At 53.2% G+C, this 71,544-nt stretch overlaps 1 protein-coding gene across 1 annotated transcript; it reads right to left on the bottom strand.

Annotated features, from left to right (window-relative positions):
- Nucleotides 1-17,117: 17,117 nt before the first annotated feature.
- On the bottom strand, nt 17,118-56,965 carry olfm1b (olfactomedin 1b). Its single transcript, XM_038781631.1, has 6 exons — nt 56,383-56,965; nt 50,674-50,823; nt 37,872-38,027; nt 29,399-29,618; nt 28,207-28,313; nt 17,118-17,799 (listed from the first exon to the last, which is right to left on the bottom strand). The coding sequence occupies exons 1-6, from the start codon at nt 56,527-56,529 to the stop codon at nt 17,125-17,127; spliced, it is 1,455 nt and encodes a 484-aa protein (XP_038637559.1). The 5' UTR covers nt 56,530-56,965; the 3' UTR covers nt 17,118-17,124.
- Nucleotides 56,966-71,544: the final 14,579 nt, after the last annotated feature.

A 71,544-nucleotide genomic window follows, 5' to 3' on the forward strand; every position in this document is an offset into this window, starting at 1 on the left:
GAGAGGGTGAACCATTCACAGGAGGGCAGAGGGTCAGAGGTTAATGAAACATTTGTAAATATTTACTACGAATGGGATCAGGATTCATGAAAAGACAATGGGAACATGATGCAGTGATCTCGGGAAGTGGGCTCCCCCCCCCCCCCCCCCCCCCCCCCGGACAGTCTGACCATCTCTCCCCCAGACAGTCTGACCATCTCTCCCCCAGACAGCCTGGCCATCTCTCCCCAGGACCATCTCTCCCCCAGACAGTCTGACCATCTCTCCCCCAGACAGTCTGACAATCTCTCCCCCAGACAGTCTGACCATCTCTCCCCCAGACAGCCAGACCATCTCTCCCCCAGACAGTCTCTCCTCCAGACAGCCAGGCCATCTCTCCCCCAGACAGTCTCTCCCCCAGACAGTCTCTCCCCCAGACAGTCTCTCCCCCAGATAGTCTGACCAGCGTCTCCCCCAGACAGCCTGACCATCTCTCCCCCAGTCTCTCCCCCCGACAGCCAGACCATCTCTCCCCCAGACAGCCAGACCATCTCTCCCCCAGACAGTCTCTCCCCCAGACAGTCTCTCCCCCAGACAGCCTGGCCATCTCTCCCCCAGACAGTCTGGCCATCTCTCCCCAGGACCATCTCTCCCCCAGACGGTCTGACCATCTCTCCATCTGACAGCCTGTCCATCTCTCCCCCAGACAGTCTCTCCCCCAGACAGCCTGACCATCTCTCCCCCAGACAGTCTCTCCCCCAGACAGTCCCTCCCCCAGACTGCCAGACCATCTCTCCCCCAGACAGTCCCTCCCCCAGACAGTCTGGCCATCTCTCCCCAGGACCATCTCTCCCCCAGACGGTCTGACCATCTCTCCCCCAGACAGTCTGACCATCTCTCCCCCAGACGGTCTGACCATCTCTCCCCCAGACAGCCTGGCCATCTCTCCCCCAGACAGTCCCTCCCCCAGACAGCCTGTCTCTCCCTCAGAGAGCCTCATCCGTAGAGAGTATTTCCCATTGAGATGTTTGGTTTGACTCCTCCAGTTAAACAGTGAAACATTCTTGGGGACAACAATCGAACAACGTGGATTCACAATGGATACTTTCAGCCATCTGAGGAAAATCACGTACAGACATTTCAAAACACAAGACAGACCTGGGGCCAAATTTACCATCAACAAATTTTCTTCATTTCACCCCAAGGTCCCCACCCCAAATACCCCAAATAACCCTCAGTACTGACCCTCTGACAGTGTGGCACTCCCTCAGTACTGACCCACTGACAGTGCGGCACTCCCTCAGTACTGACCCTCTGACAGTGCGGCACTCCCTCAGTACTGACCCTCTGACAGTGCAGCACTCCCTCAGTACTGACCCTCTGACAGTGCGGCACTCCCTCAGTACTGACCCTCTGACAGTGCGGCACTCCCTCAGTACTGACCCTCTGACAGTGCGGCACTCCCTCAGTACTGACCCTCTGACAGTGCGGCACTCCCTCAGTACTGACCCTCTGACAGTGCGGCATTCCCTCAGTACTGACCCTCTGACAGTGCGGCACTCCCTCAGTACTGACCCTCTGACAGTGCGGCACTCCCTCAGTACTGACCCTCTGACAGTGTGGAGCTCCCTCAGTACTGACCCTCTGACAGTGCGGCTCCCTCAGTACTGACCCTCTGACAGTGTGGCACTCCCTCAGTACTGACCCTCTGACAGTGCGGCACTCCCTCAGTACTGACCCTCTGACAGTGCGGCACTCCCTCAGTACTGACCCTCTGACAGCGCAGCACTCCCTCAGTACTGACCCTCTGACAGTGCAGCATTCCCTCAGTACTGACCCTCTGACAGTGCGGCACTCCCTCAGTACTGACCCTCTGACAGTGCAGCGCTCCCTCAGTACTGACCCTCTGACAGTGCAGCACTCCCTCAGTACTGACCCTCTGACAGTGCAGCTCTCCCTCAGTACTGACCCTCTGACAGTGCAGCACTCCCTCAGTACTGACCCTCTGACAGTGCGGCACTCCCTCAGTACTGACCCTCTGACAGTGCGGCACTCCCTCAGTACTGACCCTCTGACAGTGCAGCACTCCCTCAGTAAATGTTGTCACAGTCCCCGCAGATTATAGGGTGCTCTCTCCTCTGGGAGCTGACTGGTGGTGATTTAACCTGAGGGTCACCACACCTCAGATGAACTGGAGTCCAAGCTTCAGATATTGTGACACATCAGGGAGGGAGGGAGTTACCTGGACGCTGTGTTTCAGGAGGCAGTCACACTCCTTAGATTAACGACTTTGAATTAATTGAGTGTCAGGGGCAGGAGGGGCAGAGGTAGCACTGCAAGAACCTCAGCCCCTACCCTTGACCAACAGATTTGAGCTTCCTACTCCCTGTGTGGATGAGACTGGAGACTGTAGGGAGGGTGAGAAAACAGACCATAGCACCGTGGTACAGGGAGCCATTAAGTGGAGGGAGAAAAGAGAAATGTAGTCGGGGATGGTATAATAACAATAATAATCTTTATTAATGTCACAAGTAGGCTTACATTAACACTGCAATGAAGTTACTGTGAAAATCCCCTGGTCGCCACATTCCGGCACCTGTTCGGGTACACAGAGGGAGAATTCAGAATGTACAATTCACCCAACAAGCACGTCTGTCGGGACTTGCGGGAGGAAACCGGAGCACCCGGAGGAAACACACGCAGACACAGGGAGAGAACATGCAGACTCCACACAGACAGTGACCCAAGCCGGGAGTCGAACCTGGATCCCTGGCTCTGTGAAGCAACGGTGCTAACCACTGTGCTACCGTGGGGAATAGACACTGTTCCCTGCGGTTAGGATCGAAAATCCCGGCGGCTGTGTTGCCTGCCCGGTTCAGGGCTTCTGCTCTGGACTGGAGAGAAACCCGCAATGGGAGGAGGAGGATCCCGTTGTCATGGTCCATGTAGGAACCAACGACATAGGTAGAATGAGGAAAGAGGTTCTGCACAGAGAGTTTGAGGAGCTGCACACTAAATTAAACATCAGACCTCCAAGGTCAAAATCTTTGGGTTATTACCTGAGCCACTTGCAAATTTGCATCGGGTAAATAAAATTAGAGAGATGAATACATGGCTCAAAGACTGGTGTGAGAGAAGTGGGTTTAGGTGCGTGGGATACTGGTATCAATGCTGGGGAAAGTGGGGTCTGTACCATTGTGGCAGTTTACGCCTGAACCTTGCTGGGCCCAGTGTTCTTCCAAACCGTATAACTAGGGAAGTAGTGTTAGACCTGACCTCCCTCTGACAAAGCCACGCTGACTATTCCTGATAAAACCTTGCCTCTCCAAGTGGAGATAGATTCTCTCCATCAGAATCTTCTCCAATAGTTTCCCTGCCACTGACGTGAGACTCACTGGACTGCAGTTCCCTGGCTTGTCTCTACAACCTTTCGTAAATAGTGGGACCACATTAGCTGTTCTCCAGGCCTCTGGCATCTCCCCCATGGCCAGCGAGGAATTAAAAATGTGGTTCAGAGCCCCTGCAATCTCCTCCCTCGCCTCCCACAGCAGCCTGGGACACAATACACACGGACCTGGAGATTGTCCACGTTTAAGCCCACCAACACCTCCAATACCTTGTCACTGCCTGTGACAATTTGCTCAAGAACCTCACAGTCTCTCCCCCCGAGTTCTACAGCTACCTCCTCATTCTCCTGGGTAAAGACAGATGTGAAGTATTCATTCAACATCCTGCCAATGTCCTCTGGCTCCACGCACAGGATCCCCCCTGGTCCCTAATGGGTCCTACTCTTTGCCTGGTTATTCTCTTCCCATTGATATACTTATGGAATATCTTGGGATTTTCCCTACTTTTACCAGCCAGAGATTTCTCATAGTCCCTCTTTGCCCTCCTAATTGCTTTAAAAAATAAAAAAATTTAGAGTACCCAATTCATTTTTTCCAATTAAAGGGCAATTTAGCGTGGCCAATCCACCTACCCTGCACATCTTTGGGTTGTGGGGGAGAAACCCACGCAAACACGGGGAGAATGTGCAAACTCCACACGAACAGTGACCCAGGGCCGGGATCGAACCTGGGACCTCGGCGCCGTGAGGCAGCAGGGCTAACCACTGTGCCAAACTTTCTGTACTCCACTAACGACCCTGCTGATGTGTTTCCTTTGTACTTACTAAAAGCCTCAGTCTTCCTTCTCATTGTATCCTGAATATCTCTGGCCATCCATGGTTCTCTGGGCTTGTTACTCCTTCCTATTACCCTCAAGGGAACACATTGGGCCTGTACCCTCCCCATTACCTTTTTGAATCCCCCCCTCCCCCTGTTCTTCTGTAGATTTCCCCAGAAGTAACTCTTCCCCGTCTACCTTGGCCAGATCCTGCTTTACTTTGTTAAAATCTCCTCTCCCCCAATCCATAACCATTCTTCGCAATTTGTCTATTCCTTTGTCCATAAAAATTTAAATTGAACCATGTTGTGGTCGCTATCACCAAAATGCTCCCCCACCAACACATCAATCACCTGTCCGGCTTCATTCCCCAGAATTACGTCCAGTACTGCTCCATCCCTTGTGGGAACCTCTAAAAGTTCTCCTGTATACAAGATCTCTCGTCCAAATCATTAATATATAATGTGAACAGTAGGTCCTATCACAGATCCCTGCGGTAAGGTAAAGGTGGCCATAGTCCCAGATGACCATTGGCTACTTTCCCCTTTGAGGGGGAGAGCTGACTGGTGGTGGTTTAACCTGAGGGTCACCACAGCTCAGGCGAGGGGCAAGGTTGAGAAAGCGGAGCCTTGATGAATAACCTCAGCCGGTACGGGGATTGAACCCACGCTCCTGGCCTCGCTCTGCATCACCAACCAGCTGTCCAGCCAGATCCCAGCGGTACCGCATTAGTCACTGCCTGACAATCAGAAAAAGTCCCATTTATTCCAACTTTTTGCTTTCTGTCTGCTAACCAGCTTTCTATCCATCTCAAAACACTACATATTAATCTGTATGTGAGACCTTGTCAAAAGCCTTCTCCAAGTCTAAATCAACCACGTCCGCTGGTTCTCTCTGGTCTACTCGAGGGTACTTACATCTTCAAAGAATTCGGGTAGACAAGTCAAGCGTGATTTTCTTTTCTTAAATCCATCTGACTACACCCCTGCTTTCCAAATGCTGTGCTATAAAATCCTTGCTAATGGACTCCAGCAACTTCCTTATTACCGGCGTTAGGCTCACTGGTCTATAGATCCCGATTTTCTCTCTACCTCCCTTTTTGAATAGCGGGGTTGCATTCGCTACCCTCCAATCTGTAGGAACCATTCCAGAGTCCAAAGAATTTTGGAGAATGACCATCAATGGATCTACTATTTCTGCGGCCACTTCCTTAAATACTCTGGGATGCAGATTATCCGGCCCTGGATATTTATCCGCCTTCAATCCCATTAATTTCCCCAAAACCGTTTCTTTACTAATACTAATTTCCTTCAGCTTCTCACTGAAACTTGTGTTTCTCAGAACGTCCGGTACATTATTCATGTCTTCCTTTGGAAAGACAGAAGCAAAATACAGATTTAGTTCCTCAGCCATTTCTTTGTTCCCAGTTATGAATTCCCCCGTTTCTGACAGGAAGGGGCCTACGTTAGTTTTTATTAATCTTTTTCTCTTTACATACCTTTAGAAACTTTTAGTCAGTTTTTATGTTCCCCACTTGTTTATTTTCAAATTGTATTTTCTCCTTGTTAATCAATCCCTTGGTCCTCCTTTGCTGAATTCTAAACTATTCCCAATCCTCAGGTCGATTGCTATTTCTTGCCAATTTATATCCCTCTTCTTAGAATCTATTACTCTGTCTAATTTCCCTTGTAGGCCATAGACAAAGATGCGGAGACAAGGCAAGTGGCTGGAGTAAAGATATAGATCAACTGATGAATGATAATGACCTGCAAGAGCTAGTGAGAGAATCCCACACACGTTATTCTATCCATTTAGATTGGCTCAATGTTAAATTTCTCTTTGATAATATTGCTTTGAAATATCTCGTGACATTTTATGGAGTTAAAGATGCTATATAAATGCAAGTTATTTTTACACTGTACCATGCAGGAGGTTTACCCCCACCCCCCACCAGCTGTTACCCCCACCCCCCACCAGCTGTTACCACCACCCCCCACCAGCTGTTACCCCCACCCTCCACCAGCTGTTACCCCCACCCCCCCACCAGCTGTTACCCCCACCACCCCACCAGCTGTTACCCCACCAGCTGTTACCCCCACACCCCCACCAGCTGTTACCCCCACCCCCCACCAGCTGTTACCCCCACCCCCCACCAGCTGTTACCCCCACCCCCCCACCAGCTGTTACCCCCACCACCCCACCAGCTGTTACCCCCACCAGCTGTTACCCCCACCCTCCACCAGCTGTTACCCCCACCAGCTGTTACCCCCAACCTCCACCAGCTGTTACCCCCAACCTCCACCAGCTGTTACCCCCACCCCCCACCAGCTGTTACCCCCACCCCCCACCAGCTGTTACCCCCACCAGCTGTTACCCCCACCCCCCACCAGCTGTTACCCCCACCCCCCCACCAGCTGTTACCCCCACCCCCCACCAGCTGTTACCCCCACCCCCCACCAGCTGTTACCCCCACCCCCCCACCAGCTGTTACCCCACCCCCCACCAGCTGTTACCCCCACCAGCTGTTACCCCCACCAGCTGTTACCTCCGCCCCCCACCAGCTGTTACCCCCACCCCCCACCAGCTGTTACCCCCACCAGCGCAGATACACCCATCTCGGTGGGACATGTTAGTGGTCAAGGCTTCTGGGGCACAATCTGGTGAGCACCATACAGCTGCTGATGCACATCAGGTGGGGCAGGAACCCCCCCCCAGGCGAGACAGCAGTGGGAGGGCTGGGTCCCAGCCTGATGCTGAGCCTGTGGATCAGGATTACCCGGAGCTGATGGAGACGATAGGGAGTGGCCGGGACATTCAGAGAGAGATGTCAGCGACACTCCACCAGATCCATAGCTGATTGGAGGAGTCCCAGAGGCTCCAGGCACAGGTGATGGCGCTGGCAATGAGTGGCACTGAGGCCAACACTGCCAGGGTGGCGACCGCAGTGGAGAGCCAGGTGCACGGCATTGGCACCGTGAGTGAAGGTGTCCAAGGGGTCGCGTGGTCGGTGACGGCCACAGCTGAGGGTTTCGGCAGAATGTCCGACTTGCTGGGAGATGTGACCTTTATGAGGTTCTGCAGGACATGTCCTGCACTCAGATGTGTTGCACGTTTTACTTGAGTGTATTACGCGTTTTATTGGAGTGTATTAACACGCCTCCGTTTAAAGGCCGTGTGCTTAACACTACTACAGCTCTGTGTATGTAATTATGCTCGGGAGTCGCCAGGTGCCGTATTTAGACACCTCACAAGTATATCAAGGTCAGGTTCAAAGTAATAAATCTGTACACCGATTAGTAAGTTCAAACGATTGATATTTATTATAACCAATATAATAAATACACATGCATACGCTAAAGAGACTAAGTTACTTCTAAACTAAACAACTAAAATACTTATCTAAACAGGAACAGGCAAGGTCAGGGAGCGAGGCATTCGTCCCGTTCTTGGTCTGCAACTCTCAAAGTGTTAAAGGTCGTCAGGGTCTAGCAAGTCTGGCTCACGTAGCGATCGTTGTGGTGAAACTTACAGTTCGATGGCTGGTGGCTCAACGGCTGGGGATGGAACTGGAGTCAGGATGCGATGTATCAGCAAAACGATGAAGACAACAGCAAGCCGGAGCAACAACAGCAGAGCCGGAGCCAAACAACAGACCGGACCATGTGCGGGGTCTACTTTTATAGGTCCCCCCAAAGTCCGTGCCTCTTCGGGGCGGTTCTCTACCTGCTGTATATCGATTGGGCCTTCTCCCAATCGATATTTTCCAAACCCCCCAATCTGAGGGTCGCTTCTCGATGGGTGGGGCGGTCTCTATGGTGCTTTGTGATGGATACTTATGGTGCCGTTTCGTCTGGGCGTCCACTCAAAGTATCCATTCAAACTCAAATGTTTCTATTGTGTGGGCCTAGATCTGATCACCTCATTACTATGCAAATCGTTGTTGCCATTTACACCTTTAGCTGAGATCCTGCACCTGGCCATAAACTGGTTTCTGTACGTGCAGAATGCTAATTAGCCTTCTGCAAACTGCTTGTCCTTGCTAAGACTGTTTTCTCCCTGCAGCCTTAGCAGTTCTCCATTTTTGTAGCCCAGTGTCCATCTTAGGTGGCTACAGATGGGATTGGCCGAGGCGCTGCGGAGCTTCTCCAAGTCAGAGGTGGACATTGCTGAGGAGCATCGACACGATGGTGTGGACCATGGGGAGCCACCAGGGCGGCAGAGCCAGATGATGCAGGGGCAGCCGGGGTCGCACCAGCTGCCCCTTTTCCCAAGGTGAACCCCAGGGCCCTATGGGCACCGGCCAGGAGGAGGGGGCGCTGGGTTCCAACCCGGACCCATCCCATGGGGCAGCGACGTGGCCAGCCGCTCCCCTGAGTTCCACCCCTCTGATGAGGCCGCGTCTCGGGGTCAGCACCCGGGACAGGGCGGCACGGCCGGGCATGTGTCGTCGACAAGTGAGGCGGGGTCCTCCAGCCCCAGAGGATGCCCGCCAGGGTCATCGAAGGTCACGGGGTGAGGTAAGCAGCCGGCTGCCTCCACCTCAGATGTGCAGCCTGGGAAGACACCTAGACGGAGTGGTAGGGCTGGAGGGCCAAGCACATCGAGGATCACTGAGGGCACCGGGGGAGGGGGGAAGGGGTGGGAGGTCTGGTAGGGGGTAAAGGGGGGGATGAGGTGAGGGGGATGGGGGGTGGTGGGCGTCATCGGGAGGGTGGGGACCTGTAGCGAACAATAAACACCCTTGTGCACAACCAATAGGAATAGGAAGCCCCTGTCACTTTCCAACCAATAGGAAGCCCCTGTCACTTTCCAACCAATAGGAAGCCCCTGTCACTTTCCAACCAATAGGAAGCCCCTGTCACTTTCCAACCAATAGGAAGCCCCTGTCACTTTCCAACCAATAGGAAGCCCCTGTCACTTTCCAACCAATAGGAAGCCCCTGTCACTTTCCAACCAATAGGAAGCCCCTGTCACTTTCTGCCGCAATGTGGGCCGACCTCTGAACCCTTGGCCCATTTCTCCAGACCGCCCCCCCCCCCCGGCACACCAGGTGATGGGTGTGAGCGAGCACTCAGCTGACAGACAGGGGTCAGACTATGGCACAGACTGAAGAGCATCAGTTATTATCACCCCTCGTACCCTCGACAGTGACCCGCTGACGGTGCCAACACAGTCCCAGCACCCTGGAGTGATGTGACACAGACCCTGGGAGGGTGGAGATGGGGGTGGGGTGGGGTGGGTAAGGTATTGATGATGGATCAGGCCACGTCCTATGTGAATCGGGCGAGTATGATGGCCCACCTGGCTCTCTGGGCTTGCCGGACCCTCGCTGCTACCCCCTGTCCTGCAGCCTCTGAGTGGTCCGGTGCCTCCAAATCATTCTCGTCCCTGTCCCCTTCCTCGTCCCCCTCCTCGTCCCCCTCCTCGTCGGGGGTGGCCACATGTTCCACGTCACAAACCTCCATCTTGTTGCCTGCTGCTGTGCCAGGTTGTGGAGGGCACAGCAGACCACCTCAAAGTGGGCGACCCCTCTGGGGGGGGGGGGGGGGGTTACTGTCCGGCACCACCGGAGCGGCCAAGGCATGGGAACCACACCTTGAGGAGTCCGATGCCCCGCTCAATGCCACCCCGGGTGGCCGCATGGGCCTCGTTGTATCGGGTCTCTGCTTCGGTCTCCGGCCTCTGCGTTATTACCCTGGTCCTCAGTGGATACCCCTTATCCCCCAAAAGTCAGCTGCCCATCCTGGAATAACCGACTGCCCCAGGATGTAGCTGCCGTGGACACTCCCCGGGAAGCGTGCACACAACTGCATGATATTCATCTGGTGGTCGCTCAGGAGCTGTATGTTGATTGAGTGGAACCCCTTTCAGTTAATATAGCGCACCATGCATGACCCCCTGGACCTGAGGCAACCCAGCAAAAGCGGAGAAACATTTCACCCGGGCATCTTGCCAGGCCTGGTTCGTGTCAAAGTTGATGTAGTTTTCCGCTCGGGAAAACAGGGTATCCGTGACCTGTTGGATGCACCTGTGGCCTGCGAGATTCCACACAATCCCAGCCCGAGCCCTGGAATAATCCCGTGGGGTAAATGTTCAGGGCTGCAGAGACCGGGACTGAGTGTCCTCCTCCATGTGGTGGCAAGTCCGTGAGGATATGGCACAGGTGCCGTTCCGTCTCCTTGTTGAGGAGGAGCCTCCTGCGGCAGGCGCAGTCCGTCATTTGTTTAAAGGACCCCAGACCCTGTACCCCAGACACCCGCTCATCACGTCACCTGAACCAGACCAGGCGCTGGTCCCCCCCCCCCGTTGCACCCACCCACACTCCGCCTGTGGGCATGTCCGAGAGCTGTGTCCCATCCCCTGGGCGTTGGGATGTTGGCTGCTGTGTGTGTGGTGTTGCCTCCCGCAGTGTTCAGGTATCAGGGTGTGATTGGGATGCTGGGTAATGACTCCCTCACGCCACATGGCCCACCCACCCCGGGAACCCACTTGGGTTGTGCGAAGTGGTCACTTGACCATGATTGCCAATTCCCTATGAGCGACAGCCTTCAGCCGCACAGCCAGAGGCTTCGGCAGTCGGTGAGGGGGGGTATGGGCGATCGGTGGGGCAGACGGGCAGGGACAGGGGTTGCCCCCGAATGGGTACACACGATCCAGGGGTTGGCATGGTGGTGCCATGAGCGGTTGCCCCCCGCCACCCTCCCATGGCGGGCCACCCCTGCGGATGGGGATTAAGTGGTGATAATTGGTTCCTTGCCTCGCTCCGGCGGGATCCCGATTTCGCCTTGGGGAGCGGGACGGTTGCATCGCAAACTCTTTGCCGCCTCCCGTGGTCCTTCTTCTGACTCTCCCGCTAATCACGTGCCTCATGACACTCGATCGACAGCGCAATGAGGCCGGAGAATCGCATCCACAGAGTAAAGCTCCCTCTACACTGTCCCCATCAAACACTCCCAGGACAGGTACAGCACGGGGTTAGATACAGAGTAAAGCTCCCTCTACACTGTCCCCATCAAACACTCCCAGGACAGGTACAGCACGGGGTTAGATACAGAGTAAAGCTCCCTCTACACTGCCCCCATCAGACACTCCCAGGACAGGTACAGCACAGGGTTAGATACAGAGTAAAGCTCCCTCTACACTGTCCCCATCAGACACTCCCAGGACAGGTACAGCACGGGGTTAGATACAGAGTAAAGCTCCCTCTACACTGCCCCCATCAGACACTCCCAGGACAGGTACAGCACAGGGTTAGATACAGAGTAAAGCTCCCTCTACACTGTCCCCATCAAACACTCCCAGGACAGGTACAGCACGGGGTTAGATACAGAGTAAAGCTCCCTCTACACTGTCCCCATCAAATACTCCCAGGACAGGTACAGCACGGGGTTAGATACAGAGTAAAGCTCCCTCTACACTGTCCCCATCAAACACTCCCAGGACAGGTACAGCACGGGGTTAGATACAGAGTAAACCTCCCTCTACACTGTCCCCATCAAACACTCCCAGGACAGGTACAGCACGGGGTTAGATACAGAGTAAAGCTCCCTCCACACTATCCCCATCAAACACTCCCAGGACAGGTACAGCACGGGGTTAGATACAGAGTGTCATGTCTTGCTAGGTTGACAATTGAAATTCGATGATTACTGTTAGAGTTATGATGATTAAATGGAGGTTAAATGTTCAATTTGAGAGAAGTGTTTTTAGAGTAAATGAGGAGAAAGTGTGTCCAGTGACACAAGGGAGGGTAACCAGAGGGGCACAGATTGAAGAGAACCTGTAAAAGAATCAGAAACATGGGGAAGTTGTTTTTCACAGCGAGTTGTTGTGATCTGGGACGTGCTGTTGAATTGAATGTGGAAGCAGAGTCACTCGATACTTTCACAGGGGACTGATTAACAACCGGAACAGGTTCTGCTGAAAGAAGAGACTCTTCAGTTCACGTTGCACCCCTCACATCAGCTGACGAGTAGGGTAATGGCAGAGGGAACAACAACTTTATACCATATTTGGTTGGCAAGTAGTCTGACAGGAAGTCAATACCATGGAGACTGTACCAGTTGATGGTGACTGACAGTTAACTGTCACACTATTTTTGAAATGTAAACCAGGCGGCTTTATCTGTTTGGTTAAGAGACTGTCCTGTGGGATGGACCTGCGAATGGTTGTTACTTATTTTGTTTCACTTAAACAGGCGTAATATGTGTCCATGTACTTTCTGTCTGCACAGAACAGGACCGTAATATAGCTTCCAGTACACGCAAATGCACCGCACTGTCAGCCCAACTGATATTAAATTAGTTGTCAGCATAATTTCTAGCACACTGAGAATTATTTAGCAAATGTTATCCAATCGCAGAATCACATCTCATGTTGAACACTGTGTTTTGAGTTTTACAAGCACGGGCTGGTTGGGTACCTTGCCCATTGTGAACAGCCACTGGGATTGCTGTTTGATGCAATCCCAGTCTTTGGGACGTATGGCCCTATGGTAGCAAAAGTAGGGAGACTGGTTATTATTTGAATGGGGGTAAATTGAGAGAGGCGGATACTCAGCGAGACCTTGGTGTCCTCGTGCATCAGTCGCTGAAAGTAAGCGTCCAGGTACAGCCGGCAGTAAAGAAGGCAAAGTGGTATGTTGGCCTTCATAGCGAGAGGATTTGAGTACAGGAGCAGGGATCTTTTACTACAATTGTATAGGGCGTTGATGAGGCCACACCTGGAGTATTGTGGGCAGTTTCAGTGTCCCTATCTGAGGAAGGGTGTTCTTGCTATGGAGGGAGAGCAGCGAAGGTTTACCAGGCTGATTCCTGGGATGGCGGGACTGTCATATGAGGGGAGACTAAGTCGGTTAGGATTATATTCACTGGAGTTTAGAAGAGTGACAGGGGATCTCACATAAACTTACAAAATTCTAACAGGATTGGACAGGGTAGATTCAGAAAGAATGTTCCCGATAGTGGGGGAGACCAGAACTCGGGGTCATAGTTTAAGGATAAGGGGCAAACTTTTAGGGACTGAGGTGAGGAGAACATTCTTCACCCAGAGAGCGGAGAATCTGGAATTCGCTACAACAGAAAGTAGTTGAGGCCAAAACGTTGTGTAATTTCAAGAAGGAATTAGATACAGGTCTTGGGGCTAAAGGGATCAAGGGGTCAAAGACAAAAACCTCAGCAGGTCTGGCAGCATTTGTAGGGAGAGAAGAGAGAAAAGAGCTAACGTTTCGAGTCTAGATGACCCTTTGTCAAAGCAGGTCTCAGCAGGTCATCTGGACTCGAAACGTTAGCTCTTTTCTCTCCCTACAGATGCTGCCAGACCTGCTGAGATTTTCCAGCATTTCCTCTTTGCTTTCAGATTCCAGCATCCGCAGTAATTTGCTTTCATTAAGGGATCAAGGGATATGGGGGGAAGGCGGGATCAGGGTATTGAACTTGATGATCAGCCATGATCATAATGAATGGCGGAGCAGGCTCGATGGGCTGAATGGCCTCCCCCTGCTTCTATTTGCTACGTATTAGACTGGCATGGAAATTGATATTGTTACATGACTGTGACATTAATGCACTGCCTCTCCCAGTCAGAGCTCACTGGCTAACCGATTAGCACTCTCTTTTCATACAGTAGAAATTGTTATTCTATTTACATTTGGTATTATTGAGAATTGTCCCACTGAGTGAAAGATGGAAAAGTATGACAACAACATTTTCAGCCACATTCAAGTTCTAACCTACCAAACGGCTACTGGAAAAAGGTGATGTTTACAGGGTCAGTGGGAACGAGCAGGAAATGGGATTCACTCAATCGCTGTTTTTCCAGAGGCACATGCAGAAAGGCGGGACTGGCCTCTTTCTGTGCTACAAGATTGTACGAGTCGAGTCTGGATGTACTTTGGGCGACAATGTGTTTCTTGCTACCATTCCAGACAAAGATTCTAGTGACACACAAGCAAAATGCTGCGAGCGTTGCAAATCTGAAATTGAAGCAGAAAATGTTGCAAATACTCAACAGGCCTGCCAGCTTCTGTGGAGAAAGAGAAACAGAGTTCACCCTTCAGATCAACAACCTTTCCTCAATGTGGACAGGATGCTTGCAGAATAAGAAATGCTTCAAGTTGAAGCCGCTGATCGAAAGCACAAAGGTGAAGGATTCACATTGCTGTACACAGTTCATCTTGACTCCTTTTAATGATAAAATAGAAAGGAGCAGATACAGAGGTTGAATTTAACAGTCGTGCTGTTTCCCTGTAACAAGTCAGTAGCAGCACAAGCCAACCTCTCCATTCACTGCCATTGGTGGAGAACAAGAGATAAAAGTCACACACACACACGCCCACTGACACACACACACGCCCACTGACACACACACTCACTGACACACACACTCACTGACACACACACTCACTGACACACAAACACGCCCACTGACACACACACTCACTGACACACACACACACCCTTACACACTCACTGACACACACACACACTCACTGACACACACACACGCCCACTGACACACACACACTCACTGGCACACACACACTCACTGGCACACACACGCCCAGACACACACACTCACTGACACACACACGCCCACTGACACACACACGCCCACTGACACACACACGCCCACTGACACACACACACACTCACTGACACACACACACACGCACTGACACACACACACACTCCCACTGACACACACACGCCCACTGACACACACACGCCCACTGACACACACACGCCCACTGACACACACATGCCCACTGACACACACACTCACTGACACACACACGCCCACTGACACACACACTCACTGACACACACTCACTGACACACACACACTCACTGACACACACACACGCCCACTGACACACACACGCCCACTGACACTCACTGACATACACACTCACTGACATACACACGCCCACTGACACACACACGCCCACTGACACACACACTCACTGACACACACACGCCCACTGACACACACACACACTCACTGACACACGCACGCCCACTGACACACACACGCCCACTGACACACACACGCCCACTGACACACACACACACTCACTGACACACACTCACTGACACACACGCCCACTGACACACACACGCCCACTGACACACACGCTCACTGACACACATGCCCACTGACACACACTCACTGACACACACACCCACTGACACACACACCCACTGACACACACACCCACTGACACCCACACCCACTGACACCCACACCCACTGACACACACACCCACTGACACCCACACCCACTGACACCCACACCCACTGACACACACACCCACTGACACACACACACACTCACTGACACACACACACACTCACTGACACACTCAAAAACCCACACTCACACACACCAAGACTCTCACTCACACAGACAGATGGGTGCACATACACGCATGACTCACACTCGGATACTGTCACAGACTCTCTCACACACACACTGGCAGACAGAAGCAGTCACAGAGACACTTACACACTCTCTCACACACACACTCACATAGAATCCCGTGCACTCACACACACCAGATGCCCACAGACACAATGACACACACATGCACCCACATTCACACATACCAACAGACACGCACTGACCTCTTGTACATGGTCAGAAACCGACACACAGTGGCAGACATATATGTAGACACCAACGTACACACACGTGGAGATGGATACCCCTACCCCCAACACACACACACACACTAACAAAGACAAACACACAGGTATACACAAAGACAGAATCAGATGTGTAGACATGCACACACAGACTAATAGAGATAGACACACAAATGCATGTTCAGGTATATTCTCACTTTCATTCACACATATCCACAGCTTTGCAAAAGAATTAAACAATATTCTAACAGTTGGTAATTCATCAATGTGATAATATGGTTTGGACAGAGATGGGCTGGATATGAAATATTTAAACTTTACAAACAGACCTGCTTGTACTGAGAACAGAATCTTAAAGTACCAGGTGCTATGATGGGGAAATACTCTAGTTAATACGATGCACCTCACACTGTAATATTCAACACACAGATGTTAAATGGGCCTTTACAATGCGTCACGGATGAGCTGTGACACACTATTCACCACACAACAGATTTGATACAGAAACTGTTTTTCAAATAATGATATAGTTTAAGATTAACGCGATGAGGCAGCTGGTTAATGCTGGAGCAGGGTAAATGCAGATAACAGTGAGGGTGAAATCCAGTTAGTCCAACAGTTGCCCGTCCCATTTGTGTTGTCAGAGACTGTAACCAACATAAAACAGCCTTTTGAAGAAGTGAGGGTGTTTCGGGGATTGGAGGGGGGGGGGGAGTGCGGATCGGGGTGAATCATCTCTCCCCCCCACTCCCCGCACATATTGCAGGATAGTTCAACATCAAACAATGATGAGGATGCCTTTGATCCATCAGCTGGGTGGTTACCGTGGTTACTCATGGCCTGTTCCTGCTGTGATCTTCACTGTCCACCCCCCCCCCCCCCCCCCCCCCCCCACCATCCCCGGGAACAATGAGACCCTCGCTGTCCTCAATATTGGAGGAATAATTCAGGAGCGAAAGGGAGGGAGAGGGTAGGGAGGATTGGCTAAGATGGGGAGGGGGAAAGGGGAGCGGAGAGGTAGGTGGATAAGGGGAAGGAAGGAATGGGGGGAGAGGATACATGGGGGGGGGGGGGGAGGGGGAGAGGGGGGAGGGAGTCGAAGGGCTATCCCATCCATTGTTTCCATTTTCCACCCCGTTGAGTTCGAAACAAGGATGGACATTGCTTATTAAGTAAATCTCATCATGTGGAGAGAACCAGAAATGAGGCCCAAATTGTCAATGATGCTATGTGTCCTTTTAAAGAATATATATATATTATATATACCTGTACAGGACCTACAGATTTATATATGTCTATACTGTATCATTTTGTAAATGAAGGAGTTTGTGTGGTTTTATAATTCATCTGATTTAATGATGTGGAACAATGTGACATTATACAGAACCTGGTGACCATTGTTCCAGGTGTAGAGAGCTCGATCCTTGGGGTTATAGTCCAACATGGAGATGTGAGAGTATTGGTTATGGAATTGGATGTCAGTGTATTCGTAGGTGGAAGTATTGGTGTTGTACGAGTAGTAAACTTTGGCACCGCCCAGGTGTGAGTTGGTCATGTACAGAGTACCACAGATCATGAAGGCTTCGCCTGCACTGCGCTTTGGGTAGCCGGTATTCCAGCTCCGTACCACCTCCAGTGTCCCCAGGTCCAGCTTGCTGATGACAATGTTCCCTGCATTCTGGTTGGTGGCATAAACAGCCCACAGCCCCCCCTCGTCCACCATCAGGTCAATATCCGAGTGACCACCCCAGGAGTAAGGGTACATGTTGTTGTATCCCGCGTAGTCCAGGCTTCGTTGAGTAAGCAGTCGCTCCGTTGGGATGTGGAACTTGATGATGATGTGGCTCTGGTACTTGTTAAAGTACAAGGTTTGATTGTAAACTACCTGCCCAGTCCCAGACCAGGGGTGAGGCAGACGGTGCACTGTGAAATTGTCTGTACTCATAAAATCCTGCAGGGACTTATAAACACGCACAAAGCGGTTGTTATGGTAACCATCCATGTAATAAACCTAGAGGAAAATTAAACAAGACAGCATCAAGATGGATTTGTCAGCTAAATGTATGAGCTTGTTTTAACATCAGAGTAAATCAGACCGGATTCAAACCAGAGTCTACCTTTCCTGGAAGCCCATGTTTGAGTCCCTCCAATCAGCCACATTACCGAATAGCTCTTATCAGAGTCACAAATGACACCCTGTCTGACTGCGATAAAGGGAAACCTTCCCTGTGTCTGCGTGGGTCTCACCCCCACAACCCAAAGAAGTGCAGGGTAGGTGGATTGGCCAGGCTAAATTGCCCCATAATTGGAAAAATGTTTTTAAAATCTCACATCGTAACCAGAGAATCGATGGTTTCTCTTCCCTTTCTCGCACTGTTACCACTGGACTATTCCAATACACCCCCCCGCTGGACTATTCCAATACACCCACCCCCCCCGGACTATTCCAATACACCCCTCGCTGGACTATTCCAATACACCCCCCCGCTGGACTATTCCAATACACCCCTCGCTGGACTATTCCAATACACCCCTCGCTGGACTATTCCAATACACCCCTCGCTGGACTATTCCAATACACCCCCCCCGCTGGACTATTCCAATACACCCCTCGCTGGACTATTCCAATACACCCCCCCCGCTGGACTATTCCAATACCCCCCCCCCCCCCCCCCCCCCCCGCTGGACTATTCCAATACACCCCCCCGCTGGACTATTCCAATACACCCCCCCTCGCTGGACTATTCCAATACACCCCTCGCTGGACTATTCCAATACACCCCCCCGCTGGACTATTCCAATACACCCCCCCGCTGGACTATTCCAATACCCCCCCCCCCCCGCTGGACTATTCCAATACCCCCCCCCCCCCGCTGGACTATTCCAATACACCTCTTGCTGGTTCTCCACATTCTACCCTCTGCAAACGTGAGGTTATTCAAAACTCTTCTTCCACGTGCCCACTTGTACCACATCCCATTTATCTGTCACCCCCCACTTGTTGACCGAAAGCAAATCTCCATTGATCAATGCCTCAAATTCTCATCCTTTGTGTTAAAATCCCTCCGTAGCCGCTGTAATCTCCCCGAGATCTCCACACTTGTCACATTCTGGCCTCCTGCACAACCCCAATTCTAATTTCTCCACCAGAGGAAAATGTGTCTTCAATGACCCAGACGCCTCCACCCCATCACCTCCACCTCTCACTCTCCAGCTTTAAGACGCTTTTGGGCATCTGCCCTTATATCACCAATTCTGTTTTCTAACACACCTATGAAGTATCTTGGGATGTCTGATTATATTAAAAATAGCATTTTAACACAAATTCTTGTTACTGATAGAGTTTGTTTTAATTATGAATGGGCTTGACAGTATTGTGAGCAGTATTCCGATCGCGGCAAAATCAATATGACAGTCACTGATAAATCCAGCGGGAAATTCAGGAGACACTACTTCACCCAGGGAGTGGGGAGAATGTGGAACTCGCTCCCACAGGGAGTGGGGAGAATGTGGGATTCGCTCCCACAGGGAGTGGGGAGAATGTGGAACTCGCTCCCACAGGGAGTGGGGAGAATGTGGGACTCACTCCCACAGGGAGTGGGGAGAATGTGGAACTCGCTCCCACAGGGAGTGGGGAGAATATGGAACTCGCTCCCACAGGGAGTGGGGAGAATGTGGGACTCGCTCCCACAGGGAGTGAGGAGAATGTGGGACTCGCTCCCACAGGGAGTGGGGAGAATGTGGGACTCGCTCCCACAGGGAGTGGGGAGAATGTGGGACTCGCTCCCACAGGGAGTGGGGAGAATGTGGGACTCGCTCCCATGGGGAGTGGGGAGAATGTGGGACTCGCTCTCACAGGGAGTGGGAGAGAATGTGGGACTCGCTCCCACAGGGAGTGGGGAGAATGTGGGACTCACTCCCACAGGGAGTGGGGAGAACGAGAGACTCGCTCCCACAGGGAGTGGTTGAGGAGAATAGTATAAAGGCATTTAAGAGGGAAGCTGGATAAACACATGAGGGAGTGAGGGAGAGAGGGATCGGGTGGTGGGTGGAGGGGTAAAAGGGGTGGGAGAAGGCACATGTGGAGCTGATACACCAGCAGAGACAAGATGGGCTGAATGGTCTGTTTCGGTGTGGACACAATTTAATCAGCACCAGCTGCATAACAGAGTATCGGAGAGGAGATGGCTGGAAGAGAATTTGAACATTAGCATTGCATCAAATTCACCTTCCCACCCGGGCAGCTCCCATGATACAAAGATAGAGAGTTTATACCAAATCAGGGATCAATCTCTGTTGATGAGTTTCCAACATGAGGTGAAGGAAGGGACGAGGTTTGGCCATCACTGGTCCAATCACCAGCTCTGCCCAAACACGCTCCACGTCTCAAATTATTCACAAACTGGATCCCAAAATGTTAATTACTGCATGAAATCTCTCGAATCTCTTCCTGCATCGTTGCTGCCAACTCCCTTGGAACTCTGATCCAATCTCACTGAGATCGTTCCTACACATTAGTTTGGAATGCCTCACCCGTCAGGCCTCACCCGCCAGGCCTCACCCGTCAGGTCTCACCCGCCAGGCCTCACCTGCCAGGCATCACCCGCCAGGCCTCACCCGCCAGGCCTCACCCGCCAGGCCTCACCTGCCCGTCCTCACTCACCCCCGCCAGGCCTCATTCGCCCCCGCCAGGCCTCACCCGCCAGGCCTCACCCGCCTGGCCTCATTCGCCCCCGCCAGGCCTCACCCGCCTGGCCTCACCTGCCAGTCCTCACTCACCCCCGCCAGGCCTCACTCACCCTCGCCAGGCCTCACCCGCCAGGCCTCACCCGCCAGGCCTCACTCACCCCCGCCAGGCCTCACTCACCGTCGCCAGGCCTCACCCGCCAGGCCTCACTCACCCTCGCCAGGCCGCACCCGCCCCCGCCAGGCCTCACCCGCCCCCGCCAGGCCTCACCCGCCCCCGCCAGGCCTCACCCACCCCCGCCAGGCCTCACTCACCCCCGCCAGGCCTCACTCACCCCCGCCAGGCCTCACTCACCCCCGCCAGGCCTCACTCACCCCCGCCAGGCCTCACTCACCCCCGCCAGGCCTCACTCACCCTCGCAAGGCCTCACTCGCACCCGCCAGGCCTCACTCACCCCCGCCAGGCCTCACTCACCCCCGCCAGGCCTCACTCACCACCGCCAGGCCTCACTCACCCCCGCCAGGCCTCACCCACCCCCGCCAGGCCTCACTCACCCCCGCCAGGCCTCACTCACCCCCGCCAGGCCTCACTCACCCCCGCCAGGCCTCACTCACCCCCGCCAGGTCCCACCTGCCAGTCCTCACTCACCCCTACCAGGCCTCACCCGCAGGCTCAGACCTTGACCTCAGGTTCCACTGCTCTGGACAAGGTGAGACAGCGAGTGATCGTCTCCATCACCCAGTCCCTTCAGAGTGTTGGAAACACTCGGTAGGTCATCCCTCAGCATTCTCTTTCCCAGTGAGAACATGCCCATCCTCTCCATCCTCCTGGCCGCTCCCTTCTTTATCCTGGCCCTAGCGGGAATATTCTTTCTGCGCTGTGACACTCTGAACTGGGTATTAAGTTCCGCTGAATCAATTATTTATAAAAATTACCTCATTAGTTCTGTTCATTGTTGACTGTTTACATCTGCTACACTTTCCTTACTGTCTCTGATGCAATAGTCTCAATTCAGCACTTAAGGCAATTGTGTTCAGCTCAGGGCGCTGTATCCTTGGCCTGGGATGTCAGAGGTGGGTAGGGGAGGAGGCGGGGTGGTCTGTGGGGGGTGGGGGTTAGTGCTGGGATGCTTGCTGTTACTATGGATCTATAGCGTGAATATTTTGTCAGCAGTAAAACAAAGGGAGAACTGGGGTTCAACTAAAGCTTCGCTGCAGAATTAAAGTCACTTCTGGACGAGAAATCAATTTCAAAATCAATAGAGACTGAAAAAAATGAGATACAGAAATAGCCAGAGACGGGAACAGAACGAGGAGATTAAACAATGCGGCGAGGGATTGGATTGTGGATAGTTGAAGTGCTGACAGTGTGGACACGAGTACAGAGTGTGCCGGCATTGGTGAGGGAAAACCTCACCACATTTCTCCAGAAGGGGCATCACGAGGGAAAAAGAGACTTCCATGAATACATAGCACATGTCATCACTTCAGGACGTCCCAAATCATTTTATAACTAAACATTTTGGACACTTGACACTGCTGTGACGTTGGGAGCACGGCAAGATCTCAACAGCAAGATGATAAAGACCAGCTATGCTGCTTGTAGGTGTTGTTTGAAGGATAAATATTGACAGGGGAACTGGGCTGAAATACCCGGCTTTTTGAAATAGAGCCCAGGGGTCTTTGACAACAGAAGAGACCAAGGTTTAGCACCTCATTGTCTTACCCCACCCTCAGTGGTGGAGGTAATGTTTCTGCTCCTGACCCATAGTCTGTAAACAACTAACCTAAACAGTAACGGGCAATTTCAACAACTCTTGATGAACAGTTTGGGATATGGCCGAAGGAAGAGCCAATTAGTTCTTGGCAAAGGTGTTTCAGTCCAAAGATGTACAGGTTAGGTGGGGTTACAGGGATTGAGTGGGGAGCTGGGCCTAGGTGGGGTGGTCTTTCAGAGGGTTGGTGCAGTCTCAGATGGGGCGAATGGCCTCCTTCTGCACAGTAGGAATTCTGTGATGCTACGATGCAAATCTGGATCCTGGAATTAATTTTTTAAAGGATTTCTTAACAGATAGGTTAGGGAGAATTAACTTTTTAAAAGAATGTTGTGGGTGGTTTGATTTAAAAAGTGGTGAATTGTTTTCGAATGTCGAGGTGAGCTCAGCTGCAGTGATAGGACTTGCAGCAGCTGGCAAAACATGGGCAGAGTTTTCAGAGCAGATTGTTGGATGTAGATTGACCTGCAGCCTCCTTAAATAAATCAAAGTTCTTAATCAAAAGATTTATTATTCAGCTTTTTAGTATATCCCTAACAGCACAGTGTGTGCTGATCCTCTGACAGTGCAGCACTCCCTCAGTACTGACCCTCTGACAGTGCAGCACTCCCTCAGTACTGACCCTCTGACAGTGCGGCACTCCCTCAGTACTGACCCTCTGACAGTGCAGCACTCCCTCAGTACTGACCCTCTGACAGTGCGGCGCTCCCTCAGTACTGACCCTCTGACAGTGCAGCACTCCCTCAGTACATACTCTCTGACAGTGCAGCTCCCTCAGTACTGACCCTCTGACAGTGCGGCACTCCCTCAGTACTGACCCTCTGACAGTGCGGCACTCCCTCAGTACTGACCCTCTGACAGTGCAGCACTCCCTCAGTACTGACCCTCTGACAGTGCAGCACTCCCTTAGTACTGACCCTCTGACAGTGAGGCACTCCCTCAGTACTGACCCTCTGACAGTGCAGCACACCCTCAGTACTGACCCTCTGACAGTGCGGCACTCCCTCAGTACTGACCCTCTGACAGTGCGGCACTCCCTCAGTACTGACCCTCTGACAGTGCGGCACTCCCTCAGTACTGACCCTCCCCATATCCAATCTATTTCCCACACTTCTGCTCTCATCTCTATCTCTCCCTCCCACCTTTCACCCCACCAGCCTCCACGTTCAACCGATCCTCCCCCACCATTCCAACCAACCCCAGCTGAATGCTCCCCATCTTCCCCTGCCCTCCCCTTTCAGAATTCCAGAGGAACCGTTCCCTCTGAGTGATCCAGTTCCTCTCCTCAGTCACCCTCAACACTCCCTCCCTTTCCCACTCCACCTATCCAGGCAACTGCCGGAGATGCAACATTTGTCCTTTTGCCTCCTCCCTTCTCGCCCTCCAATACTCCTTCCAAGTGAAGCAGGAATTTACTTGTTGCCCTTTCTGTTTATTTGTTCACAATGTGGTCTCCTGGACATTGGGGAGGTCAAAGGCAGACTGAACCACCGCTTTGTGGAACACCTCCCTCCGTCCGCAGGCACGATCCGGACCTTCCAGTCACCTCTCATTTCAATTCTCCACCTCGCTCCCACTCTGACCGTCCTGTCCTCGACCTGAATTTGATACCCTGAAGGATATAAGTGTGTTGGAAGCAGTTCAGAACAAGTTAACTTGTCCGATATCTGCGATGGGATCATTTCATTTTGCAAGTAAAGGTTCGACAGGTTGGGCCAGTACCTATTGTGAATTTCGACGAATGTGAGGTGTTCTTATTGAAACAGGAGATCCTGAGGGGGTTTGACGGGGTGGATGTGGAGAAGACGTTTCCCCTTCCGGCAGAGGTTGATACCAGGGGACACAGTTTGGGAAAAAAAGGGTCTCGCACTTAAAAAGGAGACGAGAACATAGAACATAGAACATAGAACAGTACAGCACAGAACAGGCCCTTCGGCCCTCGATGTTGTGCCGAGCAATGATCACCCTAATTAAACCCACGTAACCCAACAATCCCCCCATTAACCTTACACTACGGGCAATTTAGCATGGCCAATCCACCTAACCCGCACATCTTTGGACTGTGGGAGGAAACCGGAGCACCCGGAGGAAACCCACGCACACACGGGGAGGACGTGCAGACTCCACACAGACAGTGACCCAGCCGGGAATCGAACCTGGGACCCTGGAGCTGTGAAGCATTGATGCTAACCACCATGCTACCGTGAGGCCCAAGAAGGTTTTCCCTCTCAGAGAGGGTGGGTAAATCTTTGGAACTCTCTTTCCCAGAGAGTAGTGGAGGCCGGCTCAGTGAATGTTTAAAAGGCAGAGGTAGATTGACTCAAAGGTTATCAGGGTCGGCAGGTAAGTGGGGTTGAGATTACACTCAGATCAGCCGTGATCTCACTGAATGGTGGAGCAGGTTTGAGGGGCTGAATGGTTCCCTCATTCGGATGTTCATATGTTGTGTCCAATGACATTCAATGCAGGCACCTCATTGTTCGCTTTGATGCTCTTTAGCCTTCTGGACTCCACGGTGTGTTCAACAATCTAGGATCAGAACTTCCACCCTCACTTTGTTTCATTCTACTTTTGCTGGTTCCAATTTTCGACTTTCCCATTTTATTCCTTCACTTTGCATTAGCGTGGCTGCTGTCAGCCATTCACACCTCACCTGTTGTGTCTTTACCCATGACCATTAGATCCTGCCCTCCGTCCAATCACAGGCCACCTTTTGTTCTTCCTCCTCTCTTCCCACTTGCTCAGAATCATTTCTATCCTCCCTTGCTTCAAATTAAAGGTCATTGAGCCGAAACATTCTCTCGACGCTGCCCCACCTGCTGAGTGTTTCCAGAATGTTCTGTTTCCGTCACTGGAGAAGCTGGGATTGGTCTCCTCGGAGCAGAGAAGGCCAAGGGGAGGTTTAATCGAGGCGCTCAACATCAGGGACGGTTCAGATTGAGTAACCAAAGAGAAACTTTGATATCCAGAGGAGAATTGGAATAAGAGCCGGCAGGGGGTTGGGGTATCAGGGGATCTGTTTAAACGCAGCGAGGTGCTGTGATCTGGAAGAGGCTGTCGGAAAGGGTGGTGGAAGCAGATTCAACAGGAACTTTGGGAAGTGAATTAGACACAAAGTTGAAGACTGATTGGACAGCTCTCTCAATGGGCTGGCATCGACTCAATGGGCTGAATGGCCTCCTTCTATAACTACGCTGTATTTGTGGTTCTGTTCTCTGCCCCAAGCAGAAACATATTCTCTTTGTTGAGCCGATCAAACTCTTTGATAAGTTTGAAGGCTTCTATCAAGTTACCCCCCCCCCCCCCCCCCCCCCCCCACCCCACGCCCACCCAGCATTTCTCTTTCCTGAAAAAGAGCTGCAGCCGGTACAATCTTTCCTGACAGAATGGAGATATTTTACCTCCTTAATCATACCATCCCCAGCCTCCTCCAGATCCTTTTCATAATACAGAGACCAGAATTCTTCACCATACTCTGAGCTCGGCCAAACCAAACCCTCTGTATTCCAATCCTGTTCCTCTCAACATTCACCTACATTGTTTAAGTATCTGTTTTCCTCTTTTATCTCTTCATTTATCTGTGATTTCTCCCATGTGTGACAGAGGGACCACATTGCAAATGCAAACTTGACTGTTCTCGGTACACCACTGCACCCGTCTTCAATTCCAGAAACATTCTTTCCCTGATATTCTCTTTCAAGCTCTTACTCCAATTTTGTATCCACACAATCATGGTCGCCTTAATCCAGTGAATTTCAATTTTAGAACAACAAAGAACAATACAGCACAGGAACAGGCCCTTCGGCCCTACAAGCCTGCGCCAATCACGTGTCCTATCTAGACCAATCGCCAGTGTCCTTCTATACTCCGTCTGGTCACGCGTCTATCCAGATAAGTCTTAAAGGTCGCTAACGTATCTGCCTCAACCACCTCACTTGGCAGTGCATTCCAGGCCACCACCACCCTCTGTGTAAAAAACCTTCCCCCGCACATCGCCGCTGAACCTTCCCCCTCTCATCTTGAACAAAGAACAAAGAAAAGTACAGCACAGGAACAGGCCCTTCGGCCCTCCAACCCTGATCGACCATGCTGTCCGTCTAAACTAAAATCTTCTACACTTCCGGGGTCTGTATCCCTCTATTCCCATCCTATTCATGAATTTGCCAAGATGCCCCTTAAATGTCACTATCGTCCCTGCTTCCACCACCTCCTCCGGCAGCGAGTTCCAGGCACCCACTACCCTCTGTGTAAAAAACTTGCCTTGTACATCTCCTCTAAACCTTGCCCCTCGCACCTTAAACCTATGCCCCCTAGTAATTGACCCCTCTACCCTGGGGAAAAGCCTCTGACTATCCACTCTGTCTATGCCCCTCATAATTTTGTAGACCTCTATCAGGTCGCCCCTCAACCTCCATCGTTCCTGTGAGAACAAACCGAGTTTATTCAACCGCTCCTCACAGCTAATGCCCTCCATACCAGGCAACATCCTGGTAAATCTCTTCGGCACCCTCTCTAAAGCCTCCACATCCTTCTGGTAGTGTGGCGACCAGAATTGAACACTATACTCCAAGTGTGGCCTAACTAAGGTTCTATACAGCTGCAACATGACTTGCCAATTTTTATATTCAATGCCCCGGCCAATGAAGGCAAGCATGCCGTATGCCTTCTTGACTACCTTCCCCACCTGTGTTGCCCCTTTCAGTGACCTGTGGACTTGTACACCTAGATCTCTCTGACTGTCAATACTGTTGAGGGTTCTACCATTCACTGTATATTCCCTACCTGTATTAGACCTTCCAAAATGCATCACCTCACATTTGTCCAAATTAAACTCCATCTGCCATCTCGCCGCCTAAGTCTCCAAACGATCTCAATCCTGCTGGATCCTCTGACAGTTCTCATCGCTATCCGCAATTCCACCAACCTTTGTGTCGTCTGCAAACTAACTGATCAGACCAGTTATATTTTCTTCCAAATCATTTATACTACGAACAGCAAAGGTCCCAGCACTGATCCCTGCGGGACACCACTCGTCACAGCCCTCCAATCAGAAAAGCACCCTTCCATTGCTACTCTCTGCCTTCTATGACCTAGCCAGTTCTGTATCCACCTTGCCAGCTCACCCCTGATCCCGTGTGACTTCACCTTTTGTACCAGTCTACCATGAGGGACCTTGTCAAAGGCCTTACTGAAGTCCATCTAGACAACATCCACTGTCCTACCTGCATTAATCATCTTTGTGACCTCCTCGAAAAACTCTATCAAGTTAGTGACCTCCCCTTCACGACCTCCCCTTCACAAAACCGTGCTGCCTCTCACTAATACGACCCCTAGCTTCCAAATGGGAGTAGATCTTGTGTCCCCTTTGTAATTGCCATTTCTGCCCTGGGAAAAAGCCTCAGCTGTTCACCCTGTCTATACCCCTAATAATTTTAGAAACTTCTATCAGGTCGCCCCTCAGCCTTCTTCTCTCTAGGGAGAATAATTCCAGTTTATTCAGTCTCTGAACATCCAGATCTCTCTGTTTCTCTATGCTCCTGATGGTTCTGCCATTTATTTTATAGCTCCCACCTGAATTGGATCTACCAAAATGCATCACCTCACATTTGTCTGGGTTAAATTCCATCTGCCATTTCTCTGCCCAATTTTGCAGCCTATCTATATCCTGTTGTATTCTCTGACAATCTTCATCACTATCCACAACTCCTGCAATCTTAGTGTCATCCGCAAACTTGCTGATCAGACCTGCTACGTTTTCTTCCACGGCATTTACATATCTTACAACTAATAACTTATTCCACCGATGATTATTTCTCCCCCCCCCCCCCCCATGTTCTCTGTATATTTTACATTCTCATTGATGCTGTTCCTCCTCCACCCTCCAGACCCCTGGGGAGATTAAATGGCCATTGGTCGAGTTTGAAGTGAAAGTGCAATAAGGTGATGCCAGGACGTACCTTGGTGTCACCCTCTGGTGAAGCAGGATCAGTCATCCAGGCACCAAACCTTGAGCCGGACGTCTTGACGGTGAGTGGGTTGCTGATTCCCGTCAACTTGCCGCAGGCTGGAATTGATGAAGAAAGTGTAACTGGAGTGAGTGGGTAATGTGTGCTGATGTGGTCAAGCTCTGTCTATCACTCTGAACTCTGTCCCCATCGTCCCGCCCTCCCCAACAACCAGAGAGTGGGCTACAAGGGCAAGTAAGAGGGTCTGCTGAGATGTGGCCCCGGGGGTCAGACCTCCTGGCCTATTCAAATACCGATGGAGAGATTCAAGTGGATTCTGTTTACCACTCTTGCTGTGGAACCCGTTAGAAACTTAGCTCATCGCGGCTGGAACCAACCCCCTCGTTGGAATGTGCAATCAGACAGGAGGCTCTAACTGGAGCCTATCCACTGTTGGGTGTGCTGGCTCACCTGACAGGTGAGTGCCCCGGGACTCTCCCCCCCTTGCTGTACCTGTTGAGTATCCTAGTCAGAAAGACACAGACACCACTGCAATGGTCTCACTGTGATGCCCTTCATGGCCGACTGCCTGTGCTTCTCCCCTAGATCCCAGCTGGTATGGGAGTGAAAGAACCCTGCACCCCACTAGGGGCCTCCTACTTAACGTCACGTTCTGCCTGTGTGTGGGGGAGTCCTGGTCAGTGTGGAGCTCATTGATCTGAACCCCAGGTAGATGTTTTGGGGAGATGGCTCCTAATCAGTGAAAGGGACATAAAAGAAAGCTGTTAGTGCCCCGTGCACCTGATCACTACCCCGCCGGCAACACACCATGTGAAAGGCTGAGTTTGATTGGGAGTAGGGGTTTGGCCATGGCCTTGTTGTCAAACAACCTACCAGCAATCACCCTGTGTGTGTGTCCACCCAGGGCAGGGCAGGGAGGGAGGACACTGGAATCCCAGCCACTCAGACAGGTAGGGAGCAAACAGTGTTTCTGGAGAGGCAGGAAGGGCAGGGGGAGTAGGGAAAGGCTGAATTTCAGGGGTTGCCTTCTTGCCGCCCCCACTTGTATGCGGGTGGAGCAAACAGAGACCCTCAGAACCCCCACTGTCACTGCCTCTGATCCGCGATTCAGCACCCCCCCCCCCCCCCCCTTAGGGGAGCCAATTCCGCGTAAACTGTTTAAGACGCGCGATTTGGGGCCTACCTAATTTTTGCATGCAGGCCCGAAGCCTGTCCTCAAGATTGGAGACTCTGGCCAGGAGCTCTTCATAGTCGTACGCTCCGATCTCCTCCTGCAGCTCGGCCAGTACAGCCGTCAGATTCGCCGCTTCCGCCTTAAACTGCAACACCAACTTGGCGTCAGCTTTATACTGCTCCAACACGGGGATTAAAGGCAACAGCTCATCCATTCTCGATTTTAGGGCCTGCAATGGGTAAAATAAGCTCTATTCAGTCGCAAGTGTGGAAAATTAAAAACCCCAACAGCTCCCCGCGACCCCTGTCTAAAGCTATCGTAAAAATAATTCCCACTTCCTTCACAAGCTCAGGGTGGCCTGACACCGTTTAATAGCCAATGTAGAAGTGCAGTCAGTCACTGTTGTAGGAAACTAGGCAGTCAATTTGTTCACAGCCAGCTCCCACAAACGGCTAATAACCCGATAATGTGTTGTTTCAATGATGTTGGCTGAGGTTAGGACACGAGGGCAAACCTCCCTGCCTGCCTTCAAATAGTGGCTGTGGGATCTTTGATGCTGTCCTGAGAGGGCTAACGAGCTTCGGTTTAACTTAACGTTTGAAAGTCTGCACCCCCTAAAGTGCTGGGCTCCCTCAGCATTGCACTAGAATATCAGTGTGGATTGTGTTTAAATCTGTGTGCGTAGAAGGGACTCCCTGAATTGATTCTCTCTGGGGTACAGGCTCCACAGGCACTGAGTCCCCCGTGCTTTCTTGTCCGGAGGAGCAGAGACTGAACACTACACCAAAATAATTTGGGAAAAAAAACCTTTATTTTTTTTTTTTATTTTTTAGAATGCGATTGGGTTAACATGCGTTCAATCACTTAACAAATGGACATTCAGCAGAGATGCATCAACAATTTTTTGATATATTTATATATAAATTTTAAGTCTGTTTAAAACTATTGATGGTTAAACGATTTAACATGCAGGAGAATCACAGCAAAGATTAACAAGTTAGCTCGACATGGATTAAAGAAATTGTCAGGTGATTTTTTTTTTTGTTGAGTTTTTATTAAACTATATAATAGTGCAAGGTCAGGTGGCCAAGTCCACGGTTACAAAGAATTGGACTTGTATCTTCGTTCAATCAATGCCGCTTTTCAAAAAAACTTTCTTAAACTTAGCCCTGCAAACAAAAAAAGGTAAGAGCGATACTGTAGCAGAGTTCCTACAACCTCCCCACTCCCAAACCCCATTAACACAAGAATCCAGTGTAAAACCTCTCACACTCGCCCCCTTCCACACTCACACGCACTTGCACGCTCACCAGACACACACTTGCACACTCGCTACACATACATAAAACTCGCCAGACACACTTGCATGCTCTCATGCTTTCACACACACTCCTGTCTCCCCACACAATCTCATATATACACACACCATCTTCCCTTTTCCCTCTCATGTGTTCCTTACATATTGAGTGACTGCACTCTCCACAATATTGCAAGGAAAATTGTTTCCAAATTTGTCCAGCTTATAGCAAGTTATGAAGCAAAATATCTCCACACTAGCAGCTATCCTAAAGGCACCAACTCCCCCTGGGGTACAGGTTCCACACTCACTGGGATAGGGGTCCCACAAACACTGACTCATTGGGGTACGGGTCCCACACACACTGACTCTCACTGGGGTACGGGTCCCACACACACTGACTCTCACTGGGGTAGGGGTCCCACACACACTGACTCTCACTGGGGTACGGGTTCCACACACACTGACTCTCACTGGGGTACAGGTTCCACACACACTGACTCTCACTGGGGTACAGGTTCCACACACACTGACTCTCACTGGGGTACGGGTCCCACACACACTGACTCTCACTGGGGTACGGCTCCCACACACACTGACTCTCACTGGGGTACGGCTCCCACACACACTGACTCTCTCTGGGGTACGGGTCCCACACACACTGACTCTCACTGGGGTACGGGTCCCACACACTGACTCTCACTGGGGTACGGGTCCCACACACACTGACTCTCACTGGGGTACGGGTCCCACACACACTGACTCTCACTGGGGTACGGGTCCCACACACACTGACTCTCACTGGGGTACGGGCCCCACACACACTGACTCTCACTGGGGTACGGGTCCCACACACACTGACTCTCACTGGGGTACGGGTCCCACACACACTGACTCTCACTGGGGTACGGGTCCCACACACACTGACTCTCACTGGGGTATGGGTCCCACACACACTGACTCTCACTGGGGTACGGGTCCCACACACACTGACTCGCACTGGGGTACGGGTCCCACACACACTGACTCTCACTGGGGTACGGGTCCCACACACACTGACTCTCACTGGGGTATGCGTCCCACACACACTGACTCTCTGGAGATATATCTGAAAAACCTGCACATTTAATTCAAATCATAATCATGCTTTAAAAAATGGTCTGATATAAAATTGAACTGAACGTGGCTAAATGGAACTGTGAAGATAATTTGCAGAGCAGAGTGAGAAAGGCAGTTTATTGCAGAAATACTGCCTCCCAAGCTTTAGCTGACATTTCAGATGGATTTGTGTTGAGTTTGATGAGAAATGAGTGAGTGATAATTTCAGGTGGTGAGTGATTTTCCTGTTGAGCTGTTTATTTTGCTGGGAAATTTGGCCTAGATGCATTTTTCAATCAGTCGTCATTCCCATCATGGAATCTAATAAACAGTAATATCGAATTGACCCAGAAGGATCACTATTGGGACCAAGCCACGAGCACTCCATTCTGACCCCAATCGATTTGGGTAGCAGGGGAGTGGCTGGTTGGGTGGGACAGGGAGATCTCAGACGGTGGGGGACACAGAGATCAATTTGTTCTGGGATGCACCTGCATGCCAAACAGTCAGATGTTAAAAGGGCGACAGGGAAGGGTCAGGCCACGTGCGAGGTGAACATTCCTTTGCTCTCTCTCAACAAGGACATGGGCAGGTTGCACAGAGAGTGATAGAAAACCTTTGGCAATGAAGCTACAATCTGATACTACAGCAGGTAGTGTATTAACCATCATTTTCACTCGAGCAGGATACTCGGAAAACTGATGGGACTAAAGGCCGGTAAGTCCCTGGACCTGACGGTTTGCATCCCAGGACATTAAAGGAAGTAGTTACAGAGCTATTGGGTGCACTGGTAGTAATCTTCCGCGAATCCTGAAATTCTGGAAAAGTCCCAGAGGATTGGAAAACGGTCTATGTAACACCTTTATTCGATAAGGGAGAAAGGCAGAAAAAAGGAAACCAAAGGCCAGTTAGCTTAGCTTCGGTCATTGAGAAAATGTCCGAGTCCATTATAAAGGATGCAATAGCAGAGCATTTAATAGTGCATATTATCGAGCAGAGTCAGCATGGCTTCATGAAGGGAAAATCATGTCTGACAAATTTATTAACATTTTTTGTGGTGGTAACAAGCAGGATAGATGAAGGGGAACCAGTGGATGTAATATACTTCGATTTCCAAAAAGCATTCAATTAGGTATTGCACAAAAGTCTACTTAATAAGAGCCCATGGTGTGAGGGGTAGTATATTCGCATGGATAGAGGATTGGCTATCTGATAGAAGACAGGGAGTTGGGATAAGAGGGCATTTTCAGGGTGGCAAGCTGTCACAAGTGGAGTGCCACAGAGATCCGGGCTCGGTTACCAAAATTTACTATATTCACATAATCACAAAATACTACATTGCAGAAGAGGCCCTTCGGCCCATTGAGTCTGCACCAACGCATGAAAGGCCCTGGCCTGCCCACCGAATCCCACTTCCCAGCACTTGGCCCATAGCCTCGAATGTTCAGACGTTGCCAAGGGCTCATCCAGGTCCCTTTTTAAAGGATGTGAGGCAGCCCGCCTCTACCCCCCCTCCCAGGCAGTGCATCCCAGACCGCCACCACCCTCTGGGTAAAAATGTTTTTCCTCAAAACCCCCCTTAAACCTCCCACCCCTAATTTTGAACTTGTGTCCCCCTCGTAACCGACCCTTCAACTGAGGGGAACAGCTGTCCACCCTGTCCATGCCTATATTAATGAGTTGGACGAGGGAAGTGAATGCAATATTGCCAAATTTGCAGATGACACAAAATAGGTGGAGAAGGCATGTGGTGGGGATGGCAGAGAGAGTCTACAGAGAGATGTAGACAGGTTAGGTGAGTTGGGCAAAACTCTGACAGATAGAATATAATGTAAGAAAATGTGAAGTTCTGCACTGTGGTAGGAAGAATAAAGGAGCTGAATATTATTTAAATGAAGACAACAGAAAGCTGCAGCACAGAGGGGTTTGGGAGTCCTTGAGCATAAATCACAAAAATAGCACGCAAGTTCAGCGGGAAAGTGGGAAGGCCAATGGAATGTGGCGTAATTTCAGAAAGAGTAGGGACATCTTGCTAAAACTATCCAAGGCACTAGTTAGACCTGGAATACTGTGAAGAGTTTTGGTCTCCTTATCTAGGCATTGGAGGCCACCCAGAGAAGGTTCACGAGGCTGATCCCGGGTAGGGAGGGATTCTCTTATGAGGAGAGGTTGAGTAGGTTGGGCCTGTGCTCATTACAGTTTAGACGATAGAGAGGTGACCTTATTGAGGATTCTCAGGGGGTTTGACAGGGTCGATGCTGAGAGGTTGTTTCCCTTTGTGGGAGAGTCTGGGAGCAGAGGGCAGAATCTCAGAGTGAGGGAGTCGCCCATTTAAAGCAGAAGATGAGGAGGAATATCTTCTCTCAGAGGGGAGTGAATCTGTGGAATTCTTTACCGCAGAGAGCTGTAGAGGCTGGGTCGTTAAATATGGTCAAGGCTGAGACAGACAGATTTTTAATCAGTAAAGGAATCGAGGGTTACGGGAATAAGATGGTAAAGTGGATTTGAGGATTATCAGATCAGCCATGCTCCCATTGAATGACGGAGCAGACTCGTTTAGCCGAATGGCCAACTTCTGCTCCTGTATCTTATGGTCTTTGAGAAACAGGCCATTTGGCCCAAATGGTCCGTGCTGGTATTTATGCTACAGATGACATGACCATCGTTTTATCACAACTTCCCAGCACATCCTAACACGGACTCCCTTCAGCTCCACGTTCTCGCCATTCTCTGGTAAAGACAATTATTCCTCTTGAATTAGCGACTGGATTTATTTATTTATTTAAAAAAATTTAGTGTACCCAATTCATTTTTTCCAATTAAGGGGCAATTTAGCATGGTCAATCCACCCAGCTTGCACATCTTTGGGTTGTGGGGGCGAAACCCACACAAACACGGGGAGAATGTGCAAACTCAACACAGACAGTGACCCAGAGCTGGGATTGAACCTGGGACCTCGGCGCCGTGAGGCAGCAGTGCTAACCACTGCGCCACCGTGCTGCCCTCCGACTGGATTTATTAACCACTAACTTTTATTTACAGCTCAGAGTTGCTGTCTCCACAACAAGTGGAAACATCTTTAAATCTACCCAATTGAAACCTTTCTAACTTTTAAAGTTATCTTTTAACCTTCTCTTTCTCAGAGAAAAGAATCCCAGACTACAGTCTTGATTGACAGTTGTAGCTCCTCAGTTTTGGGGACTGTCCGTGTAAACGAATTTTGGATCTTCTCCGCTGCCTCTATATAGTTTGTATAATCGGAGACCAGAGCTGTACACTGTGCTGCAAGTGAGGTCTAACAAAGGTTCTACAAACGTTTATTTTAACTTCTCTGCTTTTCAGTTCCATCCCTCTGGAAATCAATCCCAGTGTTTGTTTGTTTTTATGACTTTATAAACTTGTGTGGGTAAATTTAGTGATTGTGTATCTCTACTCCCGGATCTCTCTGACCCTTTACCCCATTTAGACTCTGCACTTCCAAGGAATACAGGACCTCCTTATTGATGGGCCAAAGGGCCTCTGTGATTCTATGTTTTAGACTCAGCATTTCCGTTGCCTCCTTATTTTTTGCTTCTCGGCCTTTTGGCTAGGATCAAACCCAAGGCCAGGTGAAATGCCGGTTCTTGTCAGCTTGGATCTAGAATATCTCTTTTGTGGGGACCATGAATTGGATTCAATGTGAATTTGAAATGTTTTTTTGGAGCAAGCAAAGAGATAGATTAAGGGCTTGTCTGTCCACTCTACGCATTGGCTTTGTGACTCTGAGAAAAGAATAAATGTACCATCTCACACTTGCCGATAATGAAGCTTATTTGTCAGCTACATTCTGTTTTATTAGTGTCTTCCTCAGTAATAACTACACTCTCTCATTTAATGTCAGCTGTGAATGTTACAGCTTCCAGTTCCGGAGTCCAATGTGTTCCCGTCTATGGGTCCTGGGATCGATCCCTGGGGAATACCACTTCCCACCAACTGCCACTCAACGTAACTACCTTTAATCCCAACAGTTTGCAGCCAGATTCCTGTCCATTCCATACAGTGAATGGTAGAACCCTCAAGAGTATTGACAGTCAGAGAGATCTAGGTGTACAGGTCCACAGGTCACTGAAAGGGGCAACACAGGTGGAGAAGGTAGTCAAGAAGGCATACGGCATGCTTGCCTTCATTGGCCGGGGCATTGAGTATAAAAATTGGCAAGTCATGTTGCAGCTGTATAGAACCTTAGTTAGGCCACACTTGGAGTATAGTGTTCAATTCTGGTCGCCACACGACCAGAAGGATGTGGAGGCTTTAGAGAGGGTGCCGAAGAGATTTACCAGGATGTTGCCTGGTATGGAGGGCATTAGCTATGAGGAGAGATTGAATAAACTCGGTTTGTTCTCACTGGAACAACGGAGGTTGAGGGGTGACCTGATAGAGGTCTACAAAATTATGAGGGGCATAGACAGAGTGGATAGTCAGAGGCTTTTCCCCAGGGTAGAGGGGTCAATTACTAGGGGGCATAGGTTTAAGGTGTGAGGGGCAAGGTTTAGAGGAGATGTAGGAGGCAAGTTTTTACCCAGAGGGTAGTGGATGCCTGGAACTCGCTGCCGGAGGAGGTGGTGGAAGCAGGGACGATAGTGACATTGAAGGGGCATCTTGACAAATATATGAATAGGATGGGAATAGAAGGATACGGACCCAGGAAGTGTAGAAGATTTTAGTTTAGACGGGCAGCATGGTCGGCACGGGCTTGGAGGGCCTGTTCCTGTGCTGTACTTTTCTTTGTTCTTAATTCTGTTACCGGCCTCTGACGCTCTGACCATTTTAATGTGTCTGTATGTCGAAGCCCCTTTGAAAATTCAAATTTGTTACATCTGCTACATTACCTTTATCTATGCTTTGCAAACTCTTCAAATAATTCAAAGAAGCAGTTAGATATAGAAATCAGGGCAAAGGGATCAAAGGATTAGGCTATTGAGTTGGATGATCAACCATGATCATTATGAATAGCGGAGCAGGCTGGAAGGGCAGAATGGCCTCCACCTGCTCCTATTTTCTGTGTTTCGATGTAATTCAATAAGGGTGGTGAAGCATGACATTACTTTTGAAAACCATTCTGGTGACTCATCGTTATAATTCCATTTCGAGATGTTTTTCCATTTTAGCTTCAGTAAGGAACCCATTACCTGTGACATTAAACTCATTTAGCTTAGTCACCTGGTTTGCTGTGTCTACCCTTTCAATACAGAAATCCCACTAACTGTCCACCTATTCTCTGGTGCATTTCCCTATTCTGATCTATTATATTTCTGTACTAATCCCTCTGTTAGCCCCTGCCAAATGTCTTTTCATTTACATGGATGTGATCCAACTGGGCCACAGGGGTTTTATCCAACCCAAGTTTGGTTAGTTTGTTAATTACCTCCCCACTTGCTATCTTAAAAAATCTTTTACTTTAAAAAAAATCTTTTCTTTCAATGTCATGTCCAGCGCATTGGTCTCCTTGTTAAACACAGAGTTATTATTCAATATCTCTGCCGTTTTTCTCTCCTTTACAAACAGCTTGGACAAGCCCAATGTGCTCAATGGCCTCCTCCTGAGCTTGAAGCATTTGTAGCCAATGATTTTCAAACTTGGTGAACACAAGTTGCTCACAGGGGGCAGCGAAAGTGGATCAGCCTCCGCAAAAGTTAATTTCGGGACCTCAGAAAGGAACCTGCTGAGGAGGAGTCAGAGATTGTAAGATTTCAATTAGTCTGATTACACGGGGGGGGGGGGGGGGGGGGGGGGGGGAGCAGAGAGATTCCGAAGTCGGTGGGACAGGGAGGGGAAGGTGTTCGATGTGACCGAGTTTGTGTGCAGCAAATGTGGGGGGAGGGGTTTGATGGGCTGACTGTTTGTGTTCTTTTGATTGTAAGCAGAGATGTTCATGGCTGTTTGCTGCTTTGGCCAATCGACTAAATGGGATCTCACTGTGACAAAGCCTACGACATTGTAAGGTGCCAAATTACTCAATGAGTACACACGGCTGACAAACATTTCTCCGTCCCGCAGACCACCCCCCCCCCCCCGCCAAGCAGACTGAAACCATCATCGTGCTCATACCTGAAACTGTCGGGAGAGATGAGCTTTGTGACTCTCCTCCACCTGTTTGAATTTTGATTCCAGGCCTCTCATTTGTGTTTCCATTTTCTCCACATATTGCAGGTCTCGCTGGGTCCGTCGGTCCAGGACTTCTATAGACTGAGTCATATTCTGCACCTGTAACGGTGAAGGGCGAGTGAGATTGACGGTCACCAGTTGGTGTAATCACCCATAGCCCATTGTCGAAACCGTGGTGCAGAGCAACAGCCAGGAGCATTGGTATCCAAGATAAATCAGCTGGTCACGGGGATTGGCGCCTCGGGATTCTCCTGGGCAGAGAATCCAGCCCAGTCTCCAGAGGAAGATCATGGTCAATGAGTGGAGAATCTCACTCAACAGAGACACCTAATGGGGGACAATATGTAACTGCACAACTGACAACAAAACAGCAAGTGTTGACAAGTGGGACTAAAAACAATGAAACCACTGGCTAGATTTTCCCACAGGACAAAGAGGGGGTGGGGGTCCTGAGTTCATACTTGATGTCAGCAAGACATATGGCGCAATCTTCTGGGGGGGCCACTGTCTAACCGGACAGCGAGTGTGGAGGTGACCAATCAAGGATGGTGGGTGGGTTCCTCATGCTGCAGGCCCAGAGGGTCAGCAGTTCTTGGCCTTCAACAGCTTCACTGGATGAGAAGAGCAAGGCTCAAGCAGGCTGGAGCAACACCAAGCACATGGCGATGCACTTTGGGGGCGCGGACCCAAATAAAATAGGATGAGGACAAAGTCAGTAATCCCCTCAGGAAAGAGGAAAACGCCAAAAGGAGGAATCACTTGGGGCCATGAGGCGGCCTTTCCTGCTCATGGCCTGGTCGTTGGGTAACAAAGCCCCCAACTCCCACAGGGAGGTCTTCATCCTGAGGCTGCACAAACATTCCTAATTGGGGCCACACCAAATGTAGACCTGGCAGCCAATCCCATTTATAGCCTATCCTGGGAAAGGTCTTTGGCAGTGGATGTGTTCGGGAGCTGTCCTGACATGGCAACCCCTATTTTTCATGTTACCTCCAGGCCTGACACCATGAGATAGGAAGATTTAGCCCCATGAGTCTGGAAGTGTGTAATGGCCCCATACATTATTATGTAATAGATACAGCAGAGTAACCCCCAATTGTCATCTACTCCCCAATATTACTATCCATCTACCCCACCACACGCTCAACCCCCAGTTACTGCACCAACATCAGTCAGTAACACAGGGTGCTGGGGGAGAGGGGTTACTGAGTGACAGTGTGAGGGTGCTGGGGAAGAGGAGTTACTGAGTGACAGTGTGAGGGAGCTGGGGGAGAGGGGTTACTGAGTGACAGAGGGAGCTAGGGGAAGAGGGGTTACTGAGTGACAGCGTGAGGGAGCTGGGGGAGAGGGGTTACTGAGTGACAGTGTGAGGGAGCTGGATTAACATCAATAGAGGTACAGTCAGTAACACAGGGTGCTGGGGGAGAGGGGTTACTGAGTGACAGTGTGAGGGAGCTGGATTAACATCAATAGAGGTACAGTCAGTAACACAGGGTGCTGGGGGGAGAGGGGTTACTGAGTGACAGTGTGAGGGAGCTGGATTAACATCAGTAGAGATACAGTCAGTAACACAGGGAGCTGGGGGAGAGGGGTTACTGAGTGACAGTGTGAGGGAGCTGGGGGAGAGGGGTTACTGAGTGACAGTGTGAGGGAGCTGGATTAACATCAATAGAGGTACAGTCAGTAACACAGGGTGCTGGGGGGAGAGGGGTTACTGAGTGACAGTGTGAGGGAGCTGGATTAACGTCAATAGAGGTACAGTCAGTAACACAGGGAGCTGGGGGAGAGGGGTTACTGAGTGACAGTGTGAGGGAACTGGATTAACATCAGTAGAGATACAGTCAGTAACACAGGGTGCTGGGGGAGAGGGGTTACTGAGTGACAGTGTGAGGGAGCTGGGGGAGAGGGGTTACTGAGTGACAGTGTGAGGGAGCTGGGGGAGAGGAGTTACTGAGTGACAGTGTGAGGGAGCTGGGGGAGAGGGGTTACTGAGTGACAGTGTGAGGGAGCTGGATTAACATCAATAGAGATACAGTCAGTAACACAGTGGTGCTGGGGGAGAGGGGTTACTGAGTGACAGTGTGAGGGAGCTGGATTAACATCAATAGAGATACAGTCAGTAACACAGTGGTGCTGGGGGAGAGGGGTTACTGAGTGACAGTGTGAGGGAGCTGGATTAACATCAATAGAGGTACAGTCAGTAACACAGGTGCTGGGGGAGAGGAGTTACTGAGTGACAGTGTGAGGGAGCTGGATTAACATCAATAGAGATACAGTCAGTAACACAGGGTGCTGGGGAGAGGGGTTACTGAGTGACAGTGTGAGGGAGCTGGGGGAGAGGGGTTACTGAATGACAGCGTGAGGGAGCTGGATTAAAATCAGTAGAGATACAGTCAGTAACACAGGGTGTTGGGGGAGAGGGGTTACTGAGTGACAGTGTGAGAGAGCTGGCTTAACATCAGTACAGACACAGTCAGTAACACAGGGAGCTGGGGGAGAGGGGTTACTGAGTGACAGTGAGAGGGAGCTGGATTAACATCAGTAGAGATACAGTCAGTAACACAGGGAGCTGGGGGAGAGGGGTTACTGAGTGACAGTGTGAGGGAGCTGGATTAACATCAGTAGAGATACAGTCAGTAACACAGGGTGCTGGGGGAGAGGGGTTACTGAGTGACAGTGTGAGGGAGCTGGAATCTTCACCGAACAGTCCGATCTGTTCCATGGCTGCCAGGCAGTGCACGTCAGAGTGAAGGGTCGCAGAGGTTTACAGTATGAGGAGGGCGAGAGCCACTTCTGCAGATCAGACCAGGATGAAGAATCTGACCATGTCAATCGTGATCTTCAGGTCGGCCTGGGGTGGAGGGAGCAATTCAGACAATGGACCCCCATGCCCGGGCAGGGTCTGTACCGAGTGCTGCTTTGTTGCTTCAGAGTGCAGCTGGAGTTTGGTGAAATAGGGAGGAGTTAGATTTATTGTGACAACGCTGTGAAAAGTATCGTTCTGCCTACATTCAAGGCAGATTGTTCCATATGTGAAAATATATAGGACATAGGAGAAATACACAAGGTAAATACATAGACACAAGCATCAGGTGAAGCATACGGAGTGTCGTACTACTCAGTAGAGAAGATGAGTGGGGAGATCAGTTCAGTCCAAAGAGGGTCATTCAGGAGTCTGGTAACAGCGGGGAAGAAGCTGTTTTTGAGTCTGTGCGAGTTCTCAGACTTTTGTATCTTCTGCCTGATGGAAGAAGTTGGAAGAGTGAGTAAGCCGGGTGGGAGAGATCTTTGATTATGCTGCCTACTTTCCCCAGGAGGTGAGTGGGAGGTGTAGACAGAGTCAATGGATGGGAGGCTGGCTCTCAACAGAGTCTCAAGGAATAACTGAATTTTAGGGCTAATTTCAATCAAAAGTCTAGTTTGATCCTTAATTTAGCAATTAACTAAAATTTGCTCTTTTCACTGGGTAAAGATTAGTTGCAGCTTTAAAACAGGAATTTACAGGGTCCCAGCTGAAACCAGTTAATGAGACAGCTGGTTTAATCCAGTATAAATAGCCTGGAATTAGGGGCCTTCTCTTGGGCTCCTTCAGTGTTGTCACCGAGTGCAGCTGGAGCTTGGGCAAAATGGAGGAGTGGAGACAGGGGTACCTGGGAGGGACACCTCTACTCGGGCAGGGAGTGGAGACAGGGGTACCTGGGAGGGACACCTTGACTTGGGCAGGGAATGGAGACAGGCGGACCTGGGAGGGACACCGGGCAAGGAGTGGAGTATGAAAAATGTCCAGTAGTAATGTCACAGGGAAACAATAAATTCATTGGTTGGCAAGTGTCTGTTAATTTGCATAACCTATTCTAAATTGCTTTCAGATTAATGGTAAAAAGGAGAAATATTTTGTGGATTAAAAAACTAAAAACCAGTTGGAAATTAAGAAAAGAAAAACTAATTCAATGAAATAATGATGCAGGGTCAGGTGATGTGTCGTTCCTGCATGATGTGGGAGATCATGATCCTGCATGATGTGGGAGATCATGATCCTGCATGATGTGGGAGATCATGATCCTGCATGATGTGGGAGATCATGATCCTGCATGATGTGGGAGATCATGATCCTGCATGATGTGGGAGATCATGATCCTGCATGATGTGGGAGATCATGATCCTGCATGATGTGGGAGATCATGATCCTGCATGATGTGGGAGATCATGATCCTGCATGATGTGGGAGATCATGATCCTGCATGATGTGGGAGATCATGATCCTGCATGATGTGGGAGATCATGATCCTGCATGATGTGGGAGATCATGATCCTGCATGATGTGGGAGATGGTTTGTGGTTCCCGGTGAGCCTGTCTGTAGCAAAGTTGGTTGGTCTTTGGCTCAGAGTTGATGAGCTTGATTCTGAGATTTGGTCTCTGTGACACATCAGGAAAAGGGAGAATTATCTGGACACTGTTTCAGGAGGCAGTCACACCCCTTAGATTAACTATGTTGAATGTGGCCAGTGGTCAGGGACAGGCGGGTGTGACTGTGATTGAGGTAGGGAGAGGGGTCCAGTAGGGATGCAGGAGCCTTGGCCCTTGTCCAAATTCTCACTCCTGTGTGGTCAAGAGTGGGGACTGCAGGGAGATGAGCAAACTGACCACAGCACTGGAACAGGGAGCCATTCAAGTGGGGGGAGAGAAAAGAAATGCAGTTGTAATTGGGGATAGTATAGTTAGGGGCATTGACACTGTTCTCTATGACTAGGATCGAGAATCCTGAAGGTGGAGGTGGTGTAGCTTTGCTAGTAAAAGAAGGGATCAGTGCTGTTGTGAGAGACTGAGATCAACACATGGAATCAGTCTGTGAAGAAATAAGAAATACCAAGAGAAAGGAGTCCCTGGTGGGAGTAATCTATAGGTCCCCAAACACTAGTTCTGCAGTGGGGCACAGTATAAACCATGAAATACTCAGGGGGGCTTGTAAGAAAGTACACAATAATCATGGGTGATTTTAATATATGTATAGACTGGATTAATCAACTTGGCAAGGGTAGCCTCAAGGGGAGTTCATTGAATGTATGAGACATTGGAGCTAGATATTCTGGAACCCAGCAGGCTATTCTGGATTTGATATTGTATCATGTGAGGAGGGATTAATTAATGACCTCATAGTTATGGATTCTCAAGGGAAAAGTGATCATAGCATGATAGAATTCAAAATTCAGTTTGAGGGTGAGAAACTGGAGGCCCACACTCCCATTCTGGAATTGAACAAATGTAATTACACAGGCGTGAGGATAGATTTGGCCCTATTGGGCAGGGAGACTAAAGGGAGGACAGTCGGTGAGCAGTGGCAGTTTTTTAAGGAGATATTAAATCCCTCCTAACTAAAATATTGTAAAGGAAGAAAAATCATCCATGGCTAAGCAAGGAAGTTAAAGATACGAAGACAAAAATGAAGACCTACCATATTGCAAAGGCAAGTGGCAGGCTGGAAGATTGGGAAACTTTTAAAGATCAACAAAGGGTTACTAAAAAAAAGTCATGAAAAGAGCAATGGTAAATTTTGACAGAACTCTAGCGCAAAGTATCAAATAGGATAGCAACAGCTTCTCCAAGTAGATAAAAAGGAAGAGAGTAGCTAAAGTGAATGTTGGTCCTTGGAGGATATGACCGGGGAGTTAATTGTGGGGAATAAGGGGCAGCACGGTGGCCTCATGGCGCCGAGGTCCCAGGTTCGATCCCGGCTCTGGGTCACTGTCTGTGTGAAGTTCGAACATTGTCCCCTGTGTCTGCATGGGTTTCGTCCCCCCCAACCCAAAAATGTGCAAGCTAGGTGGATTAATCAACGCTTAATTGCCCCTTAATTGGGGAAAAAAAATTGTGGGAACACAGAAATGGCGGAGATGCCACATCAGTACTTTGCCTCAGTTTTCATGGTAGAGGACACTAGTACCATTCCAAAAGCAACAGATAATGCAGAGGTAGTAGAAAGGGAGGAACTTAGAACAATAATCAATTGGGGAAAAAGAACTAAACAAACTATTGGGATTGAAGGCAGATGTCCCTAGGGCCTGATGACCTATAACCTAGGGCCTTGAAGAAAGTGGCAGTGTTGATAGGGAATCCATTCATTGTAATATTTCAAAATTCCATGGATGCGGAAAAGGTTCCAGTGGTTTGGAATGCTAATGTAATGCCCTTATTCAAAAAGGGAGGGAGGCAGAAAATATGAAACTATAGGTTAGCAGGTTAGTTGGGAAATTGTTTGAATCCATTATTAAGGAGTAATAACAGGACATTTGGAAAATCAAAACCTAATCCATCAGTCAGCATGGCTTTATGAAGGGTAAATCATGTTTGACTAATTTTGCTAGAGTTCTTCGAAGGTGTGACAAGCAAAGTGGATGATGGAGATGCTGCAGATGTAATATACCTGGTGGATGATGGAGATGCTGCAGATGTAATATATCTGGTGGATGATGGAGATGCTGCAGATGTAATATATCTGGCGGATGATGGAGATGCTGCAGATGTAATATACCTGGTGGATGATGGAGATGCTGCAGATGTAATATATCTGGTGGATGATGGAGATGCTGCAGATGTAATATATCTGGTGGATGATGGAGATGCTGCAGATGTAATATATCTGGACTTCCAGAAGGCATTTCAGATGGGAGGTCATCTTACACAGATGTGCAAGTTAGGTTCTGGGGTTATTGGGATAGGGCGGGGGAGTGAGCTTGGGTAGAGTACTCTTTCAGATGGCTGGTGCAGACTTGATGGGCTGAATGGCCTCCTTCTGCACTGTCGGGATTCTATGATTTGATAAGGTGCCACACAAGCTTAATACATAAGGTTTGATCACATGGGATTATGGGCTATTTATTAGCTTGGATAGAAGATTGGCTAATTGACAGAAAGTCGGGATAAATGGGTCTTTTTCTGGTTGGCAAGATGTAACTAGTGGGGTGCCACAGGGTTCGGTCCTTGGGCCCCAATATATATTAAGAACTTGGATACAGGAATAGAAGGTCCTATGGCCTAATTTGCAGATGACACTAAAATAGGTGGGACAGTAAGTTACAATGAGGAAATAAGAACCTTACAAATGGATACAGATCGGTTAGGAGAGTGGGTCAAATGTGGCAGATGGAGTTTAACGTGGACAAGTGTGAGGTCATTCACTTTGATCAGAAAAATGGGAAGGCAAATTATCTAAACGGGGAGAGACTTTGGGATGCTCCGTGCAGAGGGATCGGGGAGCTCCGTGCAGAGGGAGCGGGTAGCTCCGTGCAGAGGGAGCGGGGAGCTCCGTGCAGAGGGAGCGGGGAGCTCCGTGCAGAGGGAGCGGGGAGCTCCGTGCAGAGGGAGCGGGGAGCTCCGTGCAGAGGGAGCGGGGAGCTCCGTGCAGAGGGATCGGGGAGCTCCGTGCAGGGGGAGCGGGGAGCTCCGTGCAGAGGGAGCGGGGAGCTCCGTGCAGAGGGAGCGGGGAGCTCCGTGCAGAGGGAGCGGGGAGCTCCGTGCAGAGGGAGCGGGGAGCTCCGTGCAGGGGGAGCGGGGAGCTCCGTGCAGAGGGAGCGGGGAGCTCCGTGCAGAGGGAGCGGGGAGCTCCGTGCAGAGGGAGCGGGGAGCTCCGTGCAGAGGGAGCGGGGAGCTCCGTGCAGAGGGAGCGGGGAGCTCCGTGCAGAGGGAGCGGGGAGCTCCGTGCAGAGGGAGCGGGGAGCTCCGTGCAGAGGGAGCGGGGAGCTCCGTGCAGAGGGAGCGGGGAGCTCCGTGCAGAGGGAGCGGGGAGCTCCGTGCAGAGGGAGCGGGGAGCTCCGTGCAGGGGGAGCGGGGAGCTCCGTGCAGGGGGAGCGGGGAGCTCCGTGCAGAGGGAGCGGGGAGCTCCGTGCAGAGGGATCGGGGAGCTCCGTGCAGAGGGATCGGGGAGCTCCGTGCAGGGGGAGCGGGGAGCTCCGTGCAGGGGGATCGGGGAGCTCCGTGCAGGGGGATCGGGGAGCTCCGTGCAGGGGGATCGGGGAGCTCCGTGCAGAGGGAGCGGGGAGCTCCGTGCAGAGGGAGCGGGGAGCTCCGTGCAGAGGGAGCGGGGAGCTCCGTGCAGAGGGAGCGGGGAGCTCCGTGCAGAGGGAGCGGGGAGCTCCGTGCAGAGGGAGCGGGGAGCTCCGTGCAGAGGGAGCGGGGAGCTCCGTGCAGAGAGATCGGGGAGCTCCGTGCAGAGGGAGCGGGGAGCTCCGTGCAGAGGGAGCGGGGAGCTCCGTGCAGAGGGAGCGGGGAGCTCCGTGCAGAGGGATCGGGGAGCTCCGTGCAGAGGGAGCGGGGAGCTCCGTGCAGAGGGAGCGGGGATCTCCGTGCAGAGGGATCGGGGGGCTCCTTGCAGAGGGATCGGGGAGCTCCGTGCAGAGGGATCGGGGAGCTCCGTGCAGAGGGAGCGGGGAGCTCCGTGCAGAGGGAGCGGGGAGCTCCGTGCAGAGGGATCGGGGAGCTCCGTGCAGAGGGAGCGGGGAGCTCCGTGCAGAGAGATCGGGGAGCTCCGTGCAGAGGGATCGGGGGAGCTCCGTGCAGAGGGATCGGGGAGCTCCGTGCCGAGGGAGCGGGGAGCTCCGTGCAGAGGGAGCGGGGAGCTCCGTGCAGAGGGAGCGGGGAGCTCCGTGCAGAGGGATCGGGGAGCTCCGTGCAGAGGGAGCGGGGAGCTCCGTGCAGAGGGAGCGGGGAGCTCCGTGCAGAGGGAGCGGGGAGCTCCGTGCAGAGGGAGCGGGGAGCTCCGTGCAGAGGGAGCGGGGAGCTCCGTGCAGAGGGAGCGGGGAGCTCCGTGCAGAGGGAGCGGGGAGCTCCGTGCAGAGGGAGCGGGGAGCTCCGTGCAGAGGGATCGGGGAGCTCCGTGCAGAGGGAGCGGGGAGCTCCGTGCAGAGGGAGCGGGGAGCTCCGTGCAGAGGGAGCGGGGAGCTCCGTGCAGAGGGATCGGGGAGCTCCGTGCAGGGGGATCTGGGGGTCCTTGTGCAGGAACTGCAGAAATCGAGAATGTAGGTACAGCAGATAATAAAGAGTGAATGGAATGTTGGCATTTCTAGCTAAAGGAATAGAGTACAAAGGGAAGGAAGTGTTATTGCAACTGTACAAGGCATTGGTGAGACTACACCTGGAGTATTGGGCACAGTTTGGCCCCTTATTTGAGGAAAGATGTAGTGACATTGGAGGCAGTTCAGAGGCAGTTCACTGGATTGATTCTGGAGATGACGGGGTTTGTTGTATGAGGAGAGATTGAACAGTTTAAGCCGATACTCTTCAGAGTTTAGAAGAATGAAGGGAGATATCATTGAGGTTTACGAGATGATTAAAGGTTTGGATCAAGTAGATGTGGAGCGGATGGTTCCTCTTGTAGGACATTCTAAAGCGAGAGGTCAGTTTTAGGATCAGGGGTAGCAGATTTCAAACGGAGATGAGGAGAAACTACTTCTCCCAAACAGTGGGAATCTGTGGAATTCACTATCCTCAGTGTGGTGGATGCTGGGACTTTTGAATACATTTGAGGAGATAGACGGATTTTTAATGGGGAATGGGATGGGGGGTTATGGAGAATGGGAATGGGATGGAGGGTTATGGCGAATGGGATGGAGGGTTATGGAGAATGGGAATGGGATGGAGGGTTATGGAGAATGGGAATGGGTTGGAGGGTTATGGAGAATGGGAAGGATGGTTATGGAGAATGGGAATGGGATGGAGGGTTATGGAGAATGGGAATGGGATGGAGGGTTATGGAGAATGGGAATGGGAAGGAGGGTTATGGAGAGTGGGAAGGAGGGTTATGGAGAACGGGAAGGAGGGTTATGGAGAATGGGAAGGAGGGTTATGGAGAACGGGAAGGAGGGTTATGGAGAACGGGAAGGAGGGTTATGGAGAACGGGAAGGAGGGTTATGGAGAATGGAAAGGAGGGTTATGGAGAATGGGAATGGGATGGAGGGTTATGGGTTGGAGGGTTATGGAGAATGGGAAGGAGGGTTATGGAGAATGGGATGGAGGGTTATGGGTTGGAGGGTTATGGAGAACGGGAAGGAGGGTTATGGAGAATGGGAAGGAGGGTTATGGAGAATGGGAAGGAGGGTTATGGAGAATGGGAAGGAGGGTTATGGAGAATGGGAAGGAGGGTTATGGAGAATGGAAAGGAGGATTATGGAGAATGGGAAGGAGGGTTATGGAGAATGGGTAGGAGGGTTATGGAGAATGGGATGGAGGGTTATGGGTTGGAGGGTTATGGAGAACGGGAAGGAGGGTTATGGAGAATGGGAAGGAGGGTTATGGAGAATGGAAAGGAGGGTTATGGAGAATGGGATGGAGGGTTATGGAGAATGGGATGGAGGGTTATGGAGAACAGGCAGGGTGGTGGAGTTGACACCAGGATGGAATCAGCCATGATTGAATGGTGGAGTGGCTCAATGGGGCTGAATTCTTAGTGCTTCTGTTGTGTATCCTGAGCCCACTAAATTCCCAGGAACTCTGCAGGATCCCCTTCTGCAACCTGGTGGCAGCAGCAGGGCACATGAGCAATGGGGGCTGACCCCCTTCACTCGGGGTCTATCGCACCAGGACTGCGCTTGTCAATACTTGCACCGAAGCCCACCGGTGGAGTTCCCACTGTGGAGGTCACCACAGGGGCGGGGGGCGGGGAGAGAGACTGTTTGCAATGAAGACTGGGGCCAGGTCTGCTGCCCGGTGCCAATCCCATCTTTGCCCCAACATGGGATCTTCCCTCCGATCGGGATTCCCAATCTTAGCGGTGATGGACAGAGGATTCCGGCCATTGCCAGGCTAGAGGTGAGAGTAAGGTCAGTTAGTGAATGAGATTTGGTGCAAGTTAAGATATGGGCAGCAGTATTTTGTATGAGGGACAGGTTTATATTGAATGGACAATGGCAGCCTGAGTAGGAGAGCATTGAACAATTCAAGTCTAGAGATCACAGAGCCATGGATGAAGGCTTCAGCTACCGTTGAGTAGAGTCACAGGTGGAGTCAGGCCACATTATGGAGATGGTCACTGGGGGTCTTAGAGACTGGGTGGATTTGTGGTTTAAAAATTGATCTTGGGATCAAACACAACACAACAACAAGATTCCAAATGGTTTTATTGAGCTGAAGCCAGTTCCCAGGGTCAAAGCCCAAGCTTAGCGAATGGAGTTTGCAGCATTTGCAGAGATGGCAAAGAGAATAATCTCACTCGCCCCAATATTTCATGGAGGAACGCTCTGCTTATCTAATATCGGATGACAGACAAGCAGTCTGGCCAAACTGAGACAAGGAAGGAATGGAAAGAGGTCAGACACAGCACAGTGACTGAGAGGGCAGCATGGAGATGTGAAATAGGAGGGAGCCAAGGATCAATCCTTGGGGGACACTAGAGGGAACAGTGCAGGAACAGGGAGAGAAAATGTTTCCGGTGATTCTCTGGCTACAATTTGACAGACAAGAATGGAACCAGGTGAGAGCAGACGTGCCTCGCTCGACCAGTGGGGCTAATTGGGTTGCTCTTTGAAAGAACCAGCACAGACTTAATGGTCTCCTTTTGTGTGATAGTATTCCAGGGCCGGGATTCTCCGAGCTGGCGTGGGCTCGGAGAATCGGCGTTCACACCGAGACGGGCTGGAACGTGAATCTCCGGCGACCGTAGAATCGGCAGCAGTCGCGTGCCCGTGGTCGACGCGGCACCTGTCGGGGGCTGTTGAAAGAGCCCTTCCCGCGCCGGCAACTGGCCAAGTTCCAGCCGGCGTGGTTCGAACATGGTTCCACCCGGTGGGCACTCGGAGTCGCAGCTGTGGCGGCCGCCGGGGTGGGGGGGGAGATCCGTCACCGGGCTGGGGGGCCTCCAGGACGGCCAGGATCGTGATCGGGGGTCACTGATCAGCAGGCGCGCGCGATCTGGGGAGGGTCCTATTTCTTCGGAGCCGGCCCGCTGTGGGGGTCCGCCCATGTTGTGCGGGGCCAGCGCACAGCTGGCCACCGCGCGCGTGCGCAGACCTGCAGCCGGCAGCGCAGGGCCGTGTATCGGCAGCTGGAGCTGTAAGTAGCACACACCAGCGCCGTGCTGGACCCCTCTGGGCCAGGGAATCGCTGGGCCAAGAGGCCTGTTGACGCCCACGTGAAAGATTCCGGTGTTTACAGTGTAAACACTTAGCCGCCATTTGAAGAATCCCAGCCCAAGACTGAGAATGGAGAGGCATTGGTGGTGGATGGTACGGTCAACCAAGCCAAAGGATGATGAAGGATAGTTTATCATGGTCACATAGGATATCATTTGCAACCTTGGCAAGTGCTCTTTCAGGACTTGGGCAGGATGGAAATGTGACTGGAGAAATTCTGACAAGAATTTGGGTGGCACGGTAGCACAGTGGGTAGCACAGTTGCTTCACAGCACCAGCGTCCCAGGTTCGATTCCCGGCTTGGGTCACTGTGTGGAGTCTGCACGTTCTCCCCGTGTCTGCGTGGGTTTCCTCCGGGTGCTCCGGTTTCCTCCCACAAGTCCTGAAAGACGTGCTTGTTGGGTGAATTGGACATTCTGAATTCTCCCTCTGTGTACCCGAACAGGTGCCGGAATGTGGCGGCTAGGGGGTTTTGCAGTGTTAATGTAAGCCTACTTGTGACAATACTAAAGATTATTATTAAATGTTTAACTGGAGCGCAGGTGTAGATTGAGCTTTGCAATGTCTCCTATTGTGTGGGTGGTTCCTCAGCACCATGGCTGATGTTGGGCTCTGCGTCCCTACCTTCTCCAGGAGCTGTCTCAGCTGCTTGGTGCGGGCATCACGCGAGCACAGGGTCTGCTGGGGTGCCACCACGGTGCAGATGCATCTTCCTTCACTGTCTGGCGCAGAGCTGAACACACGCCAGCCTTCCTCAGCATTGTCTGGTAATACCTGGGGAAGAGAGAGAGAATATAGACCATCAGAGAGTTCAGCAACAAACAGATTGCAACACCCAATACTTCAAATCTGATCAATTCAACAAATCAACCTGCATGGTTAAACAAAAGACAAACATTCCACAGGTTCAAGGTGCATTTCAGCCCAAGAGAATCTACATCCAGGTAAACTCTGACACCTGATATATCACTGTGCCACATGCTTCAGCACTCTGTCCCTGATTGTGTGCCTGTGAATTGGTGTCAGCATTGTCCCTGTGTGAATCTGTCTGTCTGTCCCTGTGCGAGTCTCTGTCTGTCTGTCTGCCCCTGTTCGAGTCTGTCTGTCCCTGTGCGAGTCTCTGTCTGTCTGTCTGCCCCTGTTCGAGTCTGTCTGTCCCTGTGCGAGTCTCTGTCTGTCTGTCTGCCCCTGTTCGAGTCTGTCTGTCCCTGTGTGAATCTGTCTGTCTGCATTGTCTCTGTTTGCATTGTCCCTGTGTGAATCTGTCTGTCTGCTTTGTCCCTCTCTGTCCCTGTGTGAATCTGTCTGTCTGTCCCTGTGCGTGTCTCTGTCTGTCTGTCTGCCCCTGTTCGAGTCTGTCTGTCTGTCCCTGTGTGAATCTGTCTGTCTGCATTGTCCCTGTGTGAATCTGTCTGTCTGCATTGTCCCTCTCTGTCCCTGTGTGAATCTGTCTGTCTGTCCCTGTGCGTGTCTCTGTCTGTCTGTCTGCCCCTGTTCGAGTCTGTCTGTCTGTCTGTCCCTGTGTGAATCTGTCTGTCTGTATTGTCCCTGTGTGAATCTGTCTGTCTGCATTGTCCCTCTCTGTCCCTGTGTGAATCTGTCTGTCTGTCTGCCCCTGTTCGAGTCTGTCTGTCTGTCCCTGTGTGAATCTGTCTGTCTGCATTGTCTCGGTCTGCATTGTCTCTGTGTGAATCTGTCTGTCTGTCCCTGTGCGTGTCTCTGTCTGTCTGTCTCTGTTCGAGTCTGTCTGCCTGTCTCTGTGTGAATCTGTCTGTCTGCATTGTCCCTCTCTGTCCCTGTGTGAATCTGTCTGTCTGTCCCTGTGCGAGTCTGTCTGCCTGTCCCTGTGCGAGTCTCTGTCTGTCTGCCTGTCCCTGTGCGAGTCTGTCTGTCTGTCCCTGTGTGAATCTGTCTGTCTGTCTGCCCCTGTTCGAGTCTGTCTGTCTGTCCCTGTGTGAATCTGTCTGTCTGCATTGTCTCTGTCTGCATTGTTCCTGTGTGAATCTGTCTGTCTGTCCCTGTGCGAGTCTGTCTGTCCCTGTGCGAGTCTGTCTGTCCCTGTGCGAGTCTGTCTGTCTGCCCCTGTGTGAATCTGTCTACCTGTGAATATGCCTGTCTGTGGCAGCATGGTAGTGCAGTGGTTAGCACTGCTGCCGCATGGCACTGAGGACCTTTGTTTGATCCTGCTAGATGTTTACAACATGGAATCAGGCCCTTCGGCCCAGCTTGTCCATGCCGCCCAGTTTCTATCACTAAGCTAGTCCCACTTGCCCGCAGTTGGCCCATATCCCTCTATACCCACCCTGCCCCTGTCCAACTGCTTTTCTTGTGGAGTTTGCACATTCTCCCCGTGTCTGCGTGGGTTTCGCCCCCACAACCCAAAGATGTGCAGGGTAGGTGGATTGTCCATGCTAAATTGCCCCTTAATTGGAAAATTAAAAAAAAAATCTGTCTGCAATGTCACTCGGCCCCCGTGTCTCTTACTCGGCCCCCATGTGCAGGGTGCACCCAATCAGATGCTATACAGACAGTGAGCAACTCAGTGATGGCCCATTTGTGCGGACATGATTTGCACGAGGAACTGTTTATAGTTTGTGAAGAGACACATAACTATGCGCCAACATTGAGTGTTTCTTTTCAATGTCCCCTCGCGAACCTGTGCTCTTAGCCCCGAATCTGTTGTTTGATTGATGATGAAAGTGCAGATGTCACCGGACAGAGTTTACCAGGAACTCTGCCGTAACCACCCCTTCCCAGAGTACAAGCTCAATGTGGGACTGGAGCATTCAGCAGGATTAATGATTCAGAATTTCTGTACCTTGGGGGAGAAAAAATGTTAACAGATGATCTTGCCAACTCTAACCATCTCACCATCCCAGAATTTTCTAACACCAGTTCCTATTTTTATTCTCTCAGCTTTTCTGTCAAGTCCTCTGCAACACTCTCGCAGTGAAAATAAACGGGAAAGAAATTGAACCCATATCGGATTTAAACGACACCGTACCACGCACAATTTAACCAAACTCTCAATACAACCTTGCTGAATTTAACTCCCATCCTGAAATTGGGATGAGGGGGGAGGGGTTGTTGAATGACGAGAGGCTGAGTAAATTGGGTTTATAGTCTGTGGAATTTTGCAGAATGAGAAATGAGGTGTTGAAAGACACCAGTTTGCAGAGAGATTTGGCGGCAGGGTGGAGACAGCAAGACTGCTCCACCCTGCCCCCCCCCCCCCCCCCCCCATCGGGGGGCTCAGGGTGAGGAGTCCAACCTCAAGAGGAAACATTCTCTCAAATGGTTGTGGGATTCTCCCCCACCCCCCCCCGGGGGTGTGCATACTCCGTCGCTGAATATATTTAAAGTTGTGGTATAGACGGATAGATTTTTGGCCTCTTGGAGAATCAGGAATACGGGGTGTCAGTGAAATGATAATGATTGCAGGAAGAATCACCAGAATAAATCAACTTGTGAGGACATCACTCGGGGCCATCAAAATTAAATGAAATGAAAATCGCTTATTGTCACAAGTAGGCTTCAATGAAGTTACTGTGAAAAGCCCCTAGTCGCCACATTCCGGCGCCTGTTCAGGGAGGCTGGTACGGGAATGAGTCTGTCTGTCTGTCCCTGTGTGAACCTGTCTGTTTGCATTTTCTGTGTCCCTGTGTGAATCTGTCTACCTAAATAAAACAGTCACGACTAAACCAACACTTCCGCTCCTCTCCCATCCCTCCCATACCCTTCTGTTCCCCTCCCTCCCCCACATTCGCCCTCGCTCCCCCCCAACCTCCCCCTCTCCTTGCTCTCACCCACACCTTCTCTTACCCCCTCCCCACACCCTCTCATGCCCTGCCCTCATGCATTCTCACCCCCTCCCCCAAACCTGATGCCCCTTGCACCCTCCCACACACGCTCTCGCGAACCTCCCCACACCCTCCTGCCATTGACCCTCTGTTGAATTACCCCCTCCCCATGCCCTCTTGTCCCCTCCCACACACCCTTGCTTGCCCACCCACTCTCCCTCACGCCCTCTTGACCCCCCAGCACGCCCTCTCCCCAAAGCACTCTTTTCAACCCACTAATCCCCTCCTCAATGCCCTTTCCCCCTCCTGATGCCCTCTCTTGCCCATCCCCATATGCCCTCTTGCCTCCTCCCCGAATGCCTGCTCCCCACACCCTCTCTTGCCCCACCCACTCGCCTGTTCCCCCTTACCCTCTCAACACTTCCCTCACATCCTCTCTCAGGACTCCCACACACCCTCCTTGCCCCCTCCCTATGCCCTTTTTCCTGATCCCCCTCCTCGTGCCCTCTGTAGCCTCCTCCCGATGCCCTTGTCCCCTCCACCCCCCTTGCACCCTCTGTTCCCCTTCCTCACGCATTCTTGCCTCTTCCTCTCCTGCCTATCTCCCATGCCCTCTTTCCTCCCCTCTCTTGCCACCTCCCCAATGACCTCCCTTGCCCATCCATAAGACATAGGTGCAGAATTAGTCCATTCAGCCCATCGAGTCTGCTCTGCCATTCAATCATGGCTGCAATTTTTTCATCCCCATTCTCCTGCCTTCTCTCCATAACCCGAGCCCTTTATTGATCAAGAACCTATCTATCTGTCTTAAAGACACTCAGTGATTTGGCCTCCACAGCCTTCTGCGGCAAAGAGTTCCACAGATTCACCACCCTCTTGCTTAAGAAATTCCTCCTCATCTCTGTTTTAAAGGATCGTCCCTTTAGTCTGAGGCTGTGCCCTCTGCTTCTAGTTTTTCCTACAAGTGGAAACATCCTCTCCACGTCCACTCTATCCAGGCCTCGCAGTATCCTGTAAGTTTCAATAAGATCCCCCCTCATCCTTCTAAACTCCAACGAGTACAGACCCAGAGTCCTCAACAGTTCCTCATATGACAAGCTCTTCATTCCGGGGATCATTCTTGTGAATCTCCTCTGGACCCTTTCCAAGCCAGCCTTAGATACGGGGCCCAAAACTGCTCACAATACTCCAAATGGAGTCTGACCAGAGCCTAATGCAGCCTCAGAAATACATCCCTGGTCTTGTATTTTTGCCTACACACCCACTTCCCCATACCCACTCTCCACCCTCCCCCACTCCCTCTTGCCACCGCTCCCTTGCTCCTTCCTCATGCCCTATCTTGACTCCTCCCCAGCCAACTCTCCCAAACCCTATCTTGTTCTCCTCCCCAACACCCTCTCATCCCCCTGGCCATACCCTTTCTCTTGCCCCCTCCCCACATCCTCCTGCCTGCATGTTCACACCTGCCCCCTCCACACATGCGCGCACTCTCTTGCCCTTGCGCTGGACCATTGCCGCTTCCCCTTGCCTACTCACCAACAGCTGCTCTTGCCTCTATTCCAATCCCCCAAATCCCTTATCCCTTCCCCAGACCCTCTCTTGCCCTGTCTCCACTGTCCCTTGCACCCCCCCCCCCCCGCCCCAGTGACCCTATGGCCTCTCTTGCCTCCTCACCGACATCTTCTTTTGTGCCCTCCTCCCTCCCCCTTGCCCCCAACCCGTCACCCACACCGTCTCATGTCCCCTCAACGTTGTGCCCTCCCTTGTCGTCCCCTTTCATTACCCCCACACCCCATGCAGGGGATGGTTTAGCACAGTGGGCTAAATAGCTGGCTTTGAAAGCAGACCAAGGCAGGCCAGCAGCACGGTTCGATTCCCGTAACAGCCTCCCCGAACAGGTGCCGGAATGTGGCGACTAGGGGCTTTTCACAGTAACTTCATTGAAGCCTACTTGTGACAATAAGCGATTTTGATTCTCTCACACCCTCATGCCCCCCTCTCGCCCACACCCTCACGATCCCCCGTCTCCCCCACACTCACGCCCCCCCCTCTGCCACACCCCCCTCTCCCCACACCCTCACGCCCCCCCCATACCATCATGCACTCCCCTTACCCCCTCACACTCCCCTCTCTCCCATTCCACATGCGTCTCTCCCCCCTTACACCAGTGTTCCCTTCCCCCGGTGCCCCCCCTCACCCCACTGCCTCCCTCCCCCAGTGCCCCCCACCACTGGTGTCTCCCCGGAGCCTCCCTCCCCCCGGTGCCCCCTTACCCCTGTGCCCCCCCCGGTGCTCCCTTACCCCGGTGCACCCCCTCCCCCGGTGCCCCCCACCACCGGTGTCCCCCCAGAGCCTCCCTCCCCCAGTGCCTCCTTACCCCGGTGCCCCCCCGAAGCCCCCATCCCCCAGTGCCCCCTTACCCCTGTGCCCCCCGGTGCCCCCTTACCCCTGTGCCCCCCCAGTGCCCCCTTACCCCGGTGCTCCCCCTCCCCCAGAGCCCCCCCTCGCCCCCCTCCCCCCAGTGCCCCCTTACCCCGGTGCTGCGGTCCAGTTTGCCTGTAGCAGCGCTAAGCCGGGTTGAGTTGAGCCCCACCAGCTCGGGCAGGGTCTGGGACATCCAGTTGCTGATCATGGCCATGGTGCTGAGGACGATGCCGATCTTCAGTAAGGGAACCGTCATTGCGGGGAGACTGCGGCTCTCTCATACCGGGGGGAGGGGGGTGTCACCGGGGCGGGGGGCGGCACCGAGCCCGGGACATCCTCACCGGGACCACAGCCCGACCAGAACCGGATCACAGCCCGACCAGAACCGGAGCACAGCTCGACCTGAACCGGATCACAGCCCGACTTCAACCGGATCACAGCCCGACCTGAACACGATCACAGCCCGACCTCAACCGGATCACAGCCCGACCTCAACCGGATCACAGCCCGACTTCAACCCGGATCACAGCCCGACTTCAACCGGATCACAGCCCGACCTCAACCGGATCACAGCCCGACCTCAACCGGATCACAGCCCGACCTCAACCGGATCACAGGCGGCTCCCCGGAGCCAAACCCAAACGCGGAGCTCCGCAGCTCCGCTCCCGGCACCCAGACTGCACCAGCCCCGCCCACCGGGAAACTCCGCCCACTCAGAGCCCCGCCCACCGGGAAACTCCGCCCACTGGGAAAATCCGCCCACTCAGAGTCCCGCCCACCGGTAAACTCCGCCCACTCAGAACCCCGCCCACAGGGAGCCCCGCCCACCAGTTTCCAAAATCAACACACAGAAATTTTAAAACCTCCCCAACCCCCCCCCCCCCAGTGAGAGTCAGTGTGTGTGGGACCCGTACCCCAGTGAGAGTCAGTGTGTGTGGGACCCGTACCCCAGTGAGAGTCAGTGTGTGTGGGACCCGTACCCCAGTGAGAGTCAGTGTGTGTGGGACCCGTACCCCAGTGAGAGTCAGTGTGTGTGGGACCCGTACCCCAGTGAGAGTCAGTGTGTGTGGGACCCGTACCCCAGTGAGAGTCAGTGTGTGTGGGACCCGTACCCCAGTGAGAGTCAGTGTGTGTGGGATCCGTACCCCAGTGAGAGTCAGTGTGTGTGGGACCCGTACCCCAGTGAGAGTCACTGTGTGTGTGACCCGTACCCCAGTGAGAGTCAGTGTGTGGGACCCGTACCCCAGTGAGAGTCAGTGTGTGTGGGACCCGTACCCCAGTGAGAGTCAGTGTGTGTGGGACCCGTACCCCAGGGAGAGTCAGTGTGTGTGGGACCTGTACCCCAGTGAGAGTCAGTGTGTGTGGGACCCGTACCCCAGTGAGAGTCAGTGTGTGTGGGACCCGTACCCCAGTGAGAGTCAGTGTGTGTGGGACCCGTACCCCAGTGAGAGTCAGTGTGTGTGGGACCCGTACCCCAGTGAGAGTCAGTGTGTGTGGGACCCGTACCCCAGTGAGAGTCAGTGTGTGTGGGACCCGTACCCCAGTGAGAGTCAGTGTGTGTGGGACCCGTACCCCAGTGAGAGTCAGTGTGTGTGGGACCCGTACCCCAGTGAGAGTCAGTGTGTGTGGGACCCGTACCCCAGTGAGAGTCAGTGTGTGTGGGACCCGTACCCCAGTGAGAGTCAGTGTGTGTGGGACCCGTACCCCAGTGACAGTCAGTGTGTGTGGGACCCCTACCCCAGTGAGAGTCAGTGTGTGTGGGACCCCTACTCCAGTGAGAGTCAGTGTGTGTGGGACCCGTACCCCAGTGAGAGTCAGTGTGTGTGGGACCTGTACCCCAGTGAGAGTCAGTGTGTGTGGGACCCCTACCCCAGTGAGAGTCAGTGTGTGTGGGACCCGTACCCCAGTGAGAGTCAGTGTGTGTGGGACCCCAGTGAGAGTCAGTGTGTGTGGGACCCGTACCCCAGTGAGAGTCAGTGTGTGAGGAACCCGTATCCCAGTGAGAGTCAGTGTGTGTGGGACCCGTACCCCAGTGAGAGTCAGTGTGTGTGGGACCCGTACCCCAGTGAGAGTCAGTGTGTGTGGGATCCGTACCCCAGTGAGAGTCAGTGTGTGTGGGACCCGTACCCCAGTGAGAGTCACTGTGTGTGTGACCCGTACCCCAGTGAGAGTCAGTGTGTGGGACCCGTACCCCAGTGAGAGTCAGTGTGTGTGGGACCCGTACCCCAGTGAGAGTCAGTGTGTGTGGGACCCGTACCCCAGTGAGAGTCAGTGTGTGTGGGACCCGTACCCCAGTGAGAGTCAGTGTGTGTGGGACCCGTACCCCAGTGAGAGTCAGTGTGTGTGGGACCCGTACCCCAGTGAGTGGCAGTGTGTGTGGGAGCCCAGTGAGAGTCAGTGTGTGTGGGACCCCAGTGAGAGTCAGTGTGTGGGACCCGTACCCCAGTGAGAGTCAGTGTGTGTGGGACCCGTACCCCAGTGAGAGTCAGTGTGTGTGGGACCCGTACCCCAGTGAGAGTCAGTGTGTGGGACCCGTACCCCAGTGAGAGTCAGTGTGTGTGGGACCCGTACCCCAGTGAGAGTCAGTGTGTGTGGGACCCGTACCCCAGTGAGAGTCAGTGTGTGTGGGACCCGTACCCCAGTGAGAGTCAGTGTGTGTGGGGCCCGTACCCCAGTGAGAGTCAGTCTGTGTGGGACCCGTACCCCAGTGAGAGTCAGTGTGTGTGGGACCCGTACCCCAGTGAGAGTCAGTGTGTGTGGGACCCGTACCCCAGTGAGAGTCAGTGTGTGTGAGACCCGTACCCCAGTGAGAGTCAGTGTGTGTGAGACCCGTACCCCAGTGAGAGTCAGTGTGTGTGGGACCCGTACCCCAGTGAGAGTCAGTGTGTGTGAGACCCGTACCCCAGTGAGAGTCAGTGTGTGTGAGACCCGTACCCCAGTGAGAGTCAGTGTGTGTGGGACCCGTACCCCAGTGAGAGTCAGTGTGTGTGAGACCCGTACCCCAGTGAGAGTCAGTGTGTGTGAGACCCGTACCCCAGTGAGAGTCAGTGTGTGTGGGACCCGTACCCCAGTGAGAGTCAGTGTGTGTGGGACCCGTACCCCAGTGAGAGTCAGTGTGTGTGAGACCCGTACCCCAGTGAGAGTCAGTGTGTGTGGGACCCGTACCCCAGTGAGAGTCAGTGTGTGTGGGACCCGTACCCCAGTGAGAGTCAGTGTGTGTGGGACCTGTACCCCAGTGAGTCAGTGTGTGTGGGACCCGTACCCCAGTGAGAGTCAGTGTGTGTGGGACCCATACCCCAGTGAGAGTCAGTGTGTGTGGGACCCGTACCCCAGTGAGAGTCAGTGTGTGTGGGACCCGTACCCCAGTGAGAGTCAGTGTGTGTGGGGCCCGTACCCCAGTGAGAGTCAGTGTGTGTGGGACCTGTACCCCAGTGAGTCAGTGTGTGTGGGACCCGTACCCCTGTGAGAGTCAGTGTGTGTGGGACCCGTACCCCAGTGAGAGTCAGTGTGTGTGGGACCCGTACCCCAGTGAGAGTCAGTGTGTGGGACCCGTACCCCAGTGAGAGTCAGTGTGTGTGGGACCCGTACCCCAGTGAGAGTCAGTGTGTGTGGGACCCGTACCCCAGTGAGAGTCAGTGTGTGTGGGACCCGTACCCCAGTGAGAGTCAGTGTGTGGGACCCGTACCCCAGTGAGAGTCAGTGTGTGTGGGACCCGTACCCCAGTGAGAGTCAGTGTGTGGGACCCGTACCCCAGTGAGAGTCAGTGTGTGTGGGACCCATACCCCAGTGAGAGTCAGTGTGTGTGGGACCCGTACCCCAGTGAGAGTCAGTGTGTGTGGGACCCGTACCCCAGTGAGAGTCAGTGTGTGTGGGACCCGTACCCCAGTGAGAGTCAGTGTGTGTGGGACCCGTACCCCAGTGAGAGTCAGTGTGTGTGGGACCCGTACCCCAGTGAGAGTCAGTGTGTGTGGGACCCGTACCCCAGTGAGAGTCAGTGTGTGTGGGACCCGTACCCCAGTGAGAGTCAGTGTGTGGGACCCGTACCCCAGTGAGAGTCAGTGTGTGTGGGACCCGTACCCCAGTGAGAGTCAGTGTGTGTGGGACCCGTACCCCAGTGAGAGTCAGTGTGTGTGGGGCCCGTACCCCAGTGAGAGTCAGTCTGTGTGGGACCCGTACCCCAGTGAGAGTCAGTGTGTGTGGGACCCGTACCCCAGTGAGAGTCAGTGTTGGTGGGACCCTTACCCCAGTGAGAGTCAGTGTGTGTGGGACCCGTACCCCAGTGAGCGTCAGTGTGTGTGGGACCCGTACCCCAGTGAGATTCAGTGTGTGTGAGACCCGTACCCCACTGAGAGTCAGTGTGTGTGGGACCCGTACCCCACTGAGAGTCAGTGTGTGTGGGTCCCGTACCCCAGTGAGAGTCAGTGTGTGTGGGTCCCGTACCCCAGTGAGAGTCAGTGTTTATGGGACCCGTACCCCAGTGAGAGTCAGTGTGTGTGGGACCCCTACCCCAGTGAGAGTCAGTCTGTGTGGGACCCCTACCCCAGTGAGAGTCAGTGTGTGTGGGACCCGTACCCCAGTGAGAGTCAGTGTGTGTGGGACCCGTACCCCAGTGAGAGTCAGTGTGTGTGGGACCCGTACCCCAGTGAGTCAGTGTGTGTGGGACACGTACCCCAGTGAGAGTCAGTGTGTGTGGGACCCGTACCCCAGTGAGAGTCAGTGTGTGTGGGACCCGTACCCCAGTGAGAGTCAGTATGTGTGGAACCCGTACCCCAGTAAGAGTCAGTGTGTGTGGGACCCGTACCCCAGTGAGAGTCAGTGTGTGTGGGACCCGGATCCCAGTGAGAGTCAGTGTGTGTGGGACCCCTACCCAAGTGAGAGTCAGTGTGTGTGGGACCCGTACCTCAGTGAGAGTCAGTGTGTGTGGGACCCGTACCCCAGTGAGAGTCAGTGTGTGTGGGACCCGTAACCCAGTGAGAGTCAGTGTGTGTGGGACCCGTATCCCAGTGAGAGTCAGTGTGTGTGGGACCCGTACCCCAGTGAGAGTCAGTGTGTGTGGGACCCGTACCCCATTGAGAGTCAGTGTGTGTGGGACCCCTACCCCAGTGAGAGTCAGTGTGTGTGGGACCCGTACCCCAGTGAGAGTCAGTGTGTGTGGGAGCCCAGTGAGAGTCAGTGTGTGGGACCCGTACCCCAGTGAGAGTCAGTGTGTGTGGGACCCGTACCCCAGTGAGAGTCAGTGTGTGGGACCCGTACCCCAGTGAGAGTCAGTGTGTGTGGGACCCATACCCCAGTGAGAGTCAGTGTGTGTGGGACCCGTACCCCAGTGAGAGTCAGTGTGTGTGGGACCCGTACCCCAGTGAGAGTCAGTGTGTGTGGGACCCGTACCCCAGTGAGAGTCAGTGTGTGTGGGACCCGTACCCCAGTGAGAGTCAGTGTGTGTGGGACCCGTACCCCAGTGAGAGTCAGTGTGTGTGGGACCCGTACCCCAGTGAGAGTCAGTGTGTGTGGGACCCGTACCCCAGTGAGAGTCAGTGTGTGGGACCCGTACCCCAGTGAGAGTCAGTGTGTGTGGGACCCGTACCCCAGTGAGAGTCAGTGTGTGTGGGACCCGTACCCCAGTGAGAGTCAGTGTGTGTGGGGCCCGTACCCCAGTGAGAGTCAGTCTGTGTGGGACCCGTACCCCAGTGAGAGTCAGTGTGTGTGGGACCCGTACCCCAGTGAGAGTCAGTGTTGGTGGGACCCTTACCCCAGTGAGAGTCAGTGTGTGTGGGACCCGTACCCCAGTGAGCGTCAGTGTGTGTGGGACCCGTACCCCAGTGAGATTCAGTGTGTGTGAGACCCGTACCCCACTGAGAGTCAGTGTGTGTGGGACCCGTACCCCACTGAGAGTCAGTGTGTGTGGGTCCCGTACCCCAGTGAGAGTCAGTGTGTGTGGGTCCCGTACCCCAGTGAGAGTCAGTGTGTATGGGACCCGTACCCCAGTGAGAGTCAGTGTGTGTGGGACCCCTACCCCAGTGAGAGTCAGTCTGTGTGGGACCCCTACCCCAGTGAGAGTCAGTGTGTGTGGGACCCGTACCCCAGTGAGAGTCAGTGTGTGTGGGACCCGTACCCCAGTGAGAGTCAGTGTGTGTGGGACCCGTACCCCAGTGAGTCAGTGTGTGTGGGACACGTACCCCAGTGAGAGTCAGTGTGTGTGGGACCCGTACCCCAGTGAGAGTCAGTGTGTGTGGGACCCGTACCCCAGTGAGAGTCAGTATGTGTGGAACCCGTACCCCAGTAAGAGTCAGTGTGAGTGGGACCCGTACCCCAGTGAGAGTCAGTGTGTGTGGGACCCGGATCCCAGTGAGAGTCAGTGTGTGTGGGACCCCTACCCAAGTGAGAGTCAGTGTGTGTGGGACCCGTACCTCAGTGAGAGTCAGTGTGTGTGGGACCCGTACCCCAGTGAGAGTCAGTGTGTGTGGGACCCGTACCCCAGTGAGAGTCAGTGTGTGTGGGACCCGTATCCCAGTGAGAGTCAGTGTGTGTGGGACCCGTACCCCAGTGAGAGTCAGTGTGTGTGGGACCCGTACCCCATTGAGAGTCAGTGTGTGTGGGACCCCTACCCCAGTGAGAGTCAGTGTGTGTGGGACCCGTACCCCAGTGAGAGTCAGTGTGTGTGGGACCCGTACCCCAGTGAGAGTCAGTGTGTGTGGGACCTGTACCCCAGTGAGAGTCAGTGTGTGTGGGACCCGTACCCCAGTGAGAGTCAGTGTGTGTGTGACCCGTACCCCAGTGAGTGGCAGTGTGTGTGGGAGCCCAGTGAGAGTCAGTGTGTGGGACCCGTACCCCAGTGAGAGTCAGTGTGTGTGGGACCTGTACCCCAGTGAGAGTCAGTGTGTGTGGGACCCCTACCCCAGTGAGCGTCAGTGTGTGGGAGACCCCTACCCCAGTGAGAGTCAGTGTGTGTGGGACCTGTACCCCAGTGAGAGTCAGTGTGTGTGGGACCTGTACCCCAGTGAGAGTCAGTGTGTGGGAGACCCGTACCCCAGTGAGAGTCAGTGTGTGTGGGACCCGTACCCCCGTGAGAGTCAGTGTGTGTGGGACCCGTACCCCAGTGAGAGTCAGTGTGTGTGGGACCCGTACCCCAGTGAGAGTCAGTGTGTGTGGGACCCGTACCCCAGTGAGAGTCAGTGTGTGTGGGACCCGTACCCCAGTGAGAGTCAGTGTGTGTGGGACCCGTACCCCAGTGAGAGTCAGTGTGTGTGGGACCCGTACCCCAGTGAGATTCAGTGTGTGTGAGACCCGTACCCCAGTGAGAGTCAGTGTGTGTGAGACCCGTACCCCACTGAGAGTCCGTGTGTGTGGGACCCGTACCCCACTGAGAGTCAGTGTGTGTGGGTCCCGTACCCCAGTGAGAGTCAGTGTGTGTGGGTCCCGTACCCCACTGAGAGTCAGTGTGTGTGGGACCCGTACCCCAGTGAGAGTCAGTGTGTGTGGGACCCCTACCCCAGTGAGAGTCAGTGTGTGTGGGACCCCTACCCCAGTGAGAGTCAGTGTGTGTGGGACCCGTACCCCAGTGAGAGTCAGTGTGTGTGGGACCCGTACCCCAGTGAGTCAGTGTGTGTGGGACACGTACCCCAGTGAGAGTCAGTGTGTGTGGGACCCGTACCCCAGTGAGAGTCAGTGTGTGTGGGACCCGTACCCCAGTGAGAGTCAGTGTGTGTGGGACCCCTACCCAAGTGAGAGTCAGTGTGTGTGGGACCCGTACCTCAGTGAGAGTCAGTGTGTGTGGGACCCGTACCCCAGTGAGAGTCAGTGTGAGTGGGACCCGTACCCCAGTGAGAGTCAGTGTGTGTGGGACCCGTATCCCAGTGAGAGTCAGTGTGTGTGGGACCCGTACCCCAGTGAGAGTCAGTGTGTGTGGGACCCGTACCCCAGTGAGAGTCAGTGTGTGTGGGACCCGTACCCCAGTGAGAGTCAGTGTGTGTGGGACCCGTACCCCAGTGAGAGTCAGTGTGTGTGTGACCCGTACCCCAGTGAGTGGCAGTGTGTGTGGGAGCCCAGTGAGAGTCAGTGTGTGGGACCCGTACCCCAGTGAGAGTCAGTGTGTGTGGGACCTGTACCCCAGTGAGAGTCAGTGTGTGTGGGACCCCTACCCCAGTGAGCGTCAGTGTGTGGGAGACCCCTACCCCAGTGAGAGTCAGTGTGTGTGGGACCTGTACCCCAGTGAGAGTCAGTGTGTGTGGGACCTGTACCCCAGTGAGAGTCAGTGTGTGGGAGACCCGTACCCCAGTGAGAGTCAGTGTGTGTGGGACCCGTACCCCCGTGAGAGTCAGTGTGTGTGGGACCCGTACCCCAGTGAGAGTCAGTGTGTGTCGGACCCGTACCCCAGTGAGAGTCAGTGTGTGTGGGACCCGTACCCCAGTGAGAGTCAGTGTGTGTGGGACCCGTACCCCAGTGAGAGTCAGTGTGTGTGGGACCCGTACCCCAGTGAGAGTCAGTGTGTGTGGGACCCGTACCCCAGTGAGATTCAGTGTGTGTGAGACCCGTACCCCAGTGAGAGTCAGTGTGTGTGAGACCCGTACCCCACTGAGAGTCCGTGTGTGTGGGACCCGTACCCCACTGAGAGTCAGTGTGTGTGGGTCCCGTACCCCAGTGAGAGTCAGTGTGTGTGGGTCCCGTACCCCACTGAGAGTCAGTGTGTGTGGGACCCGTACCCCAGTGAGAGTCAGTGTGTGTGGGACCCCTACCCCAGTGAGAGTCAGTCTGTGTGGGACCCCTACCCCAGTGAGAGTCAGTGTGTGTGGGACCCGTACCCCAGTGAGAGTCAGTGTGTGTGGGACCCGTACCCCAGTGAGTCAGTGTGTGTGGGACACGTACCCCAGTGAGAGTCAGTGTGTGTGGGACCCGTACCCCAGTGAGAGTCAGTGTGTGGGACCCGTACCCCAGTGAGAGTCAGTGTGTGTGGGACCCATACCCCAGTGAGAGTCAGTGTGTGTGGGACCCGTACCCCAGTGAGAGTCAGTGTGTGTGGGACCCGTACCCCAGTGAGAGTCAGTGTGTGTGGGAGCCCAGTGAGAGTCAGTGTGTGGGACCCGTACCCCAGTGAGAGTCAGTGTGTGTGGGACCCGTACCCCAGTGAGAGTCAGTGTGTGGGACCCGTACCCCAGTGAGAGTCAGTGTGTGTGGGACCCATACCCCAGTGAGAGTCAGTGTGTGTGGGACCCGTACCCCAGTGAGAGTCAGTGTGTGTGGGACCCGTACCCCAGTGAGAGTCAGTGTGTGTGGGACCCGTACCCCAGTGAGAGTCAGTGTGTGTGGGACCCGTACCCCAGTGAGAGTCAGTGTGTGTGGGACCCGTACCCCAGTGAGAGTCAGTGTGTGTGGGACCCGTACCCCAGTGAGAGTCAGTGTGTGTGGGACCCGTACCCCAGTGAGAGTCAGTGTGTGGGACCCGTACCCCAGTGAGAGTCAGTGTGTGTGGGACCCGTACCCCAGTGAGAGTCAGTGTGTGTGGGACCCGTACCCCAGTGAGAGTCAGTGTGTGTGGGGCCCGTACCCCAGTGAGAGTCAGTCTGTGTGGGACCCGTACCCCAGTGAGAGTCAGTGTGTGTGGGACCCGTACCCCAGTGAGAGTCAGTGTTGGTGGGACCCTTACCCCAGTGAGAGTCAGTGTGTGTGAGACCCGTACCCCAGTGAGCGTCAGTGTGTGTGGGACCCGTACCCCAGTGAGATTCAGTGTGTGTGAGACCCGTACCCCACTGAGAGTCAGTGTGTGTGGGACCCGTACCCCACTGAGAGTCAGTGTGTGTGGGTCCCGTACCCCAGTGAGAGTCAGTGTGTGTGGGTCCCGTACCCCAGTGAGAGTCAGTGTGTATGGGACCCGTACCCCAGTGAGAGTCAGTGTGTGTGGGACCCCTACCCCAGTGAGAGTCAGTCTGTGTGGGACCCCTACCCCAGTGAGAGTCAGTGTGTGTGGGACCCGTACCCCAGTGAGAGTCAGTGTGTGTGGGACCCGTACCCCAGTGAGAGTCAGTGTGTGTGGGACCCGTACCCCAGTGAGTCAGTGTGTGTGGGACACGTACCCCAGTGAGAGTCAGTGTGTGTGGGACCCGTACCCCAGTGAGAGTCAGTGTGTGTGGGACCCGTACCCCAGTGAGAGTCAGTAAGTGTGGAACCCGTACCCCAGTAAGAGTCAGTGTGAGTGGGACCCGTACCCCAGTGAGAGTCAGTGTGTGTGGGACCCGGATCCCAGTGAGAGTCAGTGTGTGTGGGACCCCTACCCAAGTGAGAGTCAGTGTGTGTGGGACCCGTACCTCAGTGAGAGTCAGTGTGTGTGGGACCCGTACCCCAGTGAGAGTCAGTGTGTGTGGGACCCGTACCCCAGTGAGAGTCAGTGTGTGTGGGACCCGTATCCCAGTGAGAGTCAGTGTGTGTGGGACCCGTACCCCAGTGAGAGTCAGTGTGTGTGGGACCCGTACCCCATTGAGAGTCAGTGTGTGTGGGACCCCTACCCCAGTGAGAGTCAGTGTGTGTGGGACCCGTACCCCAGTGAGAGTCAGTGTGTGTGGGACCCGTACCCCAGTGAGAGTCAGTGTGTGTGGGACCTGTACCCCAGTGAGAGTCAGTGTGTGTGGGACCCGTACCCCAGTGAGAGTCAGTGTGTGTGTGACCCGTACCCCAGTGAGTGGCAGTGTGTGTGGGAGCCCAGTGAGAGTCAGTGTGTGGGACCCGTACCCCAGTGAGAGTCAGTGTGTGTGGGACCTGTACCCCAGTGAGAGTCAGTGTGTGTGGGACCCCTACCCCAGTGAGCGTCAGTGTGTGGGAGACCCCTACCCCAGTGAGAGTCAGTGTGTGTGGGACCTGTACCCCAGTGAGAGTCAGTGTGTGTGGGACCTGTACCCCAGTGAGAGTCAGTGTGTGGGAGACCCGTACCCCAGTGAGAGTCAGTGTGTGTGGGACCCGTACCCCCGTGAGAGTCAGTGTGTGTGGGACCCGTACCCCAGTGAGAGTCAGTGTGTGTGGGACCCGTACCCCAGTGAGAGTCAGTGTGTGTGGGACCCGTACCCCAGTGAGAGTCAGTGTGTGTGGGACCCGTACCCCAGTGAGAGTCAGTGTGTGTGGGACCCGTACCCCAGTGAGAGTCAGTGTGTGTGAGACCCGTACCCCAGTGAGAGTCAGTGTGTGTGAGACCCGTACCCCACTGAGAGTCCGTGTGTGTGGGACCCGTACCCCACTGAGAGTCAGTGTGTGTGGGTCCCGTACCCCAGTGAGAGTCAGTGTGTGTGGGTCCCGTACCCCACTGAGAGTCAGTGTGTGTGGGACCCGTACCCCAGTGAGAGTCAGTGTGTGTGGGACCCCTACCCCAGTGAGAGTCAGTCTGTGTGGGACCCCTACCCCAGTGAGAGTCAGTGTGTGTGGGACCCGTACCCCAGTGAGAGTCAGTGTGTGTGGGACCCGTACCCCAGTGAGTCAGTGTGTGTGGGACACGTACCCCAGTGAGAGTCAGTGTGTGTGGGACCCGTACCCCAGTGAGAGTCAGTGTGTGTGGGACCCGTACCCCAGTGAGAGTCAGTGTGTGTGGGACCCCTACCCAAGTGAGAGTCAGTGTGTGTGGGACCCGTACCTCAGTGAGAGTCAGTGTGTGTGGGACCCGTACCCCAGTGAGAGTCAGTGTGAGTGGGACCCGTACCCCAGTGAGAGTCAGTGTGTGTGGGACCCGTATCCCAGTGAGAGTCAGTGTGTGTGGGACCCGTACCCCAGTGAGAGTCAGTGTGTGTGGGACCCGTACCCCAGTGAGAGTCAGTGTGTGTGGGACCCGTACCCCAGTGAGAGTCAGTGTGTGTGGGACCCGTACCCCAGTGAGAGTCAGTGTGTGTGTGACCCGTACCCCAGTGAGTGGCAGTGTGTGTGGGAGCCCAGTGAGAGTCAGTGTGTGGGACCCGTACCCCAGTGAGAGTCAGTGTGTGGGACCCGTACCCCACTGAGAGTCAGTGTGTGTGGGTCCCGTACCCCAGTGAGAGTCAGTGTGTGTGGGTCCCGTACCCCACTGAGAGTCAGTGTGTGTGGGACCCGTACCCCAGTGAGAGTCAGTGTGTGTGGGACCCCTACCCCAGTGAGAGTCAGTCTGTGTGGGACCCCTACCCCAGTGAGAGTCAGTGTGTGTGGGACCCGTACCCCAGTGAGAGTCAGTGTGTGTGGGACCCGTACCCCAGTGAGTCAGTGTGTGTGGGACACGTACCCCAGTGAGAGTCAGTGTGTGTGGGACCCGTACCCCAGTGAGAGTCAGTGTGTGTGGGACCCGTACCCCAGTGAGAGTCAGTATGTGTGGAACCCGTACCCCAGTAAGAGTCAGTGTGTGTGGGACCCGTACCCCAGTGAGAGTCAGTGTGTGTGGGACCCGGATCCCAGTGAGAGTCAGTGTGTGTGGGACCCTACCCCAGTGAGAGTCAGTGTGTGTGGGACCCGTACCCCAGTGAGAGTCAGTGTGTGTGGGACCCGTACCCCAGTGAGAGTCAGTGTGTGTGGGACCCGTACCCCAGTGAGAGTCAGTGTGTGTGGGACCCGTACCCCAGTGAGAGTCAGTGTGTGTGGGACCCGTACCCCAGTGAGAGTCAGTGTGTGTGGGACCCGTACCCCAGTGAGAGTCAGTGTGTGTGGGACCCCTACCCCAGTGAGAGTCAGTGTGTGTTGGACCCGTACCCAAGTGAGAGTCAGTGTGTGTGGGACCCGTACCCCAGTGAGAGTCAGTGTGTGTGGGACCCGTACCCCAGTGAGAGTCAGTGTGTGTGGGACCCGTACCCCAGTGAGAGTCAGTGTGTGTGGGACCCGTACCCCAGTGAGAGTCAGTGTGTGTGGGACCCGTACCCCAGTGAGAGTCAGTTTGTGTGGGACCCGTACCCCAGTGAGAGTCAGTGTGTGTGGGACCCATACCCCAGTGAGAGTCAGTGTGTGTGGGACCCGTACCCCAGTGAGAGTCAGTGTGTGTGGGACCCGTACCCCAGTGAGAGTCAGTGTGTGTGGGACCCCAGTGAGAGTCAGTGTGTGTGGGACCCGTACCCCAGTGAGAGTCAGTGTGTGTGGGACCCGTACCCCAGTGAGAGTCAGTGTGTGTGGGACCCCTACCCCAGTGAGAGTCAGTGTGTGGGAGACCCCTACCCCAGTGAGAGTCAGTGTGTGTGGGACCTGTACCCCAGTGAGAGTCAGTGTGTGTGGGACTCGTACCCCAGTGAGAGTCAGTGTGTGTGGGACCCCAGTGAGAGTCAGTGTGTGTGGGACCCGTACCCCAGTGAGAGTCAGTGTGTGTGGGACCCGTACCCCAGTGAGAGTCAGTGTGTGTGGGACCCCTACCCCAGTGAGAGTCAGTGTGTGGGAGACCCCTACCCCAGTGAGAGTCAGTGTGTGTGGGACCTGTACCCCAGTGAGAGTCAGTGTGTGTGGGACCCGTACCCCAGTGAGAGTCAGTGTGTGGGAGACCCGTTCCCCAGTGAGAGTCAGTGTGTGTGGGACCCGTACCCCAGTGAGAGTCAGTGTGTGTGGGACCCGTACCCCAGTGAGAGTCAGTGTGTGTGGGACCCGTACCCCAGTGAGAGTCAGTGTGTGTGGGACCCGTACCCCAGTGAGAGTCAGTGTGTGTGGGACCCGTACCCCAGTGAGAGTCAGTGTGTGTGGGACCCGTACCCCAGTGAGAGTCAGTGTGTGTGGGACCCGTACCCCAGTGAGAGTCAGTGTGTGTGGGACCCGTACCCCAGTGAGAGTCAGTGTGTGGGACCCCAGTGAGAGTCAGTGTGTGTGGGACCCGTACCCCAGTGAGAGTCAGTGTGTGTGGGACCCGTACCCCAGTGAGAGTCAGTGTGTGTGGGACCCGTACCCCAGTGAGAGTCAGTGTGTGTGGGACCCGTACCCCAGTGAGAGTTAGTGTGTGTGGGACCCGTACCCCAGTGAGAGTCAGTGTGTGTGGGACCCGTACCCCAGTGAGAGTCAGTGTGTGTGGGGCCCGTACCCCAGTGCGAGTCCGTGTGTGTGGGACCCGTACCCCAGTGAGAGTCAGTGTGTGTGGGACCCGTACCCCAGTGAGAGTCAGTGTGTGTGGGACCCGTACCCCAGTGAGAGTCAGTGTGTGTGGGACCCGTACCCCAGTGAGAGTCAGTGTGTGTGGGACCCGTACCCCAGTGAGAGTTCGTGTGTGTGGGACCCGTACCCCAGTGAGAGTCAGTGTGTGTGGGACCCGTACCCCAGTGAGAGTCAGTGTGTGTGGGACCCGTACCCCAGTGAGAGTCAGTGTGTGTGGGACCCGTACCCCAGTGAGAGTCAGTGTGTGTGGGACCCGTACCCCAGTGAGAGTCAGTGTGTGTGGGACCCCAGTGAGAGTCAGTGTCTGTGGGACCCGTACCCCAGTGAGAGTCAGTGTGTGTGGGACCCGTACCCCAGTGAGAGTCAGTGTGTGTGGGACCCCAGTGAGAGTCAGTGTGTGCGGGACCCGTACCCCAGTGAGAGTCAGTGTGTGTGGGACCCCAGTGAGAGTCAGTGTGTGTGGGACCCGTACCCCAGTGAGAGTCAGTGTGTGTGGGACCCGTACCCCAGTGAGGGTCAGTGTGTGTGGGACCCGTACCCCAGTGAGAGTCAGTGTGTGTGGGACCCGTACCCCAGTGAGAGTCAGTGTGTGTGGGACCCGTACCCCAGTGAGAGTCAGTGTGTGTGGGACCCGTACCCCAGTGAGAGTCAGTGTGTGTGGGAGCCGTACCCCAGTGAGAGTCAGTGTGTGTGGGACCCGTACCCCAGTGTGTGTGGGACCCCTACCCCAATGAGAGTCACTGAGAGATGGAATCCGCATTGAATATGAGATTTTACAACTGGAATGATTTATTAGTTCGAGGTTGGTCTGTGTGCTGAATTCTCAAGGCAGTGTGTTGCCATGGAAACGGGGCATGGTTGGTTGCAGCCATCTGAATGTTTCTGCTGGATTAAGAGTCAGCATCAGGTACAAATGTGATAACGTCTGCACTCAAAATAAAAGTCACAGTTACATATCGAGACCTGAATAAACGGGTGCGGCGCTCCCTCAGTACTGACCCTCTGACAGTGCGGCACTCCCTCAGTACTGACCCTCTGACAGTGCGGCACTCCCTCAGTACTGACCCTCTGACAGTGCAGCACTCCCTCAGTACTGACCCTCTGACAGTGCGGCACTCCCTCAGTACTGACCCACTGACAGTGCAGCACTCCCTCAGTACTGACCCTCTGACAGTGCAGCACTCCCCCAGTACTGACCCTCTGATAGTGCGGCACTCCC

This window comes from Scyliorhinus canicula, chromosome 21 (genome assembly GCF_902713615.1).
Source record: "Scyliorhinus canicula chromosome 21, sScyCan1.1, whole genome shotgun sequence".
Classification (NCBI taxonomy): Eukaryota; Metazoa; Chordata; class Chondrichthyes; order Carcharhiniformes; family Scyliorhinidae; genus Scyliorhinus; species Scyliorhinus canicula.

Coding starts and splice junctions, on each gene's coding strand:
- olfm1b (XM_038781631.1), bottom strand. CDS start 56,529: ATGACGGTTCCCTTACTGAAGATCGGCATCGTCCTCAGCACCATGGCC. Junction 28,314..29,398: donor GGCCTGCATGCAAAAATTAG/GTAGGCCCCAAA, acceptor CATCAATTCCAG/CCTGCGGCAAGTTGACGGGA. Junction 17,800..28,206: donor CACCAGAGGGTGACACCAAG/GTACGTCCTGGC, acceptor ATTTTCCTCTAG/GTTTATTACATGGATGGTTA.